The 59,323-nt window shown below is 35.0% G+C and overlaps 1 protein-coding gene and 2 pseudogenes across 1 annotated transcript; 1 reads left to right on the forward strand and 2 right to left on the reverse strand.

The window, feature by feature from the left end:
- Nucleotides 1-3,280: 3,280 nt before the first annotated feature.
- On the reverse strand, nt 3,281-4,547 carry LOC114414163 (annotated as a pseudogene).
- Nucleotides 4,548-14,015: 9,468 nt separating this feature from the next.
- Nucleotides 14,016-23,112, forward strand: LOC114416182 (annotated as a pseudogene).
- A 642-nt stretch (nt 23,113-23,754) lies between these two features.
- LOC114416183 (mitogen-activated protein kinase kinase kinase 17-like) lies at nt 23,755-24,642 on the reverse strand. Its single transcript, XM_028381051.1, has one exon. The coding sequence runs from the start codon at nt 24,640-24,642 to the stop codon at nt 23,755-23,757; it is 888 nt and encodes a 295-aa protein (XP_028236852.1).
- Between the last annotated feature and the right edge of the window lie 34,681 nt (nt 24,643-59,323).

A 59,323-nucleotide genomic window follows, 5' to 3' on the forward strand; every position in this document is an offset into this window, starting at 1 on the left:
TTTGATCTGAATATGCCATTTAAATTGATTTCCATGTTTATATCAGTACCTCTTTAATTTACAGGTAATTCCGATTGGATTAACTCAGCATCCTTCATTTGCCAGTTTGTTATAACATTTGTTGTTGGATCACCTATGATGTCTTGCTTCCATGGGTAATCTATATCCTTTCTGATGGTATAAGCATTGAACCAATAAAAGAAAAGGATATTAATTTTGACTCTTTCGACAAATTCATAGAACTTGTCTTGGATCTGTTTTCTATTTGTACCCTTGTAGTGTTGGAAAAACCATCTCCTTTGAGGTTCATCCTCCGGAGAATAAAAGTCTTTCCTAAGGGTTTTCTTATCAATGCTAAAGTTGTCAGATAGCAACATAAGGTTCCATAGAAGAATAAGTTGGGGATTGGATCGACTTTTGGTCATCCTCCTTTTCTTGGTTGTAAGTTGTTCTGGGTATGCTAGATGTGGTATCTAATCCTTAGAGATTTACAGTAGGAAACTGGTTGTGAGACTCAGATCTGATTAATCCTACTAGGATTGAACGGGTTCTAACAAAAAAAGATCTTCTGGCTGACTCATATTCAGACCTAGAGGCTTCTATCCTTGTTGAAAAAGAATTTCCCCTATTAAAGGTTATTTCTACCTTACCGAAGTTATCCTGTTTGATTTGTTCAATTGTTAGAGTGGGTCGGGGAACAGACGATGTGGCCTTATCCATGACCCATTTTTTAGGAAGAGTTACCTCATCCCATTTTATCGTTCTTGGAAGAGAAACATTGGCCTTTGTCAAATCAGTGATAAACAAAGTTGTTTCTCCTCTTTGAGGTTTTAATAGGACTCTAGACACGCGAGTGTTCATGACCTTATACTGGATCCTATAGATTAGAGCTGTTGGGATTGATCCTTCCTTCATGTCGGGGCCATGAAAGTGGATGTTTAAGAACAGAGAGTCAAGAATGTTTCTATCCATCAGACTCACTGTTTTGTTTGGATAACAATTGAAGTATACTGGACCTTGTCCTAGGCTTGTTTCTATTGTTCATATTAAGGAATCTTCAAATTTGTTATGCCTAATGTCTCTAAGGCACATTAAAATTGCTGCATCTATACCCATATCAATTAAGGGCTTGATGGCTACATGTACACAATCGATGTGTAAATAATTGTATTTTTGGCTATGTTCGTAGATTGAGTTCTATGAAAGTAAATGAAATTCTTCCCCTATATCTTGTCCTAGAGGAATATTATTTTCTATAGTTTTTATTATGTAATCAAAGTTGTGTTTGTCTTTAATTGTCTCGTTTGTCTTTAATTGTCTCAGGAACATACAATGTGTCCTGAGGAATTTCTGGAATGTTCCAGTCATCCATGTTTTGATTTATATCTTCGAATTGGACTTCCTCATCGAAGAGATTGTGTTTTGGGGTGACCTCATGGGTCTAGTTTTCATGCTCATTGAGAAAATTGTTATTTTTGAGTGAATTCATAGAAGAAGAGGATGAAGACGAGTTGGATCTAAATGAAATACGAGAAAAGGAATGTAAAAGGCGAGACATGATAATTTCATCCTCTAGTATCTTTGTCATCATATGGTTCCATAAAAATGTTTCCAAAAGGTTATATGTCACTGAATTTCTTGGATCTGAAAAACTAAAAAGTTTTTTTTATGGTCAATATAGTTTGAACACTACTCCTATAGCCACCAATATATTATGTCTTAATATTTTATCTGAACAATACACCTTAGCCTTATTGTCCTTTCTCATCCACGAGACTTACTGCTACAATATCATTCAACTAAAATATCAGACTGCTGTGCTTCCAGAAAATACTGTTCAAACATATATTGCTTAAATTAAAAGTATACATTCTAAAAAATAATTAATGTGCAAAAGTTCAGATCCATGAAATCAGTTAACATATGTCCATACGAACACTATTCCTACTTCCCCATCAGGCTCTGATACCAGAGATCAGCGGAATATATATATATATATATATATATATATATATATATATATATATATATATATATATATATATATATATATATATAATTCTTTAGACCATGTTGTCAATTTTTCAGGTACACTTTCGTGTCTAGATTTTCTCTATTGTACTTGCCAGTGCTTTTTGCGCCTATTATGCAGCCTTTCATATTCTTAATTCCAACATTGGATTCCAGGCTCTCATGCTTCCCGTTGCTCTATCATGTGTTAACTGGATTATGTATGTAAGCCCACCACGGGAACCTTGCCACCATATTTTATTTTATTCAATAAATTAAATTAAGTATTTTTTAAATTTATTTAATTAAAAATACAAGATTTTAGATACCATTAAAAAAAACAAGTAAATAAGCATTTTAGTCCCTGACTTTATAGCCCTTTTGCATATTAGTCCATATCCAATCGAAATGATAAAAATAGTTTCTATCTTTGCATAAGTGTTGCAAAATAGTCCTTACCGTTACATTTGAAGGTAACGTCGTTAGTGAGATGCATTGTTGGCAATTATAGTGCTACGTAGACTATCCAACGTGGCACTATTGTTGGCAGTGTTGCAAAATAATCCTTCTTTTCTTTCATTCACTCAATCACTTTGCTTCTTCTTCATCATCCTTCATCTTCTTCTTCTCCCTCTCCCTCTCCCTTTTCCCCCTTCCCAATGTCATCTCTCCACCTTCTTCCCGGTGCCACCACCGCCCCCAACTCTGCATTCCTCCTCCACCCCCATTCTCCCATCTTCCCCTCCAAAACCCAAACCCCAACCTATTTTGGGTACAAAATCCCAAGATACTTTCAGATAAGCATTGTCGATTTAACGCAGATCTCCCGTCCCCTCTATCCTATACATAATATCTTGCTTAAAAAAAATCTCAATATGAATGTTAGCAGCTATGAACATCCCATAATAGAGATATTAAACATTTCCCGTTCCATAAGTAGGTTCAACATTTTGAGTCATTAAATTATTATTAGGGGACAAACAATATTGTTGGAAATCGCTTGAGCAAGAACATGTATAAATCGAACAAAACTGATAAGTTGGGTACATCTACATAGTGTGTGGCTTTATTATATGTCAGATTTCGGAGAGAAATGCCTGATTTAAATTGCTCTACATTAGTAGGTGATAGCAGCAAATATTATGTCAATTAAGTGCACAACTTGAATCGTATAGAAGCTTTCATGAAACGAAGCAAATCATGACTTGTGTGAGAGTATGTTAAATTTCTGCAAGTATCATTACTTTCCCATTTAAATGTTAATTCTAGTACAGAGTGAATAGTTTAAAATACTATTCTACTGTTGATAAATTTAAGTATTTACCTAGCAACAAGCAGATCATTGTCAAAGATGAAATTTTCTATGGGACATATTTACCTGAGATAAAAATATTAACTAAATACAAACTATTACAGAATTCACCATTATGATGCATAGCTTACGGTAAACTGACATCTTGGCTGTCAAATTTGTTGCTTGGTATCAGTCTAGATATCAATAACTTGGCAATTGATCAGTTCAGCCTGCTCAAAACCCTTACTTGCAACTAGTTTCCAAACAGCTTCATTTGTTTCGGCTGATTCTCGCAACAATTCATCTTCCATGTATTTGGGTGATTGAGGTGCTGAGGTTGATGGTGAAGAATCCACATTACTGCAGTGATCAGCCTGCAGAACAGAAATATCATGATTGGCATCTTTTGTGATGAAATGAAGCTTTCCACGGAAACCAGCTAGTAGATATGGAGACTCCGATTCAGTAAAATCATATACAGGGACTTTTCCAATAACAACTTTCCATTCATCCTCTCCTTGATCATATACCTTGATCCTTCCACTATCCACATAATTTGAAGGATCAAAAGCATATAATTCACCATTCACTACAACACTCAATTTGGTACCTGTCTGCTTAACAGGCCACCCTTCACACATTTCATAGTCGAAGATTTAGAAAATCCACCTAGAACATAAAGACATCCATCAATAGCTCCAAAAGCACAACCACAAAAGGGCATGTCATCCAATGCATCCTTCTGTCCAAGCAGACCTCTAATAATTTTAGCAATTCTGATACCTTTTACCATGTTCCACATCCAAAGCCCAGAAGAACCCTTTTGGGAATCTTCCTCATCGACAACACTAGGCATAATAGGAAGTCTCTGCCATATTTGAGAATGGGGGTCTAGAGCATGCCATAAGAGTTTATTTTGTCCAATCGTAACCAACAGATATAGCCACTCTTTAGTTGTTCCAAGCTCTTTTCTTACTTTATATAATTCTGAACTCGTGATAGTCGCTTTCCATCTCCTAGACACCAGCCTTACATGATAGTAACAAATTCTAGGAAGTCTAGCAATAATCTAAAGGGATAACTCATCAGGTAGATTAGGAATAAGTCTTGGACATTCTTCAACAGAGGCAGGTGACATTCTTTGCCTCTTGCTGGTCTCATTTTGAGAGATTTCACTAGACTCACTTTGATTGGCCTTGGTATTAGCCATACTAAACAAAGAACCCATAAGCTCAATATCTGCATCAAATACCTGTTAGAAAAATTGACTTCAGCCCCTAGCTGCTGTAAAACTAAAGGCATAGGAAGCATCCAGCATGTGTAGGATAACAAGCATGCTCGATGAGAACTAGAAGTTAACATAAATACACTATCTAATGAACATAACAATTAAGTCAATAACTACAGAAACAACTCAGAACAGGAAAATTAGAAACATTCATCTACCAAATATCTTTAACACTAAGAGAAAGCATAATAACAACAAAAGAGCCAGAAAGTCATATATAAAAGCATGCAACAACCCCATTGCATGATACAATAAAATAACAAAACAACAAATAGTCCCTCCTTGACATGGCTTTAAATTGCAGAATTGCCTTCCTAAGGCTAAGAAATTACATACAATTGCAAGAAAACATAGCTGAAGAACACAATATAATCTTTCCTGAAAAATAAATAAATAAAAACACCCTCCAATTAATATGACACCTGCACACCTCAAAATGACAAAAGCAGAGATAACCAAATTACATGGGTGTTAGGTACACTCCAGCCCCTCCCTCTTTCACATGAACCACATTTTTCACCTTTTTATTCATGAGTGTGCTTTTCCCTCTCTTTCTTGATTAGTTAATTCAATTTTAAAATATCAGATATGTATTAATGTGTTGATTCAGTTTCAGCTTTATCTATGCAGGTAGTTTCACCCACCAAATTAACAATGCGGAGTTGGGGACGGTGGTGGCACCGGGAAGAAGGTAGAGAGATGACATTGGGAAGGGGAGAAAGGGAGAGGGAGAGAGAAGAAGAAGATGAAGGATGATGAAGAAGAAGTACAATGGTTGAGTGAATGAAAAGGAAGAAGGACTATTTTGTAATACTGCCAACAATAGTGTCACATTGGATAGTCTACGTGGCACTATAATTGTCAACAATGCATCTCACTAACGATGTTACCTTCGAATGTAACGACAAGGACTATTTTGCAACACTTATGCAAAGATAGGAATTATTTTTTACATTTCGATAGGATATGGACTAATATGCAAAATGACTATAAAGTCAGGGACTAAAATGCCTATTTACTCTAAAAAAAACCCTTTCTCAATCAACTTGATTATTTATTCTTCTTAGGTGATGATTATTATTTATAAATATATGTAATTGTTATATTTTAAGGTTTTATTATAAAATACATTTTAAATCAGGTCATATATATATATATATATATATATATATATATATATATATATATATATATATATATATAACTGAACACAAATTTTATATATAAGAAACATCGAATTCGTTACAACAGACATAATGATACCTGTTTAATTTTCAGCCCCAAAACACAATCAATCAACCTCTCCTTCAAATTCCATTGATCTCTTGTTGTAGTGTTGTACACGTATGTGTAAGGATGCATGTTTCATTGGGAGATTAATTTCTTCTAGTTTATTATAAGTTTCATTGGGAGACTAATTGCTTCTAGTTATATACTATTAATCCCTCCAATATATATATATATATATATATATATATATATATATATATATATATATATATATATATAGTACATTATACTATTTTGTTGAAAATTCAAAGCAGAATAGGTCCAATAAAGTTTTAATTAGAAATTTGAACTCTGATAGTCATTCTTCTATAGGTAGGTATCTTAGAGTCCAAATTTCTTGTATAAGGAAGACAACACATCCATGCACTGGCTGCACCCAAAGATTTGGATCTTTCAACTCCAAAAAGATCGAATGGCTAAAAATCATGAGAACGCAGCTGCAAGAGCGAATCCTATTCATGCAAAGAGGAAATACACCCGTTGGACTGCAGAGGAACAGATGTATGTCTGTGAAAGAAACACATTTATTTTTAAGGTTTTATTATATGTTTGTTTCTCTTTTAAATTTCTTAAATGGGGTCTTCTTGGATTTTTACTTAACTCATTACTTCTTTTTATTTTAATCATTATTTCTTTCTATTTTTCAAACATTTAATTATCTAGGGGTCAATGAAAAGTGACCAATGACAAAAATAAACGTAGCAAGTGAATTTATCTTCTTTGTAGAAAAGATTTCAATTGTCTTACATATTTTTGTTCTTCTTCCTGGTTTCAATAAATCCAATTGTTTTCTTGACTAATGAACAAGAAACGCTAGCTTTTGGTGAAGTTGTTTACTGTAATTTAATGCAAAAAAAGAATGATTTCTTTTTAATCATTAATTAGGCCACAGGCCAGGCCATCCATGCATAACTCTTCCATCCAGAGTGGTAATCATCAGAATGTCTCCATGCCTCCAGCAACTTCAGACAACAATTTGCATTCAGCTGAAGATGCGCCTAGTTATAGTCTTAATTCTTAATTTCTTCCTTTCAGCTGAAGATGATGTTTCATCAGTGGCTGCAAACATAGAGCATTTTCCATTTGTAAGTGTGTAAATTTTATTTTTCAGTTTAAAAGATTTTTGTTTTTAGTATGCATTTTCAAAAAATAATTGTATCTAAAATAAAATAAAAAAACTAATTTAACTAAAAATATATGAAAAAAAAATCTCTTTCCTGAAGTTTGTTTTACCATAAAAGGAAAGAAATACAATGCCAATATTTTGACTAGTTACCACTGTCACTGTTTTTAATATATATATATATATATATATATATATATATATATATTCCCTTAATTATTAAATAAAAAATTGAGAGATTCACTTAATTGTCACCTAGCTTAAGAATAAACTCACAATTATACTTGTGAAGATACGATGTTTGTCTCTTTTAATGTGTATTATGCACTTTAAATTAAATGTATCTTTCTTAGAATTTTAGCAATGAAAATGAATTTAATTAAGGCAATACTATCAATCATTTATATTTTCGAAAAAAAATTCCATGAAAACAACATCTCTTGTTCATATCTTGGAAATGGATATATCTTAAAAAATGGCTAAAAATAAAAATATTACTACCTGTCAACCCATGGAATTGCAAAAAGATGCATGGTAAACTTTTATTTCCTCATCATTAATTTGCAAACTACATACAAAATTAAACAAGTATTAGGAGAGAAAAATATACTAGCTAGTATTGTATATCTTATAATGAAAAACAAAAGAAATGGTCGAAATGGGATGAATTTTAATATAAGAATTTTGGATTTGCTCATCAGAGGTTTCTTGTTGCGTGTATGACCCCATAAAGTCTATTCACTTCAGTAACTCGAATCCTGTGTGCCAGGCATTTGATCAAGATGCTAAGGATGGGCATGATTTGCTCATTGGTTTGAACTCTGGTGATGGTAAAAAAGTTTTTGCTAAATTTTAACTTTTCATTTGGTGAGGAAAATTTAAGCATTATGAATTTATTGTTCCTGTTTGAATTATTGTAGTCTACTCAGTGTCATTGAGACAGCAATTACAAGATGTTGGTAAAGCCTGTCGGTGCTTCATAGTCTATTATAGATTATTTATTGTTCATGTTGTGGTGGCTGCCAATAATGCAGTCCTTTATGTGTGATATATTATAAAATATGGGAATTTCATTATCTGATTCTATTCATCTCAGTTCTATTGATTTCAATAAGAGAATTGTAAGTTATTAATATTAACATTGATTATGAATTAGCATTTTTTATGAAAATGATTATGCTTGTTGAGGAATTATCCTTTTTAGATTATGTGATCTCTTATGGATAGGGGTGCCAATCAATCCAGGTTATTTCCATCCTCACTATGTGTTATATCTACTTATTTTCATATTCTTTCAAAGATAACATCTCAAATTATTTTACTTACTGCATCCAGGTTATTTACAAGTGTTTCATTACTCAAAAGAACAACTTATATGTGTTATATCTACTTATTTTCATATTTTTCATCTACTTATATAAGGCAAGGATGCCCTGTATTTTAAAAGGCTTCCACTTGTATATTACATCAGTAATAAAAAGCTTTCTGTTTTCCCTCCCGTGGATGTAGCCTTACTCAAAGGTGAACCACGTAAATTCTGTGTGTTCTTTCTCATCTTTCTTTCTTTCCCCTGTACAACTCTGTGTACGACATTATGTACAAGTTGTTGTTGCTGTTCTTGTTTGTTCTTCTTCACTTCCATAACAAACTGGTATCAAGAGCTCAAGTTGTGATAAAGGGAATTCAAGATTCTTGTCTGAATACGAAGATCAAGCTGTGGGAGTCTTGTTTCTGGTATCTTTCCCTGCTTTACTGTGATCAAGAACACTCAAGAAATCATGTCAAACACAATCAGGATTGAGAAATTCAATGAAAAGAACAGCTTCAATCTGTGGCACATCTAGATGCGTGCTTTGTTGAAGGAACAACGTGTTTGGGCTCCTGTAGCTTCTGCATCTGTGAAGAAAGAAGTGGCTTCTGAATCAAAAGAAAAGGCCTCTATTTCAAAGACTGAAGAACTTGCGGAACAAGAAGAAAAGGCTCACTCACTAATCTTGCTTTCCTAGTCTAATGAAGTTTTATATGAAGTTGCTAATGAAGAAACTACAAGTGGCTTATGGCTCAAGTTGGAAAAGTTGTATATGACTAAGTCAATCTGTAACAAGCTCTTCTTGAAGAGGCGTCTGTTTGGTTTACACATGAAAGAAGGTACATCTCTTAAGGATCATCTTGATGAATTGAATTCTATTTTGATGGAATTGAGAGATATAAATGTTAAGATATAGGATGAAGATGTTGCCATGATTCTGTTAGCCTCTCTACCACCATCATATAAAAGCTTTGTTAATTCTCTTAGTGTTGGTAAGGAATGTGTCACCATGGAAGAGGTGAAATCCATCTTATACTCAATGGAACTTCGATCTAAAGCACCTAGAAATTCTGAAGAATCAAATGGATCTAGTCTTGTGGTCTCTAACTCTAACAAGAACATCAAGAAAAAGGTGTTAAACGAAAGAAGAAAACTCATGTCAATCCAAAGGACATCTATAACTACTGCAAGGAGCCAGGTACCTGGAAGAAAGATTGTCCTAAGAAAAAGGGCAAACCATCTGTTGTTGTTGCCAAGGAAGGTTCCACATCTGAAAAGGAGCTTGTTCTTTCAGTTGCTGATCATCACCAACATTCTGAAAATCAATGGATATTAGACTCTGGTTGTTCCTTTCATATGTGTCCTAACAAAACCTGGTTTGACACCTATGAAGAGAAATCGGGTGGAAATGTCTTCATGGGAAATGATGTCTCATGTAAGACAATTGGAATTGGCACAATAAAAATCAAGATACATGATGGAATGATGGAATTATTCGAACACTCACTGAAGTCAAACATGTTCCAGAGTTGAAAAAGAATCTAATCTCCATAGTTATTATGGATGGAAAGGGGTTCAAATGCAACACTGAAAATGGGGTCATGAAAATTCAGAAAGGCTCTACAATGGTGATGAAGGGTATAAAGAGGGGTAATCTCTATATAGTTCAAGGTATAACATGTATTGAGAATGGTCTAGTAGCTATTGCGTCAAAATCTAATAAGAGCATACCTAACTTAACTCAATTGTGGCACATGAGGCTTGGTCATATGAGTGAAAAAGGTATGATGATACTTCAAAAACAACAGCTATTGGGAAATCAGAAACTGGATGAACTTAAATTCTGTGAGCATTGTGTTTTTGGCAAGCAACATAGGATTAAATTTCCTAAAGCAATTCACACCACCAAAGGAACTCTTGATTACATTCATGCTGACTGTTGGGGGCCTGCAAGAGTACCTTCACTAGGTGGTGGAAGGTATTTCCTGTCCATAATTGATGACTACTCAAGGATGACATGGATCTACATCATGAGTCAGAAGAGTCAAACTTTCAAATGCTTCAAAGAATGGAAAGCACTGATTGAAAAACAAACTGAAAGGAAAGTTAAAAGACTCATAACTGATAATGGCTTAGAGTTTTGCTCAACAGAATTTAACAAATTATGCAAAGAGGAAGGAATTGCTAGACAACTTACTGTTAGGAACACTCCTCAGCAAAATGGAGTTGCTGAACAAATGAACAAAACACTTCTGGAAAGAACACGATGCCTATTGTCTAACGTTGGTCTCAACAAAAGTTTTTGGGGGAGAGGCTATCAATACAACTTGTTTTATGATCAATAGAACACCCTCTACTGCTATAGGAATTAAAACCCCTATTGAAATTTGGAATGGAAAAACAACAAACTACTCAAATCTAAGAGTATTTGGCTGCAATGCTTATTATCATGTCAATGAAGGTAAGCTAGTACCTAGATCAAGAAAGGGTCTGTTCATGGGTTATGGTGATGGGGTGAAAGGTTACAGGATCTGGTCACCCTCTGAAAGGAAAGTTCTTCTCAACAGAGATGTAATTTTTGATGAATCACATCTGCTCCATCAAAAAATTGAGGTTCCAATTGCTGGAACATAGAGCTGGCACTCTTCTCAAGAAAAGGATGTAGAATCTACAACCAAAGACTCAGAAAAAAGGGGTCAAACAAATACATCTCTTGTTCTTCAAGAAGGTGAGCAATCAAAAGATTCCAGTGCCAATGAGGCTCATCAGAATGCTGAACCCGAGCCTGCACAGTTCAATTCTGGAATTAGTCAGAGACCTAAGAGGGTCATTAAGCCTCCTGAGTGATATGGTTTTGAAGACATGTCTGCCTATGCATTACATGCAGCTGGAGAAATAGATTCAAATGAACCTGCCACCTACAGAGAAGCTATTAATCATCCTAAAGCTGAAAATTGGTTGTTAGCTATGAAAGAGGAAATGGAATCTCTATATAAGAATCAAACCTGGAAACTTGTTGAACTACCTAAAGGAAGACATGTGGTAGGTTGCAAGTGGATATTTAAGAGGAAACCTGGTCTTTCAGAAAAGGAAGGGATAAGATGCAAGGCTAGGTTAGTTGCCAAGGGATTCAGCCAGAAAGAAGGAGTAGATTTCAACAAAATCTTTTCACCTGTGGTCAAACATACATCCATCAGGGTTTTGCTTGCTATAGTGGCAAACCAAGATTTGGAACTTGAACAACTTGATGTCAAGACTGCTTTCCTCCATGGATGATTGGAAGAAAATATTCTAATGAAACAGTCTGAAGGGTTTGAAGTTCAAGGAAAAGAAAGGTATGTTTGTCAATTGTAGAGGTCATTGTATGGATTGAAACAATACCCAAGGCAATGGTACATGAGGTTTGACAGCTTTATCACCAGAGAAGTCTCTATGACTGTTGTGTTTATCACAACAAGGTGGAGGATGGATCAATGATCTATCTTCTACTCTATGTAGATGACATGCTTATTGCAGCAAAAAGCATGTGTGATATACAAAATCTAAAGATCCTCCTGAATGGTGAATTTGATATGAAAGATCTTGGGGCTGCAAAGAAAATCTTAGGAATGGAGATCTATAGGGACAAAACTCAGAAAAGGCTATTTTTATCTCAAAAGGACTACATTCAGAAGGTACTTGTGAGGTTTGGAATGGCTGATTCTAAATCTAACAGCACTCCCCTTTCAGAAAAAGAGAAGTTGTCTGCTATGATAAAGGCTCAAGCTCAGGCTGATCAGGACTATATGTCAAAGGTTCCATACTCAAGTGTTATTGGCAATGTCATGTATGCCATGGTCTGCACCAAACCTGACTTTGCTTATGCTATTAGCATGGTTAGTAGGTTCTTAAACCAACCTCAGAAGGAACATTGGAAGGCTGTGAAGAGAATTTTCAGATATCTTAAAGGAACTATAGATCCAGGTTTGATCTATGGATCTAACTCGGATTGTTGTCTCACTGACTATTCTGATGCTGATTTTGCTGTTGATCTTGCCAAGAAAAGGTCCCTAACAAGGCATGCTTACACCCTTGGTGGCTGCTTGGTAAGTTGGAAGGTAACACTTCAACATTTTGTTGCCCTCTCAACTATTGAGACTGAATATATGGCTCTAACTGAAGCTGCAAAGGAAGGAATTTGGCTGAGAGGTTTGAAAAATGATCTCGGAATTAATCAAGAATATGCTAACATCTACTGTGATAGCCTTAGTGTTATATGCTAGGCCAAGGATTAGGTTCATCATGATAGAACCAAGCATATAGATGTTAGATATCACTTCATTCGATCAGAAAGAAGAATTAAGGTTCATAAGATCAGCACTCTATAATCCTGCTGATATGTTCACAAACCTAGTTCCAAAGAGCAAGTTTGATCACTGTTTAAGCTTGCTCAATGTTGATTATTGGGGTTAAGTTCATGTATGCCTGGAGGGTGCAATTTGTGTTTTATATGGATGTTAGTTCAAGGTGGTGAATTGTTGGGTTGTGACCAAAATCCATATAGCAGTTTAATTTTGTTATTTTTTTTTGTTTTGTCATCTACTTATATAAGGCAAGGATGCTCTGTATTTTAAAAGGCTTCCACTTGTATATTGCATCAGTAATAAAAAGCTCTCTATTTTTCCCTCCCGTGGATGTAGCCTTACTCAAAGGTGAACCACGTAAATTCTCTGTATTCTTTCTCATCTTTCTCTCTTTTACCTTACTGTAAAACTCTGTGTATGACATTTTGTACAAGCTGTTGCTGTTGTTCTTGTTTGTTCTTCTTCACTTCCATAACATTATATGTGGCAGGAAAAGTTATTATGGTGCTTTGTTATGTTGTGCTTGGGGGTTAGTCTTGTTTGGTTCTAGTCAATTAATTAATGAAATCGGCATTTATGGTTCTGTTTCCTTTTTCCTTAGTTCACCTCTTACTCTAGAACTTATATAAAATAATATGTAACTTACTCTAGCTTGTGATTCTTCTACTTTTGGTTAATTAACCGTCTTAGAAATGTCGATTTTTCTATGACGGTTTTTTTGAAACTGTCGTTGATGATGTTGGTTTTCAACGACATTGGCTATAAACACGGTTTGGAACCATCATTGAAAGCCATTTTTAACCGTCGTTAAATGACTTTTTTGTAGTTATAATATAAATATATTCATCTTTATTTATTATCAATTAATTAATGAAATATCTGAATTTTATCTTATTTTTCTTAATCTCTTTAGCTTTAGTAGTAGTCTTTTAGGTTAATTTCAAGTAGATAGAAATTTTTTTTCTATCAGGGCAACAATTGAGGTTGCAAAGACCCCCAAAACTTTTGGAGATGCTTGTGATTGCAAACAATTAATTAAAATCTTGTTAGAGTAACACTTCGTTTAATACTTTATATTATTGGTTAAAATTTATTGAAAATCAAAACATCACCATAAAAACATATTAAATAAGTAGTAAGACTTATACAAAAATTTATAATTTCTAATAAATTTCAGTCAATAATAAAATGCGTGTTAAGAAAAGTGTGTTACAAAATGTATATAGTATATTAGCATTTCTTGAGTGAAATATATGTATATTCAGTAAATGATATTTTATTCAATCTATGTATTTTTTGTAACTGTTGAGGGAAATTTCGTTAGTTGCAATGTACTAACTTCTTGAAACAAGAAGCTAATGCATGCCAAGGTGTTTCTTATTTATGATAGTTCTCTAAGTGCAAATCCACTAACGGGTTTGATCCCAAGAAAGGTAGCAAACATCTCCCCTCTCCAAAGTTTGTGAGTTTATGATTATCCACAATACAATATATTGCTTATAAGTATTTCTCACCTCAAATGGATTTATAAATATTAGTTGTGAAATTTAACTTTAGCTTTATGTGAATAGGACCCTGGAATTCAATCAACTGTCTGGAAATCTTCCTCCTGAGCTTGGGAATCTTCCAAATCTTCAAAGCTTGTATGACATTTATTTTACTTTCCGTTTACATTTTCTTTAATTAGGAATTTTTTTTGGCCTTTTGCTTTCCATGATTTAGTGATTTTTGCTCTAAAAATATCAAATATTGTCAATGCTTATTGAATAGGAGTTTATTAGTTTAATTAGAATACCTTGGTTTCTCTTCATGATTTATTCTTGTTTTTAATATGTTTGGGCTACTTACCTCCAACAATTTTACTAGAGAATTACCCGCAACCTTTGCAAGACTCACTACCTTGCAAGCTGTGTAAGTTTCCCATTTTTGTTACTTTTTATTACACTTACGTTAGGCAAAACTATCTAAAGTCTAAACAGTTGTCTGGAAGTTGGAAAGCTAGCTAGAAATTGAAAAAATAGCTTATTAAATTATAAGTATTTGATAAAATTAGCAGTTTACGTAGTTAAAAGTGTAAAATAACTCAAAAACAATAAAATCATGATTTATTTAAAAAAGATAAGGAGAAAATTTGATAAATATATTAAAGATAAAAATTGAAGAAAATATAAAAAAAGGTTAAATTATTCATTTGATCTCTATAGTTTCACGATTCTTACCTTTTTGGTCCCTATAGTTTGAAAGTGATTTTTTTAGTCTATATAGTTTACATTTTAATTCTCTTTTAGTCTCTATAGTTTTGAAAGTGATTTTTTAGTCCTTATAATTTGTATTTTAATTCTCTTTTAGTCCCTATAGTTTGAAAGTGGTATTTTTAGTCCTTATACTTTATATTTTAATTCCCTTTTAGTCCTTACCATCAAAATATGAGTAATATTATCAATTACAATTAACTATAAAAATATTAGCAAGCAATTCGTAACTAATTTATCGTAAGATAATTTTTAATAAAAATGATAATTTATAACTAATTTGTAGTTAATTATTTTCATATTTTTTTGTAGTAAGGACTAAAAGGTAATTAAAATACAAATTATAGGAACTAAAAATATCACTTTCAAACTATGGGAACTAAAAGAGAATTAAAATACAAACTATAAGGACTAAAAAGAACACTTTTAAATTACAGGGACTAAAAGAGAATTAAAATATAAACTATAAGAACTAAAAAAACCATTTTCAAACGAACTAAAAAGATAACAATCATGAAACTATAGAGACCAAATGAATAATTTAACCTATAAAAAACTAGAAGTTAGATGCTAGTGTTTTAAAAAATATTATTTGAATTAATGTTTTAAAAGATGTTATTTTAAGTAACGTTTCAAAAAATGCTAGAAGTTACTAATAAAAATTTGTTAACGAACAGTGAAAATGCTTTTCAGTCACTAAAAAAATTTAGAAATCAGCTAAAATGTTTTTGCTAAATATAGCCTAAATTATATTGTTATTTTAAGTTCCATCTTTAGCTAGTAATTTTTCTTTGTTTCTTATCATCGCATTATGCTATGCAGTCGATTAGGCAACAACAAATTCTCTGGAAAGATACCTGATTTTGTTCAAAGCTAGACAAGTCTCCAGAAACTGTGAGAGTCCACTTTTTCTTCTTTTTTATTGGCACCAATTTAACTGTCTACAGTTCTTGAATAACATAATGTCTTAATTTGAACGATTTTTTTTTGACAGAGTGATTCAAGGAACAGAATTAAGTGGGCCAATTCCTTTTGGAATTTCACTACAAGAAAGTTTAACTGACTTGTATGTATGGTATCTTAATTATATAGTTATCTACATTTGAAAATTTAATTTAATTTTACATAGTTGTGTTTATCTATGCTTAAAATTTGACGTACAAGAGAATTAGTGATCTAAATGGATCTGACTTTTTTCATTTTCCAACACTCAACAATATGACAAATTTGGAAATTTTGTGAGTTTATTGCTCCAACTTCTTAACTTCTTCATTTTGTGAGACAATGCCACAATAAGGCAATTATTTCAGAACTACGAAATTAAAAGACTGATTCCCTTTTGCTGTCTGTCTTATTATTTCACAGGATTTTGAGGAGTTGCAACATTAATGGGCAATACCAGAATATCTTGGGACTATATCTAGTATACAAACCTTGTAACTTCTGTTACTCTTCCAATAATATGCTTAACTGCAAGATAATGATGTTCTTGTATTACTTTTAACTTTCCATACTCCTTTCGTTTATACCAATTCTCTAAGAAACATATTTACCTCGAGTTTATGACATTCTAGAATATTTTTTCTATGCTCTTTTCTTCAGCTTATTATGGATGTAATTGTTTTTTCAGAGAACTCAGCTTTAACAAATTAAGTGGTCAAATTCCAAGCAGCTTTGAATATGGCCTAAGAAAGACAGATTATATGTAAGTTTGTTATTTTCTTTTCTCTTAATCTAAAATTGGGCTTACATTTCCTGGAACCCAAGTAGTTCAGTTTCATCTTGCAGCTGCAATATGATTCAATACTACTAGAATTTTTACCATGATACTGGGTTATCAATAAATCACAAGTTTTACAGATGCATGATAATTTCTTGATATTCTTTTATGACTTAAATATGTTTCAGGTTCCTCATAAATGATTGAATTTTATGTTTAGTCCCAAATAAAATTTTTCGTTGTTGTAAGTCTTTGATATATTATAACTTTTGTTTTGAGTCATTGTTGTCAAGGATGACGTGGTACTATCACAATTATACCATTGATGATGTTTGAAAGATTAGTTTGTATGGTGACACATCATCATGTAACTAATGACAGAGTTTTAAAATACAAATTTTCATATATCGGAAACTCAACAAAGAAATTTTTTATCGAGATCTATAACAAAATTCGGTTATTTATATGAGAACTTCAACATATTTAACCCCTTCTTTAATTGTAGATATTTAACTGGAAATCTCCTCACGAGACCAATACCTGCCTGGACAGAGAAAGAAAAAAATGTGTAAGCATTATTTCAAATGCTATTTATATGATATGTCTCGTTGAATTGAATAGTTGATAAGTTCTAACTATCTAAGTAACTTGGTTTCCTGGAGTAATACCTCTTCATATATCATTTTTTCTTCATGAATACTATAATTGTACCTAGGACTACATGCTCAAGGAAACTAAGTCCCTTGACTCACCAACATGTATAGACAAGAATCTTTCAACTCGAACATAATTTTTTAAATAATCTTTTCTAAATCATTTTGGAAATTTTTTTCCTATGGAATTAGATTTTGCATTATTTTTTGTATTGTTTTTAACCAAAAAAATTTTGTATTCTGGGGACATTTGAAAGAGCTTATGGGGAGCTTATGACTACCATAAACTCCTGTTTTCAATACATTTCTTGGTGTACTTATCATAATAAACTCTTTTAGCTTGTTCCAATAAATATCACTATCAAATTTATGTCGTAAGCTCTCAAGTGATAAGAGCTTATTAAATGAGTATTTAATTAAACTATTTACCCAAACACACCCTTTGAGATTACTAATATCCGTAGATTTCTTCTAGTTCTCAAAGAATTTCATGAAGTTTCTCTGTTATGCATCATGTTATATTTTCTAAATCAAATTTTATGATTTGAACCAGATCTCTCATACAATAACTTTACCATGGAAAACTCAAGGAAGTAGCCATGTCAACGGGGAAATGTGTAAGAATCCTTGCATATGAGAACATTTATTTGTGGCTTAAAGAACCTATCTGAGTCATAACCTTCTCTTGTATACCATAGGAACTTGTTTGCAAGCTCCTTGATGGACAATAGTTCGTAAGTTTCATGTATCTTTTGACATTTTCCTTTCAAGTGTTATTTTATGTTTTACATGATGAGATCATGCTAAATAACTTTATCGCTATCATCATTGTTTCAGAGGATCATTTCATGTCTAAAGAGCGTTGCATGTCCTAAAGGTAGTTTTCTTTCTCACAAACTTTCTGAAGACAGTTAAAGTCTCACTAACCTTTATTTGTTTTCCATGCTTGAATATCACACTAAAAATGCTCACCCAGATAAAGTTAAAATATTCTAATAACAGAGATTTTAAATTGTTGGGAAATCGAGGGAATAAACACCAGAGAGATCTTCATCAATGAAGCATAAACAATCACATAAGTAAACCTGATGTTATACTTAAATTCAAAACCTCTAGGCTATGGTTCATGGGTCTTTTCATCACATATATGGTGTTCAACCTTTTCATTCTTATATAATGTGGAACTTCACCTCACACTTGTATTCCAACACAAATTTTCATGTTTTGCAAGACTATGAGTTAATCATTTGAATTTTGAACCACATAACAAGATACAATAGTACAAAATAAGACTTTGGAGATTTTATGGTCTATAATCACAACAACTGGCTCGCTATCTTCTAATTTTTTGCTTATTATGATAGTTCAAATATATCATATATGTTTAAATTCACTATTCTGCTTGTACCAGTATCATACTCTCTTCATATAAATTGTGGGGGGAAGCAAATAAAAGTCAATGGAAATGAAACATATGATGATGATACAGATACAGCAGGACCAGCTAGATTCCACCTTGGTGGAAAAAAATGGGGATTTAGCAGCACTGGTCACTTCATGGATAATGTCCGTGCAGAATATTCTATTTGGCTAAATCAATCGAAGCTTTGCATCGCTGATGTTGAATTATACATGGATGCACGTGTTTCTCCCATTTCTCTTAATATGAATTTTTCCTGGGAAATGGAAACTACACAATGAATTTACACTTTGCTTAGGTCATGTTCACTGATGATCGAACATATAACAACCTAGGAAGGCGCATATTTGTTGTCTACCTATATTTTCTCTCTGACAAGCAAGTATTTCATATACTTAAAAGGCCGTGGCCATGTTCAAATTTCAGATCTTCACTTTTTAAAAAGAAATTTGATTGGAGGTAGAATTGTTGTTCTTTTAATAATACATGTGAAATTACTGGAATAAACAGAATATCATATAACAGTTGGGGAAATTTACCCACTTAGATTCTTCATTTATGAAGTCAATTAGTACAATTTATTAAAAAAAGATCTTAACATTGCATGCTTAAAATTGTAGCCATTATGAAGCATTAAGGCTGAGATTGGTTTCATGCAGGGAAATATGGTGCTGAAGGATTTCAATATTGCAGAAGAAGTAGGGGGAGTTAATAATGCAGTCACAAAATCATTCACCATTGTGATTAGTAGTAACACATTGGAAATCCGCTTATATTGGGCTGGAAAAGAGATAATTGGTATTCCATTTAAGTCCGTATATGGTCATCTTATATCAGCTATATCTGTAAATTCCCGTGAGTTATACTTATCTTTAACTACTAATGGAGTGTTTGTTTCATGGATAACATTTTTTGTCTTGGAAGTATTATTCTTGAAAATAAAACATGAGAATATTATTCTTAAGTATTTAATAAAAAAATGTGTTTGGTTAATCATAAAATTAGTTGAAAATATTTTTTATATTCCCAGGAACAATTAAAACATGCCATATAAGCTCGTATAACAATCAAGCAGACTTCAATCCTTCCCTCAGAAAATGGAAGTAGCATGTCTGCAGATTCCGTGGCTGCAATTGTGGCTGGTGTAGTAGTTTTTCTTGTGCTGGTATTTGGTATACTTTGGAGGAGAGGTTGTCTAGGACAGAAAAGTTTTTTAGCAAAAGGTAATAATTACATGCATTTATTGATATAATGAAGATAAGCTTTGTGCTTAAAGTGACTTTTGATGTACAAAAGTGAACTCTTGCATGTGATATTAATTTGAGCATGCACCTAAATTTAGGGTATGCAGTTAACCTTCAAAGCTTGTTAATCATCTTGACAAGAAAAATGAATCAACACATGGACAGTGACTAAATCCTCACTATATAATGTGTGTGTATGAAAAATAAATTTCACACTTTATTATTGTAGAATTTCAAACCAAAAGATATAGTGCATTTAATACATGAAAATTAAATTTTTATCACTAAAGTTTAAGTGGTTTAAATGCAAATGGACAATTGAATTTTACGAGCTAGATAAAGACTATTTGAATGGATACATTGAAAATTATTTTGTTTCAATTTTTAATAGAACTTATTTATTTTAGTTGGTGAAAATCTTCACTATAAATAGAAAAGAGAATTAGTGGAGAAAATTACTTTGGTCAGAGAAAAGCGTATTTGTGTGAATGTTATCATTTTTTGTAACTATTGAGTGTGGTACTCGGATTTGTTGAGTAATACACAATTTAGGGTGGGTTACAATCTTGTAATCATTTTTGTGATAGTGAAATACATTTGAGATGGTTCCATGGACGTAGGTAAGAAGTGTCGAATTACGCTAAATTCTCGTGTTTGTTATTATTTTTTCTACAGTGTAATCTTTGTTATGTTCTCACGATCCTTTGTGGACGTAAACAATTTTATTTCAAGGAAGCGTGGATTACTCAACAATTATTAATATATTTTTTTTAATATAGATTGCAATCTTCACACATTTTTTTATCACCAAACAAAATAAACATAATAGGACCACTAGGGTTTCCCCAACACATAATGGTGATAAGTAACAAAGTGAATTCATAGATCAGGTAACCAAGAACTACATAGATTTACTAATTAATAACTCTAGATTATTTCAATCATTCACCAAGTACATCAACTTTCCACCTTTGGGAACTGTGTAGCACTTTATGTAATTAGCCACGGGTGATGATTTTTCTGTGGACAGTTGATCAAGTGTGCCAATGGTGAAAATAGTATTAATAATCTGGAACTTTCTCAACTATTAGAGATCTACAATCTTTCTTTGTTTGAATTTACAGAGATAAAGGGTTTAAAACTGCAAATGGGTATATTTACCTTACGACAAATCAAAGCAGCAACAAACAACTTCAACAAAGCCAACAAAATTGGAGAAGGAGGGTTTGGTCCTGTGTACAAAGTATTTTGGACAGTATTAGCATATTTTGTCAATTTATCATGCATCTATCAATTGAAGCTATTACTCTATGAGAAGAAAAAAAATTAAGATTCCAACCCAGTAACTATGTTCCAATCCCCAATATACAGGGAAATTTATCAGATGGGACAATAATAGCAGTCAAGCAGCTTTCTTCCAAATCAAGGCAAGGGAACCGCGAGTTTCTAAACGAGTTAGGCATGATTTCAGCTTTGCAACACCCTTGTCTTGTTAAACTCTATGGCTTTTGTGTCGAGGGAGATCAGTTATTGTTGGTATATGAATATATTGAAAACAATAGCCTTGCTCGAGCTTTGTTTGGTAATTCTTTCTTTCATATGTGGCTAGTTGCTTTCAGTTGTCACTTCTATGATATTCTCCATCTTCTAACTAATATACATGACAACACAAAAATTTTGTGTAATTTCCATTTTTTTCACTAATGAAGGTCCAGCAGAATACCACATAAAATTGGATTGGCCAACAAGGCAAAAGATATGTGTTGGTATTGCTAGAGGCTTGACATACCTTCATGAGGAATCGAGATTAAAAATTGTCCATAGAGGGACATCAAGGCCACTAATGTGTTGCTTGATAAAAATCTAAACCCAAGGATATCTGATTTTGGTTTAGCCAAGCTAGATGAAGAGGACAATACCCACATAAGCACCCGAATTGCTGGAACTTAGTGAGTTTCAATATTGGGATTTTTTTTCTGTACAAATATTTTGTATGATATGATTAGACTTTGATGAAATAAAGTAGAGATGTTATAAAATTTCATACCTTTCTGAATTGGATTTAGCCAACTAGTTAGAGAATAAAAATATTGAGTTTGAAAAAGTCTGAGCATTTACTATGTTTCTACAATTAATGTAGCTGACAATTTGTATTGTGCAGTGGATACATGGCTCCTGAGTATGCTATGCATGGATATTTGACAGACAAAGCAGATGTTTATAGCTTCGGAGTTGTTGCCTTGGAAATTGTTAGTGGGCGGAGCAATATGATTCAACGGCAGAAAGAAGAAGCATTCCATCTTCTTGATTGGGTAAGTACTTCCATAATGTGTTCACGAAAATGCTATTTTCCTTTAGCCATAGAGTATCTAATAGTGCTAGGGTGGTATATGTTTGGTATGTAAGAGTATATAAGTAGTGTATATGAGTAACTATTACATGGTAAGATTTAATTTACTCATAATCTCATTTTATTTCATATGTTGGAAGTTGACCGCTTTAAGAGCACACTTTTCATAGTTACCATAATTATATCAAAATTGACTGCAGAATCGTACTAGTGACAAATGTTACATGGAATTCTATTCTCTTGGAGTGTCAAACTATGTTACTATGACTAGAAATTACACTAGAATCCAGCAGTTTGAATAGCTTCTTACTAAATTATATCGCAGATACGAGTTCTTTCAAACTATTATTATATCATTCTGTTTACCAGGCACATATGTTAAAAGGGTAAGGTAATCTGATGGAGCTAGTTGATAGAAGATTGGGTTTGGACTTCTACAAAAAGAGGTTACAGCGAGGATCAACGTGTCTCTTTTATGCACCAATGTCACAGCCTCCCTCAGGCCAACAATGTCCTTGGTGGTAAGCATGCTTGAAGGTAGATCTGTGGTTCAGGAGGTGTTTTCAGAGTCAAGTGAGGCATTGGATGAGAAGAAGTTGGAGGCGATGCGACAGCGTTACCAAGAGATAATAGAAGAAAATAAGTTAACTGAGATTCAATGGATGACACATTGGCTGCTTCATCATCTGCAACAGATCTCTATCCTGTAAACATGAATTTTTCTTACTGGGAGAAAAGGGGATGGTGAGAAACTGAGAAAGCAGATATTGCAACAATTTGTGTTATATGAATTACTTTGAATTCTCCTAGCTAATGTAATAATTGAGACTTGGTATTTGGACCCTAACATTTTAGTTCTCCTAGCTAAAGCAATTCACGGCTTTGGCACTCTACTTTGAAATTAATTTTTAAAAGCAATTCCTTAACCCTTGAAATTTGTGTTTTTGATCAATTACAAAAAAATAGACATCTTGAATTAAAACCAATATTCCTTGATTTACTCATGACGACACTTGGTCATTCTAACACTTGGTTTACAAATCTTAACCAAATTAAATCTTTTCTCATTTTTTTTAAGGTAAGTTTAACGTTGATATACAAGAATCGAACCACAAAATGTTGCAAATAAAGTTTGCTACAATCAAAATAGCAGGCAACGCATTTAAATCGTTACAAAGTGTCCACCATGTTATAGCAACATAACTCACAACACCCTGTTATCCCAAAACTATAGGCCATGTAATCTTAATTGTTTATCATATCATGCTCGGCCCAGTAATTGTTCTCCAATAAGAATGAGGATGATATACTGGAAATAAACTCAATTCTCCATATACTGCATAACAGTCTGCATATATAACAATATAGCTATTTTCTACATTGCTTTACTAAAAAAATTACTTAAGAAAAGCAAACACACTGAATACAAAAGCAAAACATTCGATCAACCGGTATATCTTATACCTTAAAGGGCACATGACTAACAACATCATATAAGAAAAAAGATGAATTACACATGTAACATGTTGGATAAAGAAAAGGATGGTTGAGAAGCATTGTAGCAGTCCATCTCTGCCTAGGATCCTTCACAAAACACTTGCTCAAGAAATTCTTGCAATCCCAACTCAGTCCATTGGGTATTTCAGGTGCTTCTTGAAGGACAACAAGCTTGAACATTATCTCCTTTTGGGTTCGCAGGTTCTTCCATGCACGGAATCCAGTGATCATCTCGATTACAATGCACCCAAGAGACCATATATCTAACGCTGGTTCAATCTGACCAACGACCGATTCTGGCAACATGTAAAAAGGTGTCCCTCTAAACTTGACCTTCCCATACTCAGCATTTGCATCTTCTCTAGTCTTGGACAACCCAAAATCAGCAATCTTCAGTTGATACCTTGCATGATCATCAGATGAAGGAAAGAGAAGGATGTTGTCCGGTTTGAGATCACAATGGACGACTCCTTTTCGATGAATGCAAGAAAGCCCTTTGAGAAGCATACGAGTGTAGACTCTTACTTCACTATCCGATATTGGCCCCTTCTTGTTTACTAAACCAAGAAGAGAACCATAAGGAGCACACTCCATGAAAAGATTGTATGTCACATAATTTCTCTCAACAGTGAATTGGTCAAAATAGCATTGAAGGATTTCCTTGCAACCCAAGAATGAGTCCAGTATTCTTTTTTCCTTCTGCATTGAAGCAATTGAGAAAGAGAAAGGGCTCGAACTCTTGACCGCTACAACCTTCTCATTGCATTCTTGTGGAAGAGCAACAGTAGCAAGATAAACCGTAGCATAAGAACCCTTCCCTAAAATTGCCAACTTCTTCCACGCAGCCATGGATAGCTTTTTTTCTTTTATTTTATGAGGAATTTGCATGTATAGATGATCAACCTTCTGTTCTTTGAATATATATATATAACACTGTAACACAGCTTCCGTTCGTGGTGATCAAATCTGGTAAATCTTAATTTGGATATGATTTTGCAATCATATAAGTATGAGATTAATTACTGATCTGAAAAAGATTGTACATGATTTATACCAAAAATATATGATAAGATATGGTTATCATTAATTGTCTTATCCCAAAAACAGTTAAATCTTAATTTAATCTAATGATCACTTTATTGGTGGGTGAATCTTGTAAATCTTTGGATTCAATTTTGAAATTAGGCAATTAAAAGATTATGCTTGACGCCCTTCTTGTCCTATGATTGATTTTGAATTCTTTTTCCTTCTACTATGTCTGAGTAAGTGCCAGGGAGAGAATTGAAAAAAAAAAAGCGTGTGTATTATTGTGTACCTGAAATGGAACAAAATTAAAAAATGTATTATATTATTATTTAAAAAATTTGCGTAAAAAGTATTTCATTTTTCTTATTAAAAAATATATTTCATTAGTTGAATAGTATTTTGATTTTAAACATTATGTAGAAGAAAGAAAGACTAGTTAAATATAATAAAATGAAACAAATCTCAATAGATTAAATTTAATTTAACATGATCTAAACGATGGTGATTAATATTTTTATTTTATTTTCTCATATTCTATTTTTTCATCTTTAATGCCGAAAAAACAAAACATGGAATGAATAAGTGTAATTTACTAAATTGTTCTAGATACAGAAGTTTAGGTCAGTTAGATACCGATAAATTGTCAAGTTTAGTAGTTAGAACAAACCTCAAGACTTAAAAAATGGTTAAGTACTTACTGTATTACTCACCAGTAAGGTTTTTACATCGACAACCTTATCAACTGGATTAATATTTGTTGGTCATAAGTGTAATCTTTTTTGTCCCTAAAAAAAGTATAATCTTTTACAATAAACCTGAAAATATCATATAATAATCGAAAATATAACTAAACTCTATAGCTTGCATTAATTGAATTATTGATTTCAAAAAGATATATCTTTTTTTTACCCGAATAGTCTCTATCATTTCTGGAGGAAATATTTTATTGGAATTTATACGAGAGTACAATTAAAAATTATAAAAAAAATGTATTTCTTTGCATTTTAATAAAAAAAGTTATCTTTTAATTATACTTCCTTAGCCAATGATCTAAGGGTGTTAGGACACTAATTAGCTTTTAATTTTTTTAGGTGAATAAAAAAATGAGAGAACCATCTCTCTTTGAATCATGATATTAATTTACACTTTTCAATCAAACTTTTTATTATTTTTTAACATCTATATATGTTAAAAAATATTGAGAGAAAAAATTATATACTAAAATTTTTACATTATTATCCAATCACAAGTCATCATATATATAATAAGTTTTATTTTATAATAATTATCTTAAAAAATCATACCAACAACTATGTAATAAGTTTTACAGTGTTATTTAATTACAATTTATCACATATATAATAAGTTTATTGATTTTTATAGTAATTACCTTAAAAATTATATCAATAATTATTTGTGATTGAATTTACACCATGACATTAATGACAATTTTTTATACTAATTAAATTAGGTAAGCATTTCAGATTACATAAGTATATGGTAACAATATATACGCTTAATTATTGTAGTTCACTATGAGATTTATCTGAGCTCAAATCTAATGGATATTTTGATAACCACCTCAATATTATTTTTTGAAATTGAATTTAGTAGATCTGTCATGGAATTTATTAATTATTGGAACAACTTAATATTTATACATAACTCTAAAGATGCCAATTTAAATTACATAAAGATAAATCGTATAATTTTATAAAAACAATATTAAGGAAAATTTACAGCTTGAATTTCTGAAAAGGTAAATTCAAAAACATGTTATCATTATAACAACTATCTTCTACTTTTTTTTAAAAAAAATATTAATAAAATGTAGAAATATTAAAAAGAAATATAAGTAATAGACTCCTATGCGATAAAATTAAATGACAAACAAAACATGATTAATTCAAGTAGATTAAAAAGTATACATTAAAAGAGGAAGAATAATATTCATGTATGACACAAATGAAGAATATCTAAGGTTTAAAAAATAAGCTAAATTTCAACCAAATTTCGAGCTGGCCCCTACTACCGCGATGCCATTCCTAATTGTATTGCTGAAAGTTTGAATAGTAATATGATACAAGTTCGTTTTCATATAGATAAAAAAAAGAGCTAAATTTACTACAAGAATTTTCCTATATATATTTACGGGCCCTACATGTAGATGCAAATGCCTTTGGTGTTTTGATGATGATCATGATGATATGATGCAATTGATGCAAATGGGCTTTTCAAGTTTAAATTCAAGACAATACTTCAAGAATACAAGTCACAACATCAAGAAGATCATTAGTATATTAGGAAGGGAATTCCGAATTGAATTAGCAAAAGGTTTGGCCAAGTAATTTAAATTAAAAAGTGTTTTTCAAAGGATTTACTCTCTGGTAATCGATTACCAGAGGATGTAATCGATTACCAGTGGCCAAATATGCTTTACAACAGCTACTAAAAATTTGAATTCAAATTTTAGACTGTGTAATCGATTACACAATTTTGGTAATCGATTACCAGCAGTTAATAAACGTTTTAATTCAAATTTTAAAAGTTGTAATCGATTACACAAATCCTGTAATCGATTACCAGACAAGATTTTCAGAAAAATCTTTCTAAGAGTCACAACTTCTCAAAGGTTTTTTTCATGACCACCAATGGTCTATATATATGTGACTTATAACACGAATTTGCTTATAGTTTTTCAGAACAACAAGTGTTTATCTTCTCAAAGAGCAAAATCATTTTATCCTCTTAAGAATTCCTTGGCCAATTCAATTGCAATTCATTAAGGAATTATTTGAGTGCTCAATCTGTAAAATCTATCTCTTTCTAGAGAGATTCATTCTTCTTCTTCTTCTAAATCTCTAAGGGATTAAGAGACCGAGGGTCTCTTGTTGTAAAAGAATTCTAAACACAAAGGAAGGATTGTCCTTGTGTGTTTAGAACTTGTAAAAGGAATTTACAAGATAGTGGAACTCTCAAGTGGATTGCTTGAGGACTGGACGTAGGCACAAGGGTGTGGCCGAACTAGTATAAATCTTAGTTTGCACTTTCTTTTCCCTTAAACTCCTTTGTTTATTATTGCTTTATATTAATATTCAAATTGTTTTATTTGAATCAATATTTAAGAAGTTCATTGTTAAGGGAATTTATAACTTGAATAGAAAGTGAAATATATTTTTAATTAGGGAAGTAGTTTGGAATATCTTAATTCAACCCCCCCTTCTTAAGATATCTGAGGCCACTTGTCTAACACTACAAATAAGGCGTTGATTCGAGTAGTATTAGAAAGGAAGACTTCACTTAAGGTGATTGATCATATTCTTCAACGGACATTAATCATCCGCAAAACTAATATTATTTTGTACCAATGTCATTGATACTTTTAGGACATATTACAATTTTGTTTTTTGGTGAATAAGACATTACAATTTGTGATAGAGGATGAATGGAGAAGGTCAAAAGGATGAAGTGAAAGGAGAAATTGTTCCATTCATTTGGTATGTAAACATAGGAATGAAACATAATACAAGATGATGGATCATGATCCATTTTCCTCCCCCAAATTTTGAGTCTACTTTACCGAACAAAACTTTTATATTTTAAAATGATTATTTTATCTTTATAAATTATATTTGGAGTTAGAAATCTTTGTAAAAAGACCATTTTACCCTTCCTTTGGCTTTGTTTCTGGATCTAACAAACAATCCTCAAAACCTACAAAATCATGGATGAATCTTTCATATTTAAACAACAACATTAGTAAATGTACAATATATATAGAGCAACTAGATTTAAGGGTAGTTTATAAGAAAACTAGTATAATTAAAAGATAAGTGCTAACAATTTAATCCCAAAAATAACTGAAATTTGACACTTATCAACTCCCCCGAACCTAGAATCTTGCTTGTCCTCAATCAAAGTAAAGAAAAATTACAAATAACAATAGTATAATTATAAAATAAATATGCTTAAAAAATTATGAACATGCTTTGTAAAAAATCAATCCCTAAATTGATCAGAACAACATTTTTCAAAATGCAACAATGAGAAATGAAAGCACAAATATGAAATTCACAGAACCAAAGCTGAGATTAAGATCAATTTGCATTTTGTTTCTAAAGAACATCAGAGGAAACACTGGATGCATTCAAACAGAGAAAAACCTTTCAAAGGTGTATAATTCTCACAGAGGCAAGTGTTTCATCTTAATTCCAATCACTGATATGTCATAAATCAATTTTGCAAGTGATTTATCATCAAATCAAAGATAATTTGCATAATCATCATGAATCAATAGGCCTTTTAAGGTTGGGCCTGGTTTTGAAGAAAATATTAGTTTTTCTAGATATTCAACATACTTTGAGAATAGGAGAATAGACATAAAAATCTAGCTAGTAACTTAAATGAATGATCACTTCCTATCCCTTTTTCGTTTCAACCAAGTTATCACTTCTTTCTATTCGGATATTTACAACAACTCTGATAAAATGTACATGATTCAGACATTTATTTATCCACAAAGAACTTGCTTTACTTTTTCTTTTTCTTTTTCTTTTTCTTTTCTTTTCTTTTCTATTTTTCTTTTCTTTTTTGTTTTCCCTTAATACCCATATTAAAAATAGAGTATTTACATCACATTAGCCACCAAATGATAAAAATCCCCAACAAAACACCTTTGCTCTCCTAACCTAGGGTAAGGTAGGAAACTTTTATCCTAGGTTACTATTCCAAAAATATCAAGTGTTTGGCTCAAAGGGCATGCAAATGGCAAAAATAATATACATTGGGATAGTTTTTTGGCCAATGGCTTAAAATGTAAAGAAAGAAAGCCTAAATCATATCTATGAATCATATGTTATGACAATTAGAAATTCATGCAAAACCAATTGTTGAGCATATCAATGAGGACACTCAATGTAAAATTTGTGGTTGTATACAGTCACTAAAGCTTAAGGCCTGTTTCCATATTCAAATCAAATCAGTGTTTCGAAAGTTGCTTTTTTTTATCAAGTCCATGCAAAAACATATGAATTCATTTGGGTTTTGGGAAAGTCCTTCATTGTTTTTCATTCTCAATGTTTTCAAAAGAATTCTTTTGTTGTGTTCTGATTGAAAAATAAGTTTCAAAAATACTGGTTGTTGATTCTTTTCAAAGCATGTTATATTCAAGAAAAAAAAATTTGTTTAAGTCCCAAAAAGAGTTATAATCTATAACTATATTATTATTATATTATTATTTAAAAAATTTGCGTAAAAAATGTATTTCATTTTTCTTATTAAAAATATATTTCATTAGTTGAATAGTATTTTGATTTTAAACATTATATAGAAGAAAGAAAGACTAGTTAAATATAATAAAATGAAACAAATCTCAATAGATTTAATTTAATTTAACATGATCTAAATGACGGTGATTAATATTTTTATTTTATTTTCTCATATTCTATTTTTTCATCTTTAATGCCGAAAAAACAAAACATGGGATGAATAAGTGTAATTTACTAAATTTTTCTAGATACAGAAGTTTAGGTGAGTTAGATACCAGTAGATTGTCAGGTTTAGTAGTTAGAACAAACCTCAAGACTTAAAAAATGTTTAAGTACTTACTGGATTACTCAGTAAGGTTTTTACATCGACAACCTTATCAACTGGATTAATATTTATTGGTCATAAGTGTAATCTTTTTTGTCCCGTAAAAAAAGTATAATCTTTTACAATAAATCTGAAAATATCATATAATAATCGAAAATATAACTAAACTCTATAGCTTGCATTAATTGAATTATTGATTTCAAAAAGATATATCTTTTTTTTACTAGAATAGTCTCTCTATCATTTCTGGAGGAAATATTTTATTGGAATTTATATGAGAGTACAATTAAAAATTATAAAAAAAATGTATTTCTTTGCATTTTAATAAAAAAAATTACCTTTTAATTATACTTCCTTAGCCAACGATCTAAGGGTGTTAGGACACTAATTAGCTTTTAATTTTTTTAGGTGAATAAAAAAATGAGAGAACAATCTCTCTTTGAATCATGATATTAATTTACACTTTTCAATCAAAATTTTTATTATTTTTTAACATCTATATATGTTAAAAAATATTGAGAGAAAAAATTATGTACTAAAATTTTTACATTATTATCCAATCACAAGTCATCATATATATAATAAGTTTTATTTTATAATAATTATCTTAAAAAATCATACCAACAACTATGTAATAAGTTTTACAGTGTTATTTAATTACAATTTATCACATATATAATAAGTTTATTGATTTTTATAGTAATTACCTTAAAAATTATATCAATAATTATTTGTGATTGAATTTACACCATGACATTAATGACAATTTTTTATACTAATTAAATTAGGTAAGCATTTCAGATTACATACGGTAACGATATTTATGCTTAATTATTGTAGTTCACTATGAGATTTATCAGAGCTCAAATCTAATGGATATTTTGATGACCACCTCAATATTATTTTTTGAACTTGAATTTAGTAGATCTGTCATGGAATTTATTAATTATTGGAACAACTTAATATTTATACATAACTCAAAAGATGCCAATTTAAATTACATAAAGATAAATCGTATAATTTTATAAAAACAATATTAAGTAAAATTTACAGCTTGAATTTCTGAAAAGGTAAATTCAAAAACATGTTATCATTATAACAACTATCTTGTACTTTTTTTAAAAATATCTTGTCCTATGCGATAAAATTAAATGACAAACAAAACATGATTAATTCAGGTAGATTAAAAAGTATACATTAAAAGAGGAAAAATAATATTCATGTATGACACAAATGAAGAATATGTAAGGTTTAAAAAATAAGCTAAATTTCAACCAAATTTCGAGTTGGCCCCTGCTACTGCAATGCCATTCCTAATTGTATTGCTGAAAGTTTGAATAGTGATATAATACAAGTTTGTTTTCATATATATATAAAAAAAAGCTAAATTTACTACAAGAATTTTCCTATATATATTTACGGGCCCTACAAATAAGGCGTTGATTCGGGTAGTATTAAACTTGATCTCCTTAAATGAGATCTTGAGTAACCTTACAAATAAAAAAAGGGAGTTGCTACGTGCACTCAGCATTATTGTTGGGGCACCCAGCAAACAGTGAAGTGGCGAAAATGCCCTTCAGGGAAATCCATTTCCGGAAGAACCTTTTTCCGGAATCATTCCGGAAGACTATTTTTCCGGAAACTTTTCGGAAGAACCTTCTTCTGGAAGAAGAACTAGTGATTCCAGAAGTACTCAGAAACTCTTTCCGGAAGAACGTCATCCGGAATGTTTCCGGAAGAAGCTTCTTCCGGAAAATATCCTTTTACTCATGGAAGAATGGTCTTTCGGAAATTAGTTTTTTTTAAAAAATGATTTTTTTTTGTAATAATTTACTTTTAATGAATAAAATAAATTATAAAATAATTAATATTATTATACATAAATAATTAAATAATTAGTGAACATAATTATGACTAATATTTATAATTTGTTTTTTATGCGCATGTAATTTTAAATATTAATTTGTGTGACAATTTAGTATAATTTAAACCATAAAAATTAATTAATTCGTATGATTATTATTTTATAACAATGTCAAGAAAAAATAATTTTCATTTTATAATAATAAGTAAAAATAAAATAATATTTAATGCATATGTAATGACGATTTTGCCCCTGTGTAATTTTCTTTAAATTTACTGTGTTGCACGCTTCCATTTCATGCTTCCATTTCTTACTTTTCTTACTGTGCCTTCTTCCTTCTCTGCTTTCTTTCGTTTTCTTGTTGTTGCTTTCCGTGGTCCCTGTTGCTTTCCATTGGTGGTCCCGTGAAGTATTTGAAGATTTGGTGGTCCCCGTGAAGCAGGTGTTCCGTATTTGAAGTTTTGTTAGTCGTTGGTCTTCCTATTTCGTCGGAGGTACGCATTTATGGGTATTTTTTGCGTTTTCCGACTAGTTTTTAGAGAAGAAAAACAGTAAAAAAACTGTATCCGGAAGAAATTTGAGGCACAACAGGAAGAAGTTCCGGAATGACAATGTTAGTAACTTCCGGAAGCACTTCTTCCGGAAGTTACTAAGGCCCATTCCGGAAGAAGTGATTCTGGAAAACACTTCCGGAAACACTTCTTTCGGAATGGGCCTTAGTAACTTCCGGAAACACTTCTTCCGAAAGTAACTAAGGCCCAATCCGGAAGAAGTACTTCCGGAAGTGTTTTCCGGAAGAAGTGCTTCCGGAAGTACTTCTTCCGGAATGTTACATTATTAACAAATTTTTTTATTTCTGTTTTAAATATATATATATATATATATATATATATATATTGTGGATTATTGGTTTAATTAGGTATAATGGTATAATATGATAATTTGAATGTACTTGTGTATGATGCATATGTCCTTAAGATGGACGAAGATCAATGGAGGTATGACTATGTGATGTCACAAGAAGTTCATATGGATTATGATTATGATAATGAAGAAGAATGTGGGGTGAATGAACCACATGTGGATTGTTCAAATGCTTTTAATACGTCTCACGTAATCATAGATAATTTGAGTCATTTGGTTGAATTGATGTTTTGTATGAAAATTAATATGTTAGGGTTGCGTTGTAGGTATTCGCTACTCGAGATGATGTTTTGCAATGGGCTCGAATAGTTGCCCATGAAAATGGATTTGTTGCAGTGATTATGAGATCTGACACAGAGACCGGTAGTAGAGGAAGAAGTTCATTTGTCTTAATTGGGTGTGAAAGGAGTGGTACGTACAAGTGTAGAAATAAAGAATTCGTTAGAAAAGACACTGGGAGTAGGAAATGTGGTTGTCCCTTCAGGCTTCATGGGAAACCATTGCATGGAGGGGAAGGTTGGATGGTGAAGTTGATCTGTGGGATTCACAATCATGAATTGGCCAAGTCCTTAGTTGGACATCCATACGCCAGGCGATTGACTAAGGAAGAAAAGAAAATTATTGCTGATATGACAAAGTCGATGGTGAAACCGAAAAACATCTTGCTAACGTTGAAGGAACACAATGCCAACAGTTGCACCACGATAAAGCAAATTTACAATACAAGAAGTGCATATCGTTCTTCAATAAGAGGAGCTGATACCGAAATGCAACATCTGATGAAGCTTCTCGAACGTGATCAATACATTCATTGGCATAGATTGAAGGATGAAGTTGTGGTGCGTGATCTATTTTGGTGTCACCCAGATGCAGTAAAGGTATGCAATGCATGTTATCTGGTGTTTTTTATAGACAGTACCTACAAAACAAACAGGTACAGACTCCCACTACTTGACTTTGTTGGAGTGACACCAACGGCGATGACATTCTCTGCTAGGTTTGCATATCTAGAGGCTGAGCGTGTTAATAATATTGTATGGGCTTTGGAACGATTTCGAGGCCTATTTTTAAGAAACGATCGCCTCCCTCTTGTTATTGTCACTGACAGAGACCTAGCACTGATGAATGCAGTGAAAATTGTGTTTCCCGAGTCTACTAATTTGTTGTGCAGGTTTCATATCGATAAGAATGTGAAGGCGAAGGGTAAATCTTTAATCGGTGAAAAAAATGCATGGGACTATGTAATGGATAACTGGGGTACTTTGGTTGATTGTCCGTCCGAACACCAGTTCCATGAGTCACATCAGAAGTTTCAAGTTGCTTGTTTGCCTTGTCCGGTGTTCATTGACTATGTTAACGACACATGGATTATCTCCCACAAGGAAAAATTTATTACAGCATGGACGAATAAGGTCATGCACCTAGGCAACACAACAACAAACATGTATTAAGAACTGATTTTATTTGTTAGTAAGGATTAGTAATAAATGGTATTTAATTGTTGTATATTTTCATGTTTGTTGTGTATTTTAAATGTAGGGTTGAATCAGCTCATTGGGCTCTCAAAAGAGTACTACAAAATAACATTGGAGACCTATGTAGTGTTTGGGATGCCATGAACAACATGATCACGCTGCAACACGTCGAAATTAAAGCATCCTTTGAAACCAGTACGCATGTGGTTGGGCATGTATATAAAAAAAACCTTATACAAGAGGCTTCTTGGGATGGTTTCAAGGGATGCTTTAAATCAGATTGCTTTTGAGGTTGACCATCTACGTTATCTTGACAACAATCTCTCTTCTTGTGGTTGTGTGATGAGAAGCACGCACGGTCGTCCTTGTGCATGTGAGCTTTCTAGGTATACTGCTGGCAGCATCCCATTGGAGTCAGTCCATCTTTTCTGGAGGAGACTTTGCTTTTCAGACCAAGGGTTATGTGAGACGGAAGTCAGCATCAAGGAAGAGATAGAGATCATATCTAAAAGGTTTGATGAACTTGATGTGGCTGGCAAAGTAACTCTGAAGAGTAAACTTCGAGAAATTGCATACCCTGATCATAACTCTATGTGCCCTCATCCGTCAAAGGTCAACACTAAAGGTGCATCGAAGAAACCGATGAAAAGAAGTCAAAGATCCACAAAGCGTGATCCGTCTTACTGGGAGTATGTTGATGTTTTTCAATCTGTTCAAAGTAGCAACTCTCCAGTGAAACGAAGTGCATCATGTTCTGAACCACCTCAGCCAACAAGGATCATCCAGATGTTGGATCAATTTGCGCCATTCATTCAAGGTTTCATTCGTGACTTTGTGGATGTGAAAGCGGACGGTAACTGTGGATATCGGTCCATTGCCGCTTTATTAGGTATGGGGGAAGATTCGTGGCCGTTAGTGCGTAATGAATTGATTAAAGAACTTGGCAGGTGGTCGCATGAGTACATGAACCTCTTCGGTGGCATAGAGAGATTTGAACAATTAAAGTTGTCCCTACTTGTTGATGGGTTTTCAAAGGTATGTTTTTAGGTGAATTTTTTTAATAACAATCTTTAAATTACTTACATGTGTATGTTTGGTTCATTCAGGTTAGTGTGGACAAGGGGATGGATATAACGGAGATGGGATATGTGATTGCTTCACGGTATAACGTAATCCTTGTATCGTTGTCCCAACAACAAAGCATGACATTTTTTCCTCTTAGAAGTCAACCACCACCTGATTCTTCTGGCCACCGCATGATATGTGTTGGTCACGTGTTTGGAAATCATTTTGTTCAGGTACATTGAATATAGTTAGTATAACAATTATACAATGACTTCGCTGGTTCGTTTGACACGGTCACCGCATGATATAATCTTTGTTCATGTACAACAGGTTTATTTGAAAGACCATTGTCCCTTACCGCCTCCAGCGTTGTTGTGGTCAAGCAATTATTATTCTCAGGCAAAGCAGTGGAAAACTCCATATATTAGTAGAATGCAGCAATACACAAGCTTGATGTCATTCAAAACACATTATGTCGACCTAAATGAAGACTAAATATGTATTGTTTTTGTAATTGTATTCATTGTGCGATATAATTTGTTGTAACCCGTTACTAACCAATTAATATTATTAAGTACTCGTTTGGTTAAGCAAGAAAATTGTTGGTCCAACAAAAATCATTTACGCGTGCAGCATACATCATTGTCATAATTGACAACACATAATGACATGCATGCGTATTACAGTTTGAGCGCGATAACACATTGACTGACTTGACTACACATTCTGAAGGAAATATAATCACGAAACATGTTCACGCGTGTCTATTTTTTTGTAAACAAAGTTAAGCAATCGCTCGGTCACAACCATCTATATATATGGCAGACACGACTAATAAATCACACATTATCTTGCTTTCAAATAGTCTCCCAATTGATACACAAAGTATGGCATTTTTAGGAGAAACTAGCAGTCAGACGATTGTCAACTCAAGGTTGGCTTTCATTTTTCCAAATGAATCAATTATTCACAATGATACTGGCGTTTACTTCCAAACTTCAACTCCGGTGCCCATTCGAGTACCAAATAGTTGTGATTTTGCAAGCCTAAAAACCAGAATACACAATACCCTTCAGCTATCCGACAAACAAATTTTGAATGAAATTCAGTACCAAATAGTTGTGATTTTGCAAGCCTAAAAACCAGAATACACAATAACCAAATTCGCTTTCAATGTATGAAATTGATAAATGATGACGATGTCAACACAATGTTAATGTGTAATGATCAATTTTCTTGTTTTGGCCCGATTGAGTTATTATGCCCCGTACTCATGACGCGATCCTGTATTACAACGGGAAATGGAACATGCCACCGCAGAACAAATTTGTTGGATGCGCGTTCACAGGAAAAAATCCTAAGAAATTTCAAATTCCTTCAACATGTACCATCGATGAACTGAAGAATTTAATAAAGCAAGTTGCACCTAAAGGGATTCCCCCTATTGGAATTCACGAATCACAAACGGTAAGACGATTGTTTTTCTGCCAACCAACTCGCTTTGAGTATTCAGATATGCTTATAAAATATGAAATAAATGAGCTGATGACCAACGAAGAACTGCTGAAGGTGTTAGTACAATCTAACTATTGGAAAAAAATATTTACTAAATATGTTGTGAAAATCGAAGACGAGGTCACTGGGACTTCGCTAAACAACTGAATGTGATGTTTATTTTTTTGCTTTTTTGTTGATGTAACCTTTATCTATTTACAGCGTGTTTAATTCCCATAATAAAGTTGAATGTGTTGTTTCAGTGGTCCAAAAAATTAATTGTTAGAAGGGTCGGATTACTATTTTTTTGGATTTTCAGGCTTTTTTTTAGGTGTTATTTGACGGAACCGGGGAGCGGGACTAATTTTTTTGGGTTCTTTGACGTTCAAACATGAGAAATGGCCTCCCTCCATTGTCTCACGGCACTGGAACACCCACGCAAAAAAATCCCAAACATGGATACTTGAACATGAAAAAGGGTCAATTTCCCTTTTTTTTTTGGATTTTCAGGCTTTGTTTTTAGGTTTTATTTGACGGAACCAGGCAACGGGACTAATGTTTTTGGGTTCTTTGACGTTCAAACATGAGAAATGGCCGCCCTCCATTGTCTCACGGCACTAGCACACCCACGCAAAAAAATCCCAAACATGGGTACTTGAACATGAAAAAGGGTCGATTTCCTATTTTTTTGGATTTTCAGGCTTTGTTTTTAGGTGTTATTTGACGGAACCGGGGAACGGGACTATTTTTTTTGGGTTCTTTGACGTCCAAACATGAGAAATGGCCGCCCTCCATTGTCTCACGACACTGACACACCCATGCAAAAAATCTCAAACATGGATACTTGAACATGAATTTTTTTTAAAGTCATCCTTGTAGTATCTTATATGGAGATTTCATTGTCATGTAATTTTTTTTAATATTTTGTTTTTGGTACGACCTTATATATTAATAGTGTAAATTCTGATCGAATCATAATTTATTATATATGACAATTACTTTAAAAATCTTACTAACACATAATTATGAATTATGAATTATGAATGATTTTAAAAACATTTATTTTTTATGTAATTCTTACAAACAAAACTCATGATTTTAGGTTCACTTTTTTTAAAAATAAATTTAAAACACTTGTAAACTTCGCTTAAGGACCACAATCGAAATAATAAACTATATTATAAAATAATAAACTGTGCAAAACACGTCAACTATATTAAACAAAAACTGTAATAATTACAAATATTCATGTCAACTACAACACAAAAAATAAATACAATGATCAATGGTCCATGCGGCGTCTCTGACGAGCCCTGACAATCCCATCAGCACTGGGTCCCCTTCTCACGATCGTCAGGCAGTCCTGCATAATGTCATATAACTTTGTGCCTGCAGTGACTATCCTAAGGTTGAGCACACGCTCCAACCTCTATGCAATCGCCTCATATCCGTTGTAATCATCCTGTCAAAGTCATTAAAAACATTTATTATGAAATTTAAAATAAATAACAACTCATAAAACATTAAACGCGCAAAGAATCTTATCACATGTGGACGGGGCTCAAATGCTACTGGAACCTGGGGGCTGGGCGGCTGTATGTAGTCCTCAGGGTCTGCAGCTGGTGCATCTCTCGGTTGGTCACCTGCCTGGGTCGGTATCATGAATGGGTGAGATATGCGGAAAAACCACTCCATGTAATCCGCAGATACCTGCCCAGGCACTAGACAAAGCTGACCCATAGGTAGTAAGTGCTCCGCAAACTGCATCCACCTGTCATCTATCTGATCGTGTGACAATCGTGCACTAACAGGCGGCGAAGGGATGCTCTGGATGTAACCAAACTGGCGTACCACCCTCTCCGGTCGAGCTGTGACAACCATAGAACCCCATCTCAGCTGACCCTGGAATGATGAAATCTCCTGAAACGCCCTAACCCCCCGATGCTCCGTGTACGGCAACCAGGATACATCTGTGACGGTCAAACCATCACAACGTGCCCTGTAAGGTGCTCCTGTGATTCCCTTCATGTGCGCCTTCGACGTCAACCACCGGGATGCACGTGGGGACGTCTCCTGGTATGTATCGTCTGTCACACACTGATGCACACTAGGGAAGTGCTCATAGATCCAACACTACACAATAATTGAGGTTAACATAACATAAAAACATGTTTAAATCATAATCGAACGTAACATATTAAAAAACACAAAATTTACCTGAAGTAGCGTCAAGTACCCCGCGAGCTGTCGGGTGGTGGTCCTACAAGCCTCATCTAACTGGTCATACATATGAACCAGCGCGGCAACTCCCCAAGCGTAACCACCACTCTGAGCAAGGTCCCGGAAAGCGTCAAGGTGAACCACATGCACGTATGTTGCACTCTTATTAGCAAAAAGAGTGCAACCGACAAGGTGCAGCAGATAAGTGCGAGCTGCGACAATCCACCGTGGGGCCTGACATCTCATCTCATAAATGTCTCGAACCCATCCTAATCGTCCATATGCCCCACGTGTGAGTGTTGTCTCGGCTCTGGCCTCCTCGGAAGACACCTCGAGCAACTCTGTCAGCAAAAATCTTGCCTCCTCCGTAGAAAGAGCATGGAAATTGTGCAAGGCGCCAGTGATGGGCAAATGAAGGAGTGACGACACATCATCCAATGTGATCGTTAGCTCTCCTACAGGAAGGTGGAAGGTGCTAGTCTCATCGTGCCACCTCTCCACGAATGCGGATATCAGTCCAGGATCGCTAGTAATAACTGAACAATCGATCAGTGGACTTAATCCTGTGGCATCCACCAGGCCTTTAATCTCAGGCACTGGCCTCCCAATCAGTGTCACCTTCCTACCATGTGACACTAACTTCAAATTAGGACGTTCTTGATTTGAAGTACAAATTATATAATTATTAAAAAAAATTAATGACAAACAAATAAATCAACAATGATAAATAATTAACAAAATAAAATACCTGTCCACTCCAAACAGCATGTGCAACATGCTCGGCAAATGATGTGAGCACTGACGGGTCACATGGCCCACCAGGGAATCCCTCAGCAGCATCATCACCATCTGACCCCTCACCACCATCAGCACCCTCTACGTCCGCACGCATCTCAGGTGCCTCCGCAGCCAGCTCAAGGACATCGTCAGTCATGTCAGCAACGTCCTCAGCCATATCACGTCCCTCCGCAGTCATCTGATGAACTCGTAGCCTACGGGCTGAGGCAGTAGGCCTACGCCTCTCAGGAACATCAGCAGCATCTTGGTCATCAGGTCTATCTCCGCCTACAAGTCTACCTATCGCACGACCTAAACCTCGTGTTCTGGCCATGATCTACAAATCATGTCGAACACGATTTTTTTCGGTCAAAATATACACAATTTTCTTTATAAAAAAAACAACTTTATTTATAAAAAAATAAGACTAATTTAAATCAAATTATTTTCTTTATAAAAAAAATAAGAAACTTCATTTCTAAAAAAAACACAACTAAATTATTTAGTAAACATCCAAAACTTAATTTTTTTTAAAAATAAACAACTTCATTTATAAAAAAAAACACAACTAATATAAAAATAATTCATTACAAAACATCCAGAACTTAATTTTAAAAAAAACTTCATTTATAAAAAACCACAACTAATGTAAAAACAAATTCATTAGTAAACATCCACAACTTAATTTAAATAAAAATTTAAAAAACTTCATTTGTAAAAAAAACACAACTAATGTAAAAATAATTAATTAGTAAACATCCACAACTTAGTTAAAAAAAAACAACTTCATTTATAAAAAAAAACACAGCTAATGTAAAAATAATTAATTAGTAAACATCCACAACTTAATTTAAAAAATACACAACTAATGTAAAATTAATTAATTAAAAAATATCCACAACTTAATTTAAAAAAAAACTTCATTTATAAAATAAACACAACTAATGTAAAAAGAATTAATTAGTAAACATCCACAACTTTTTTTTAAAAAAAAATACTTCATTTATAATAAAATAAACAACTTAATTTATATCATTTATAAAAAAAATTAGTATTTTTAAAAAATTTCCAAAACACACACAACTTTATTTATAAAAATAAACAACTTCATTTATAAAGAAAAAACACTAATTTTAAAAAATAAACAATAAACAAAAACAAGCACAACTACTTTTATAAAAAAAAATAATTTACAAATTATTATTTAGTAAAAATACACAATTTAAATTATAAAAAAAAACATGACATCAAAAACCCAAACCTCATTTTCCATAAAATCTCAAAAACAAAATAACCAAAAAATATATAATAATTCATTTAAAAAAAAAAACAAAACAATTTCTGTTTAAAAAAAAACACACACACTTTCCGGAAGAAGTGGTTCTTCTGGAACAATTCCGGAAGAACCACTTCTTCCGGAAATTTCTTCCGAAAATTTGAAAGGTCATCCGGAAGAGGTGTTCCGGGAGACTTCCGGAAGAAGTGTTCTTCCGGAAGACGTTTGGTTACTTCCTCCGGAAGAACACTTCTTCCAGAAACTTTCCGGAACAGGTTCTTCCGGAACTTCCGGAACAACCCCTAGCGGGTCTTCTGGAAGCCTCCGCCGTGAGCCATTTTCCCCATTTTTTTTGGTGTCTCCTGCTATCGTCTTCTACCCTAAGGTTCCGCTAACCTAAGGTTCTTCTAACCTACCCTAAATGCTACAACTATAGTGCATAATAAAAGCAAAGGGAAGGTTAGGGACACCTACCTCGAACAGAAATGGCGTCCAACCGAAAGAAGCAGCAGTTGGGCTCACGGTGGAGGAGAAGGCTCGCGGAAGAGGGAAGAAAAGGAAGAAAAGCAGAAGCAAGAAGAAGAGGCTGAGTGATTCCGGGAGAGGAGAGGGAAAGCTTTTTAAATGTCAGCAAAACTAATATTATTTTGTACCAATGTCATTGATACTTTTAGGACATATTACAATTTTGTTTTTTGGTGAATAAGACATTACAATTTGTGATAGAGGATGAATGGAGAAGGTCAAAAGGATGAAGTGAAAGGAGAAATTGTTCCATTCATTTGGTATGTAAACATAGGAATGAAACATAATACAAGATGATGGATCATGATCCATTTTCCTCCCCCAAATTTTGAGTCTACTTTACCGAACAAAACTTTTATATTTTAAAATGATTATTTTATCTTTATAAATTATATTTGGAGTTAGAAATCTTTGTAAAAAGATCATTTTACCCTTCCTTTTGGCTTTGTTTCTGGATCTAACAAACAACCCTCAAAACCTACAAAATCATGGATGAATCTTTCATATTTAAACAACAACATTAGTAAATGTACAATATATATAGAGCAACTAGATTTAAGGGTAGTTTATAAGAAAACTATTATAATTAAAAGATAAGTGCTAACAATTTAATCCCAAAAATAACTGAAATTTGGCACTTATCAACTCCCCCGAACCTAGAATCTCGCTTGTCCTCAATCAAAGTAAAGAAAAATTACAAATAACAATAGTATAATTATAAAATAAATATGCTTAAAAAATTATGAACATGCTTTGTAAAAAATCAATCCCTAAATTGATCAGAACAACATTTTTCAAAATGCAACAATGAGAAATGAAAGCCCAAATATGGAATTCACAGAACCAAAGCTGAGATTAAGATCAATTCGCATTTTCTTTCTAGAGAACATCAGAGGAAACACTGGATGCATTCAAATAGAGAAAAACCTTTCAAAGGTGTATAATTCTCACAGAGGCAAGTGTTTCATCTTAATTCCAATCACTGATATGTCATAAATCAATTTTGCAAGTGATTTCTCATCAAATCAAAGATAATTTGCATAATCATCATGAATCAATAGGCCTTTTAAGGTTGGGCCTGGTTTTGAAGAAAATATTAGTTTTTCTAGATATTCAACATACTTTGAGAATAGGAGAACAGACATAAAAATCTAGCTAGTAACTTAAATGAATGATCACTTCCTATCCCTTTTTCGTTTCAACCAAGTTATCACTTCTTTCTATTCGGATATTTACAACAACTCTGATAAAATGTACATGATTCAGGCATTTATTTATCCACAAAGAACTTGCTTTCCTTTTTATTTTTCTTTTTCTTTTCTTTTTTTTTCTATTTTTCTTTTCTTTTTTGTTTTCCCTTAATACCTGTCATACCTTAATTTCGTCCGGGGACTATTGCTTGATGGCATGCAACCTTTGATTGACCGCTTCGAAGTACTTAGCACCCTTTGTTGCACAATATGTGAAGTCCCGAGACGTGCCAGAAATCAAAAGGAAGCATGGTTACGCGATCCGTGAAATTCCGTAATGTGGCGGAAATCAAAAGGAAGTATTGTTACACAATCCGTGAGTTTCTGTAACTTCTTTGAAAGCTAAAAAAGAGTAAATACATGATCCGTAAGGTTCCATAACCTTACGGAAAGAAAATAAGTATCGTTACGAAATTCGTAAAGTTTTGTAACGTTACGTAAAAAGAATCACCAAAAAAGCAAAGGGTGTGTATTTAGTAAAAAAGGGGTGCAAATAGCAATCAGGCCCACTTGAGCCTTCCAGATTCTTCCTCCAGAAGGCGGTTGCTTCTGGAGGAAGCAACCTGGCTCGCCTGGGCGAGCTGGGTGGCAAGCTCCTCCCCTATTTTGCTATAAATAGGGGGAGGAATGAAGAAGGAAGGGATTCAGCCTTCTTGGTACTTCGTATTCTCTTGAAATTGCTGAGGAAAATTGTTTCCGTGAAGAAAATGCAAGCCGAGGCGCTTCCGTAATGTTTCCGTGGGTAATTACGCGAAGATTTTCAACTGTTATTCGACATTCATCGTTCGTTCTTCGTTTTCTTCGGTCTTCAACCGATAAGTACCCCAAACCGAGCTTTTCAATTCATTCTATGTACCCGTGGTGGTCCCCATTTGTTTCGTGTACTTTTATTCTCGTTTTCATTTACTTTCCATACCCCCTTTTGATGTGCTTCAGTCATTTATTTAAGTCATTTCTCGCCTAATCAAAAAATAAAATAAATTTCCACCGATCATTTGATTTGTAATATCCGTTAATTTCTGTTAAAATGAAAATTCCGACCGTTTGGTCGTGCCGTAACCACGTTGGAAATCAAAAAAGAGGTAAAATAATAATATAATAATCAAAAAATACCCTTTTAGTAAAATAAAGCGGAAAAATCAATCGGACGTTTCTCTTTGGTATTTCTCGTTCTTAATTGAATTGACTAATAACTAAAGTGAAATTAAGGCTAAAATCAACTCGCAAAGTCAAGTTCGTCCACAAAAAAGTCACTAAAAAAGGATTTGAAAAGTTCAATATCTCAGTTTTTCTTACCAAGTAAATGGATCATTTTTAAGGTCCAACGCCTTAAAATGATCACCTTCCAAGTAAAAAGAATCGCTTGATTCACTCTTAAAAAAGAACTACGTAGGTCTGATTTCCTCTTCGATGGAGGGTACGTAGGAGCAAGAGCCCCGCTTTTGTCAACCTCAAAAAATAAAATGAAATAAAAGTTAAGGTAACACAATTTCCACAATTCTAAAAAATAGACTGTTGTCCTTTGAGACAAACGTGAGAGGTGCTAATACCTTCCTCAAACGTAAATACAACTCCCGAACTTAGAATTTTCATTTTGACCGGTTTCCTTCAGTTTTTCTGACGTTTTCCACAAATAAACGTTGGTGGCGACTCCGCGCATCTTTCCTCCTTTGGAAAGCGCACCCGTGAGCCTCGCCTCGCTCGCCCGCAAAAGGGCATGTTGCGACAGTTGGCGACTCCACTGGGGATTGTTTTTTGTGAGTTAGACCTTTTTTAAGGAATTGTGGAATTGTGAAACTTTGTGTGTGCATTTGTTGAATTGTGTAAAATGTAATAATTGTTGTCTATTCCACATTTTTACACTGCATTCTAAGCACCCACGGGTTTGAGTAAAAAAGGGGGCCCTATACCCAGGTTCATGGGAATCTAAGGAGTGGAGGTGAATCTATGATCATGCTAGGTCTCCGACTTGCTTGATAATAGTGAAACCTCGTCTAGAGCTTTCTCTCTTTATAATATGTTGTCGCTGGTATTCCATACCGCCACAATATTATTATCTTGAGTGATGATACCTCTAGAAAACAGCCGTGTGAGCTATGAATCGTTGGGAGTAGTTATTAGAAACCCCTAGATATTATCCTATAGGTCCCTAAAATAGGGGCACGAAGCAAACACGCAGTGTGCCTTTTAAACACTGTCATGCATATAACCTAAATGTCATGTACACCTTTGTTGTTTGTAATTATTTGTGGATATTGTCGTACTCTATGCATCCCCGTGTTATGCTTTTGCGCGTCTACATCATGTCGTCACGCAGGCGTTGTATGTTGGTCTCGTCTTTTGTCATGAGAAGTCGGAAGATCCATATCACCTTCTTAACTACACACATGGGACACTGCACCCCCGAGTGTGCAAGTAAGAAGAGATAATTTTTCGAGGCTCTCGTGTCCGTAAATGCATTCATATCATGCATCACATAAGCATCTCTTCATGGCATCATAATGAACATATCGTTCCTGCATTTGTCCGTTATCATATTCCAACCTCACATTTTGCATGGGTCATTGCATCATCATGCATATGCGTTCAACAAACTTTTTGATCTACAAATTGCATACCAATTGTTTTCATGTTTGCTCATGCGTGACCCTTGTGTTTTCCTCTGCAAGACAAAAACAAAAAAGAAAGCGCGAAAATTCACGCTGCATTCTTAGTTGCATATATTCGGTACCATGAGCCAACCATGTTGGGATCATAAACCCATTTCACTTAAAAACAAAATGATTGAACATGGTACCTAATGCATGGTTAACTAAGAAAGGATGTTTCTTTGGACATCTCAATCTCATAATTACATTTCCCATGCATAGCATGCGTATTCCCGAGTCTTTCATCCCTATGAAATGTTGATAAAGTATTGGCGATCAAAATTTCCATTCCCTGGGTTATGGGGTTGAACCAAGCTCGTGCTTTTACGAAAAGGTTCATCGAGTCAAGCTGAAGTATAGAAGTAACCATCTTGCAAAAAATTGGGGCAAAAGATGGATCGTGTTACATCGCTGCTTCGTCTACTGCCAAACACATTTTAGGAATGTCGATGTCCCTGTTACTTCCAGTTCCACCTTGACAAGATGTCATGGACCATGTTGAAAATCTAAATTGATTCAACCCCATATCCTGCGTAAAAATTCACAATACTTCAACTGTGCATCATTCGCATACATCCATGTTGTTCATTGGTTGCATTGCTCATTTAATTCTTTCCTTGAAAAAAAAAGAACTTAATCATTGTTATAAAAAAGAAAAAAAAAACATGCTTTACGGTGCCCTTACCGAACCCGTGCTAGAGCTAGAGTAATGGGTAAAGCGGAGGAGGTACAAGAGCAGATGGAGGCCGACATGGAGGCCATGAACGAGCAAATGGTCGCAATGATGGAGGCCATGATGAGCGTGAAGAAGATAATGGAAGCCAATGCGGTTGCAATTGCCGCTACCAGCGTTGTTGCTAAGGTGAACCCGACGTCCCCATCCGGCATCAACCAAATGAATCATCCAACCTCAGATATGGTAGGCAAAGATTTGGGAAGTACGGGCGGCCCCCATGATGTGCAAATTCAAAACGAGCACGCCTTCCTGCCATATGGCTTGCCTCCCAACTTACACCAGCCAATGTGGCATACACTCCCAATGAGAATATCAATAACTCCACTCCTATACCCATTGAGAGCCAACAACCCCGAACTATCATGCACATGTCTTTTAAACCGTGGGGGAGACACATGAAATTCCCCAACACAATCTAGCCGACTTCGAGCCTTGCCTCGGATATGCCACTGAAGGGCAAAGCGGTTGGTGGTATACCCCTGCAAAACACTTGGGAGGGCCCTCAGTATCACCCACAACCACACCCCTCACATTCCACAGCAAGTAAAAACCCTCATGCTATGGCAGAAATGGGAAAGTTGGATCATCTAGAGGAAAGGCTCAAGGCCATTGAAGGAGGTGAAGATTATTCCTTTGCTAACCTAGAAGAGTTGTTCCTAGTACCCAATATCATCACCCCTCCCAAGTTCAAGGTGCTGGACTTTGACAAGTACAAGGGGACTACTTGCCCCAAGAACCATCTAAAGATGTATTATCGGAAGATGGGGGCATACGCAAAAGATGAGGAATTGCTGATACATTCCTTCCAAGAAAGTCTTACTGGGGTAGCTGTTACCTGGTACACTAAACTTGGAACCTTCCCGAGTCCATTCTTGGAAGGACCTAGTGGTTGCCTTCGTTAGGCAGTGCCAGTATAATGTCGTCGGATAGGATGCAACTACAGAACATGTGCAAAAAGGGGGCACAGATCTTTCAAAAGAATACGCCCAAAGGTGGAGAGACCTGGCAGCTCAAGTGGCACCTCAATGACGGAGAAAAAAATGATGATAGTAGACACATTACCAGTATTCTACTATGAAGAGATGGTAGGTTACACACCTTCAAGCTTTGCGGATTTGGTCTTCACCGGCAAAAGGATCGAAGTGGGTCTGAAAAGAGGCAAATTTGGTCATCCTGCTTTGATGAAAACTGGGGCAAGTGAAGAGGGTGAGAATGAGGGAGAAACCCATGCAGTGACTGCCATTGCTATATGGCCAAGTTTCCCACCAACCCAACAATGTCATTACTCAGCCAATAACAACCCATCTCCTTACCCACCACCCAATTATCCACAAAGGTCATCCCTAAATCAAACCACAAAACCCACCTACCACACGACCAATGCTAAACACCACTTTTAGCACGAACCGAAGCACCAACCAAAAGGGAATTTTGCAGCAAAAAGCCTGTAGAATTCACCCCAAATTCCGGTGTCATATGCTAAACTTCCTCTCATATCTACTCGATAATTCAATGGTAGCCATAACCCCTGCTAGGTTTCCTCAACCTCCATTTTTCCGAGGATACGACTTGAATGCAACATGTGCATATCATGGAGGAGCCCTGGGGCATTCCATTGAGTGTTGTATGACCCTAAAGCATAAGGTGCAAAGTCTAAATGATGTGGACTGGCTGAAATTTGAGGAGAATTGCTTGTTGAATCCTAACACTGACAAGCGACACCACACATGGGGCAATTTCGAAAGCTGCTGTTAGATGTCTATAATGGCTCATCAGGATTTTCAAGTTTGTACCATTATTGTAAACCACAGTTACAATGTTAAATGAAATGGATAAAGTTGATATCTTTGTCCCTCATCCTCTCACAAACGCATCTTTGCTTATTCAACTTTCACCAGAATGTGGGTGCAAGCCATTGGTCTGTTTGCTCAAGTGACCTGTGCTCCTGAGTTTGGACTTCCAAGACCGTTCAATCAGAGATTACTCGTCTTGCACGTTGGTGGGGGTGCCGTAAAACAACGAGTAAAGTTCAAAACAAATAAGTTTCAAAATAAAAATAAACAAAAGAGTTCAAAAAGAAAAAAAAAGCATTTGATTGACTGTGTTTTCAAGACGTTCATGTGTCCTCATTTTATCATTTCGGAAAATTTGTCTTTTTAGAGAGAAGTGAGTTATCAAGAATAGGATGTTGGACAAATGGCCTCAGTTACCTTAAGAAAAAGGGGGGTTGAATTAAGATACGAAGACTATTCCCCAATTAAACTTTCACTCTTTCTTTTTGGATTAACAATGCACCCTTAACATGAATTACTCAAAAGACAATTCAAAATAAACTTCTTTAAAGCAAAAGATAAATAGCAATAAATAAAAGAATTTTAAGGGAAGAAAGGAATGCAAACTTGATTTATATTGGTTCGGCCACTTCCCGTGCCTACGTCCAGTCCTCAAGCAACCCACTTGAGATTTTCCACTCTCTTTGTAAAACTCCTTCTACAAAGTCTGAACCACACAGGGACAACCCTTCCCTTGTGTTCAAGAATCCCCTACAACAAGAGACCCACGGTCTCTTAATCCCTTTTCAGAAATAAGAAGAAGAGAAGAAGAAATCTCTCTTAAAAAAGATAGATTGTACAATGAAGATCAATCAAAATTCCTTATGGAATATGCAAGTGGTTGACCAAGGAATCTTTTTGAGAGGATAAAGACATTTCTTCAGAAAAACTCTTAATCTTTCGAGAGGATAAAAGTTTTTTTAAATTCGTGTTTCCAAGTCACCTTTGATTGTCATTCATAAAACATTTGAATAGAGGTGACTCTTGGAAATTATTTTCTGAAAATCCCCTTTGGTAATCGATTACAAGACTTGTGTAATTGATTACAGGTTTTAAAAATTTGAATTAAAACGTTCAATAAACTGCTGGTAATCAATTACCATCCATGTGTAATCAATTACACGTTATAAATTTTGAATTCAAATTTCTGGTGACTGTTATAAACATTTTCAGCTGCTGGTAATCGATTACCAGAGAGCAAATCTCAATTTGAAATGATAGAATTCTTTGGTCAAACCTTTTGTTTTTTCAATTTGGAAACTTCTTCCTAGAGATTCTAGAGATCAACTTGATCATATATCTTGATTTTCTTGGATTCTTGTCTTGAATAAAACTTAGAAGCACTTGATCCTTTAGCATCATCAAGACATCAAAACATCTTGCTTCTACATAGGAGTCATTTGACTTAATCCATCAACTGAAAAATCCTTCAACTATTTCTCATCCTTGGAAAATTTTTTTTGCAAGAATCAACTACTTCTTTCATTCTTCCTCACTATGAGGTTGTGAAAACAAGACAACAATTGGTACCTCTAATCCCTACACTGGGGCAATAAAAGGCACCATGCATAAACCTCAAACGAACCTAGGGGCAGATTAGAAGTTCTCACCCAATAGGTTCCTTGCTACAAGGTCATGACGAAAGATAACAATTGGTACCTCAAAGCCTTACACTGGGGCAATGAGGGGCATCGTGCATGAGCCTCAAGTGAACATAGGGGCAGATCAAAAGTTCTCACCTGTCGATGTTTTTAAACAAGAAAAAAAAAGGGGGGGGGAGACAAACCCTAGAATTTCAATAGATTGATTAAACGTCAAACGGCTCCATTGCCATCACTCCAAAATGGTCAAGTGACTAAGTCAAACAGAACATACACTTTGAGGGAGTTCCCGGAGAGATTTGCAAAAGATAAGATAATGTTGCATAAATTATCACCTTTTTCAAAAGGACAGTCAATCTGTGTTTTCCTAAAAAATTAAATCAAAATCAAAATCACAAAATAGGGAAAGAATGTCATGAACATTGTACAAACTTTCCATTGCATTACATTGTTTCATATGAGGTCAGCATTACCAAATTTCACGACAAAGGTTGCATGCGTCTGCATCCCTAAAAATCATGTTAATTGCATAGATTTCCTACATCTCGTGTCCAATCTTTTTGGATGACCGGCCCTCTCGATGAGTCGATCTCTTGCTTTCTCATAAAGGTGGACCCTTGGGTACTAGTACCTATCACCTTTAGAGTACTATATGTCCTCGCCATCAGAGGACTGCACATCCTCGCCTGCAGAGGGTTGGACGCCCTCGCCTTTAGAGGGCTACGCGTCCTCATTTTCAGTGTGCTCCATATTCACACCTTAAGAGAATATAAGGTCATTTGCCCTTAGATGCTTCACCGAGACTTGCGCTCCCGGTTAAGGGGCCAGTAGTTTCCTTTTATCAGTTCCTGGGCCACCCCCTGATATTGGAGGGCGACCAACTGTGCGAGCACATCCAGAGAGGGAGGCTATCACGCATCTACTATGCATACCGGGGCAATATTTCACCCGTGCCGCTGCAAAAAGACGAGTGCGGATCATGCGCACCAACATGACCACTCTTACATGGATATGGATGGCGTTGCTATTTAGCAACATTTTGCCCAGCGACCGCAATGCCAATCTCCCCCTGCAGATGTATCAGTTGGTCTGTGCCGTCATGACATAGGTAAGTATGCACATGACTCAATTGATTTCTGATGTCATCTATTATTTGCAGGGATCGCGCCCACAAGACGCCCAGTGGACCCAAAGAAGTCCAACAGGGCCCTGGGGTTTCCAACTCTGGTTATGGGCCTCTCTCAGTCCTACAGGGTGCCCATCCCCCAGCGAGGTCATGCCATCGTGACATAGGTAAGTATGCACGTGACTCAATTGATTTCTGATGTCATCTATTGTTTGTAGGGATCGCGCCCACAAGACACCCAGTGGACCCGAAGAAGTCCAATAGGGCCCTGGGGTTTCCAGCTCTTGTTTCGGGCCTCTGTCAGTCCTACAGGGTGCCCGTTCCCCCAGCAAGGTCATGCCATCGTGACATAGGTAAGAATACATATGGTTCAACTGATTTCTGATACCATCTATTGTTTGCAGGAATCGCACCCACAAAAACAGCCAATGGACCCGGAGAAGTCCAACAGGGCCCTGGGGTTTCCAGCTCTGGTTACGGGCCTCTGTAGTCCTACAGGGTGCCCGTTTCCCCCGACAAGGTCACGTCATCATGACATAGGTAAGTATGCACATCGCTCAACTGATTTCTGATTTCATCTATTGTTTGCAGGGATCGCGCCCGCAAGAAACCCAGTGGACCCGAAGAAGTCCAACAGGGTCTTGGAGTTGCCAAGCTCTAATTACGGGCCTCTGTCAGTTCTACGGAGTGCCTGTCGCCCCCAGCAAGGTCATCAGGCCCTCTACTAATCGAGCTTTCATCAAGAAGTACTGCGTCCCCAGGCAGGCGCAGGGCGAAACACCACAGCAGCCTGGGGATGGCCGGCAACGGGCAACAGACGCACCGCCATCACTTCTAGAGTTCACCTCAGCTCATCCACAAAAAGGTTAGAGCGTTGCTTACGACCCATGGTCGACCAATAGGCGACCAAGTCCAAAGCCAAAGGTAAGCAAAGTACTAGGTCTGTGACCGACAAGTCATCATGCGTCCAGCTCAAGACGTTAAAGAAGCGCTACTGGGAGGCAACCTAGTAACTTTTAAATCTCTGCTTGTTATTTGATCACTTTTGTTTCTCAAGTCATAGCAGGACACACATATTTGCTCATGATCCTAGGAATTTAAATAAAACAAGCACAAGCTCGAAAGGTAGTCATACCTCACAAAGACAATATATATATATATATATATATATATATATATATATATATATATATATATATATATATGTTTAGGTAGAAAGATACCTTGGATATGCATGTATGTAGCAAAAAATACTTCACAAAATATATATATGCATGTTTAGGTAGAAAGATACCTTGAATATGCATGTATGTAGCAAAAATACTTCACAAAATATATATATATATATATATATATATGTGTGTGTGTGTGTGTGTGTGTGTGTGTGTGTGTGTGTGTGTGTGTGTGTGTGTGTGTGTGTGTGTGTGTGTGTGTGTGTGTGTGTGTGTGTGTGTGTGTGTGTGTTTAGGTAGCAAGATACCTTGGATATGCATGTATATAGCAAAAATATCTCACAAAACATATATATGTTTAGGTAGCAAGATACCTTGGACACGCATGTATATAGCAAAATACCTCACAAAAATATACGTATGTTCAGGTAGCAAAATACCTCATGGAAAAAAAAGAGCAAAAAGAGAGCGTGCAAGAAAAGAATAAGAAGGAAGAAAAAAATAGAAAATAAAAAAAATAAAAAATAAAAGTTGTCTTGCTAAAAAACAACATGCTTGTGAAAAAAGATAATTTCCAACTTTTCTTCGAAAGATTTTACTGATCTTAACCAGTTTTTGAAAAAAAATGTGTATACACCTGAAGAGTGAATGCTGTGAAAATTTTCCGAAAGCCCAAAATGGACTCGGATGAATGCATGATTTGATAAAAGAACATATTTTGGAAACATTGGGTTGACTTAAAATAGGGAAAATGAATCTTGAGCCCTAGTGTCACATGACCATAAAAACATGATGCTTGAGTGTCCACATGGGTGCATGCATGACCAGTTTTGCATAAAATTTCCTAATCATCATTGTTGCATGTGTATCATGGAAATAATGTAGGACATCCTCTTTATCCCCGAACCGCTGGCCAAACCCTGGCATATATCATGACCAACCGTTCTAAAAGCCTTGAGCCAAAATCCCAACTTATCATAAACCTTGACCCAGGGTGAGAATGTCAATCCTTGCCCTCGGAAAACAACAAAAAAAGAAAAAAAAGAAAAGAAAAGAAAAATTCCCAATCAAAGAGTGGGAGAAAGCAAAAAAAGGAAAGAAAATTCCCGATCAAGGATCGGAAGAAAACAGAAGAAACATCCAGAAAGGTCTTTGGACCAGACAATATCTGAACAATACAGAATTGTCACCAAGTAAACAAGAAAAAGGAAACCACGACCTAAAGTGGTCCTCTCCCTTTGATTGCCGACAAAATCCTGTGCGCTAGCGACTTTCTCACCACGCACTAAACAAAAACAGAAGAGAAAAAGGGAAAAACACTCAAAGCCAAATTCCCCACCTAAAAACCATTCCCAAAATAAGTCCTATTGATCCATGATCACGCATGTAATCTTTGATTTGATAGGAAATGATTTGCAAAATCAAGTCATGACATATCTATGGTTCGGAATTAGGATAAAACACTTACCTGTGTGAGATTGATACACTTTGAGTGATTTTCTCCTATCTTTGTTGGACCTAGTGTTTCCTCTATATGGTCGTTTAGAAACGAAATGCTAAACATCCAAAATCTCATTTATGGTTATGAGAAAATTTCATCAGCATACTCTCATTCCCCGATAGACACATCATTTTTCAATATATAAAAAAAACAAAAAGGAAAAAGAAAGAAAGACCTCGAAGGTCGACATGTTATGGTTAGGAAGAATAAATCATTCATAGAGAGCAAACATATCTTCTGGAAACAAGGGACTGACGCTAAGAGTTTATTTTCCTGAATAACCAAGATAAGAATGGATGAATTCATTGAACTGATGAAAGAACATAATTTGGAAACGTTGGGTCTGTTTGTGTAAATTCCCAACCGTAGTATCACAATACCATAAACGGGATGCTTAAGTGCCCACCTGGCTGTGGCCATGACTAATTTTGCACGTTGTTTCCAAACCATCATTGTTGCGCGTGCCTTGTGGAATAATATGGAAGTTCGGCCCGAGACCAACACCTTGACACACGAATTTGTTTTGCCCCAGATATGAAGATCGGGCTCCCACGATAAAAGACCCCATTGAGACACAACCTTAGACTATTTTGAACCTTGGCCTATAAAAAGAATCCTCATCCTTTCCCCCGAAGCAGAGGACAGCGGAATCTCCTCAAGGGAGAGCAAATAGAATGCTAAAACCCGATTTCCCAAAGAAAGGAATGGAGAAGGAGAAATGAAAAGAAAGAAAGCGAAGAAAAGAAAAAGAAAGAAAAGAAAAAAATGAAAAAGAGGGAAAAGGAAAAAATGAAAAGAAAGGAAAAGAAGGATTCCCGATCGAAGATCGGAAGGAAGTAAAAAGGAAATCGGAGGAAAACAGAATAATTCCCGATCAATGAAAGAAAGAGAACAGAAGATCTTCAGATCAGATAAATTTTCGGCAAGGTAAGTGACTGCCGGCAAAGGAAAACCCATTTTTGGTGGTTCTTCCTTTCGAATTGTCATTCAAAAGTCATTCTCGACTGGCGATATCCCGCCCCACATAAACAAAGAGGAAAAGACCGAAACACCCAGCTTCCTCTCCAAAAAACACTACCCTCGAGAAAATCCTATTGATTCGTGATCGTACGTGTTGATCTTTGATTCGATAGGAAATCATGTGCAAAATAAAGTCATGGTGCACTTATGGTTTGGGATTAGGGTAAAACACTTGCCTGTGTGAGTTTTTTATACACTATGAGTGATTTATTCCCAGTTTCAGCTTAACCTGATGTTTCCCCTGAATGTTCATTTAAAAGCTAAATGTTGACATCCTGCAATTCATTTTCGGTTACAAGGAAGATTACCCTTGGAATGACTATATTGTTTCTCTAAGATATGGTGCTCTCGCGAATGATTTATTTTTCTTTGCAAAAAGCATGTTTGCCTTTTTAGGTGGAAAAAACCCGGTGGACCATTCGGTCCTGCCAACAAATCTTGTTCGGAGCCCCATGAATTGATTGCCGTTCATGCATCCTCCACCAACGAGTCTGGAGCCTCGCGAATTGATTGCCTAGCGCTGTTCGCCAATTCTCCATTCTCCACTTTTATTCGGAGCCCCATGAATTGATTGTTGTTCATGCATCCTCCACCAACGAGTCTAGAGCCCCGCGAATTGATTGCCTAGCGTTGTTCACCAATTCTCCATTCTCCACTATTATTCGGAGCCCCATGAATTGATTGTCGTTCATGCATCCTCCACCAAAGAGTCTGGAGCCCCGCGAATTGATTGCCTAGCGTTGTTCGCAAATTCTCCATTCTCCACTTTTATTCGGAGCCCCATGAATTGATTGTCGTTCATGCATCCTCCACCAACGAGTCTGGAGCCCCGCGAATTCATTGCCTAGCGCTTTTCGCCAATTCTCCATTCTCCACTTTTATTCGGAGCCCCATGAATTGATTGTCGTTCATGCATCCTCCACCAACGAGTCTGGAGCCCCGCGAATTGATTGCTTAGCGCTGTTCGCAACCCGCGAATTGATTGCCTAGCGTTGTTCGCCAATTCTCCATTCTCCACTTTTATTCGGAGCCCCATGAATTGATTGTCATTCATGCATCCTCCACCAATGAGTTTAAAGCCCCGCGAATTGATTGCCTAGCGCTGTTCACCAATTCTCCATTCTCCACTTTTATTCGGAGCCCCATGAATTGATTGTCGTTCATGCATCCTCCACCAACGAGTCTGGAGCCCCGCGAATTGATTGCCTAGTGTTGTTCGCCAATTCTCCATTCTCCACTTTTATTTGGAGCTCCATGAATTGATTGTCGTTCATGCATCCTCCACCAAAGAGTCTGGAGCCCCGCGAATTGATTGCCTAGCGTTGTTCGCCAATTCTCCATTCTCCACTTTTATTCGGAGCCCCATGAATTGATTGTCGTTCATGCATCCTCCACCAACGAGTCTGGAGCCCCGCAAATTGATTGCCTAGCGCTGTTCGCCAATTCTCCATTCTCCACTTTTATTCGGAGCCCCATGAATTGATTGTCGTTCATGCATCCTCCACCAACGAGTCTGGAGCCCCGCGAATTGATTGCCTAACGCTGTTCGCCAATTCTCCATTCTCCACTTTTATTCGAAGACCCATGAATTGATTGCCTAGCGCTATTCATGTGTCCTCCACCGTCAAGTGCGGAGCCTCCGGTAACTGGGAAATGTGGTTTTTGTTATTTTCCCGATTGGTTCCTTCGCCAAACATGTGTATATATGTATATTATGTTATTGTTGTTTTTGTTGTTGTTTGTATTTTGTTTTCTGTTGTGTAGAAAAAAGAAGATGTAGAGACGAGAGTCGTCATAGACTAATCACGAAAAGGGCAAAGACGGACAAAATCAGTGTTTTTATCTTTACTTTCCTCTTATCTCTGATAAAAGGTAAGTAAAGAGGGGCAGCTGTCATACCCTAATTTCGTTCGGGGACTATTACTTGATGGCATGCAACCTTTGATTGACCGCTTCGAAGTACTTAGAACCCTTTGTTGCACAATATGTGAAGTCCTGAGACGCGCCAGAAATCAAAAGGAAGCATGGTTACGCGATCCGTGAAATTCCGTAATGTGGCAGAAATCAAAAGGAAGTATTGTTACACAATCCGTGAGTTTCCGTAACTTCTTCGAAAGCTAAAAAAGAGTAAATACATGATCCGTAAGGTTCCGTAACCTTACGGAAAGAAAATAAGTATCGTTACGAAATTCGTAAAGTTTCGTAACGTTACGTAAAGAGAATCACCAAAAAAAGCAAAGGGGTGTATTTAGTAAAAAAGGCGGTGCAAATAGCAATCAGGCCCACTTGGGCCTTCCAGATTCTTCCTCGAGAAGGCGGTTGCTTCTGGAGGAAGCAACCTGGCTCGCCTGGGCGAGCTGGGTGGCAAGCTCCTCCCCTGTTTTGCTATAAATAGGGGGAGGAATAAAGAAGGAAGGGGTTCAGCCTTCTTGGCACTTTGTATTCTCTTGAAACTGCTGAGGAAAATTGTTTCCATGAAGAAAATCCGAGCCGAGCCGCTTCCGTAACGTTTCCGTGGGTAATTATGTGAAGATTTTCAACCGTTCTTCGACATTCATCGTTCGTTCTTCGTTTTCTTCGGTCTTCAACCGGTAAGTACCCCAAACCGAGCTTTTCAATTCATTCTATGTACCCGTGGTGGTCCCCATTTGTTTCGTGTACTTTTATTCTCGTTTTCATATACTTTCCATACCCCCTTTTGACGTGCTTCAGTCATTTATTTAAGTCATTTCTCGCCTAATCAAAAAATAAAATAAATTTCCACCGATCATTTGATTTGTAATATCCGTTAATTTCGTAACGTTGGAAATCAAAAAAGAGGTAAAATAATAATATAATAATCAAAAAATACCCTTTTAGTAAAATAAAGCTGAAAAATCAATCGGACGTTTCTCTTTGGGATTTCTCGTTCTTAATTGAATTGACTAATAACTAAAGTGAAATTAAGGCTAAAATCAACTCGCAAAGTCAAGCTCGTCCACAAAAAAGTCACTAAAAAAGGATTTGAAAAGTTCAATATCTCAGTTTTTCTTACCAAGTAAATGGATCATTTTTTAAGGTCCAACGCCTTAAAATGATCACCTTCCAAGTAAAAAGAATCGCTTGATTCACTCTTAAAAAAGAACTACGTAGGTCTGATTTCCTCTTTGATGAAGGGTACGTAGGAGCAATAGCCCCGCTTTTGTCAACCTCAAAAAATAAAAAGAAATAAAAGTTAAGGTAACACAATTTTCACAATTCTAAAAAATAGACTGTTGTCCTTTGAGACAAACGTGAGAGGTGCTAATACCTTCCTCAAACGTAAATACAACTCCCGAACTTAGAATTTTCATTTTGACCGGTTTCCTTCGGTTTTTCCGACGTTTTCCACAAATAAACGTTGGTGGCGACTCCGCGCATCTTTCCTCCTTTGGAAAGCACACCCGTGAGCCTCGCCTCGCTCGCCCGCAAAAGGGCATGTTACGACAATACCCATATTAAAAATAGAGTATTTACATCACATTAGCCACCAAATGATAAAAATCCCCAACAAAACACCTTTGCTCTCCTAACCTAGGGTAAGGTAGGAAACTTTTATCCTAGGTTACTGTTCCAAAAATATCAAGTGTTTGGCTCAAAGGGCTTGCAAATGGCAAAAATAATATACATTGGGATAGATTTTTTGCCAATGGCTTAAAATGTAAAGAAAGAAAGCCTAAATCATATCTATGAATCATATGTTATGACAATTAGAAATTCATGCAAAACCAATTGTTGAGCATATCAATGAGGACACTCAATGTAAAATTTGTGGTTGTATACAGTCACTAAAGCTTAAGGCCTGTTTCCATATTCAAATCAAATCAGTGTTTCGAAAGTTTCTTTCCATGAAAAAAAATATGAATTCATTTGGGTTTTGGTAAAGTCCTTCATTGTTTTTCATTCTCAATGTTTTCAAAAAAATTCTTTTGTTGTGTTCTAATAGAAAAATAAGTTTCAAAAATACTGGTTGTTGATTCTTTTCAAAGCATGTTATATTCAAGAAAAAATAATTGTTTAAGTCCCGAAAAGAGTTATAATCTATAACTATACTAATAGAATATCAAAGCACACGTAAGTTTTTTAAAAAATTCAAAACAATAAATAAGGTAATAAAGTACTGAAATTTAATACAAAGCGATAAATAAACATAAAGACAAGTTCACGAATTTTCGAAGATCATGGTTGAGGAGCTCAATCTCCTAGATGATCATGGTTGAGGAGCTCAGTCTCCTCCAATGAAATAATCAACAGGATCTACCATGTCTTCATCCTCCTATTGAAAAATAGGTCAATCCCCAGGCCATGCAATGATAGCTCTATCAAAATAGATTAGAAATTCAAAAACATAATTCGTGAATAAAGACTCAAAAGTAAGTTTCAGACAT

Source organism: Glycine soja, chromosome 6 (genome assembly GCF_004193775.1).
Source record: "Glycine soja cultivar W05 chromosome 6, ASM419377v2, whole genome shotgun sequence".
Taxonomy (NCBI): domain Eukaryota; kingdom Viridiplantae; phylum Streptophyta; class Magnoliopsida; order Fabales; family Fabaceae; genus Glycine; species Glycine soja.

Coding starts and splice junctions, on each gene's coding strand:
- LOC114416183 (XM_028381051.1), bottom strand. CDS start 24,642: ATGGCTGCGTGGAAGAAGTTGGCAATTTTAGGGAAGGGTTCTTATGCT.